The sequence below is a fragment of the Phoenix dactylifera genome, chromosome 16 (genome assembly GCF_009389715.1).
Source record: "Phoenix dactylifera cultivar Barhee BC4 chromosome 16, palm_55x_up_171113_PBpolish2nd_filt_p, whole genome shotgun sequence".
NCBI classification, from domain to species: domain Eukaryota; kingdom Viridiplantae; phylum Streptophyta; class Magnoliopsida; order Arecales; family Arecaceae; genus Phoenix; species Phoenix dactylifera.
The window spans coordinates 1,272,251-1,340,000 of NC_052407.1; the positions used below are offsets into that span (position 1 = coordinate 1,272,251).

Sequence of the window (67,750 nt, forward strand, 5' to 3'; positions counted from 1 at the left end):
TAAAAAGGAAAAAGGCCCCCTTATGAGTTTGCTTTAGACCGACTCACTGCAGAAAATGCCTTAAAAATAAAACAGTCTTAAGCCTCCAAATATATTGGGCCGTTACAGACTGCAAGAAGTGGCTCATGAGAGCCATCAATCTTTATTATGTATCTTGGTTGCTTTTAGTGCCGGGTAGAATTGAGCCAAGTAGTTTCTTTGGACTTTCCTCTATGCTCTGCCCTCCAGCTGATATATACATTTCTGTACTTCTTTTACTCCCGCATATTATGAGAGTTGGTACTTGCCTTCATGAGCTTAATAGAGTATGTGGAGCCCTCACTCCTGAAAAAAATTGGCCGGACCCTACTACCGTAAAATAAAGCTGAAGTTTCCTTTCTGCCTTTTTGTCTTCCATATTATATTTTTTCGAGTAAGGTTACACTAAAATATGCACGGGGCGTTAAAAAAAGTTTACATGGCTGTAAAATTGTTCGCATAACAAAAGTAGGTGAACGACCAAAATGACTGAAGTAAACTTATCCGCTGGTGTTAAGAAACCTCCTTGTTTGCATGAAAAAGACATCCATAACCCATTTTTTGAGAGGCACGAGACATCTATGATTCTTAGATATCAACTTCTGTATTGATGCATTTAACTGTCATGTTGCCAGATAGAGACGATTATTTCCGGACAACAAACGTTGCTTTCCATCATAACAAGTCATGTACACTTCCGTGTTTTTTTTTAGGTCATAAGTGCTGATTGTTTGGATGAAAAATGCCTTTGTCTTCCACTCAAAGTAATGCAGTGCTAGATATGACCACGATCACCTCGACGAATGGAGAGTATGTAGTTGGGCTTGGATGCTGGTTCCTATATCCCAAATTTTTAATGCAAAGGTGGTACATTCAGACGAGTCAGCCGATTTCACAGCTTTATTATATATATAGATATATACTGATTTGGTTAACTTAGGGCATCTTCTTCCAATAGTCGAAAGTAGGCCATCTGGGTACATGTGACATTTAAAAAGTATAGAACTCGTAATCTGCTTGATAGATACGCGATCTGAATTGCAAGGGGGGGAACTCCCAAAAAGTAAGAATAATAAAATGAACGGGTGGAAATCGCTGTTCACATGGGCTAGTTTCCTATTTCCCACGCTCATGGGGCCGGGGAGCACTGGGCGACCTCTGGCGGTACCTTGTCCACGTCGGGCTCATTGCCCTGGAGACGCCGACGCTCACGATGCCGGGTCGTTGACCGGTGCTTATCTTTATCACGGAGACCGGCTCGAGCGGAGTTCGGTGCTTCCAACTGTTTGAAATATATATAGTTTTGATATATTTAAAAATATAATATTTAAAAATAGTTTTGATCTATTTGATTGATCATTTAAAAAGAGTATTAAGAGGATTGCGCTTTGTTGAGTATCTATAAAATTGTATCAAATATCTATTATGCTCAAAAAATTGTAGGTAGATTTTGATCACTTAAAAATATTTTTTTAAAAAAATTAATTTTTAATCGAAAAATAGCTTTTTATGTTTCTAATATTTTTGTATAAAACAATAAAGTCATAGAAATATTTTTTTTTGGAAAATTCCAATCAAACAATTGATTCCTCTTCAATTTTTTGTCGACCATATTATTTCTTTATTTTTCAAAGAATCAGATGAGTTATGTAAATCTTGTTGCAAATACTAAAATTTAAACCTATTGTTAAACAATTCGATTTCGAATTGCTTCTAATATTAACTTAAAATAAAATATGCTCCGGTATTCACAAATATCGAACTGAATGCGTTTCATAATTTGACAATTGTTTATGGTCAATCGTCAGCCTAATAACAATCCAGAATTTCATGGACTCCCACCTTTTGCTATTTTTTTGACAAAAAAAAATCTAGTTACAATCAATTTCTCCACCTTTTTCATCTGAAAACGAAATCAGCGTCAAAAGCTTAAAAGCTGAACCCAACTTCTGAATCATGTAGAAGATTATCTGAGGCCACGAAACATAGGCTGTCAATTCCAGTCTGAATTGCCCCACCAAATGTTGTTTCTAGATTGTTCATCAGCGACCGTGAAAACGCTACAAGAAATCTCAAGAAATATCCAAGAAAAAGCACGGAGGGACAGCGTCATTGTAGCATTTGAAGACGCCAAGTACCAAGAAATGGCAAAGAAAACCATCATGGCATCATCCTCCAGTGCCCCTTCCCCACGTCCTTCCCTTCTCCATCGGCAATGGACGAGTCGTCGAGCCCTTTTATTGCCATTATGATATATTTATTACTCGATTCGAGTGACTGCACGTGACCCCTTCTCTCTCTTCTCCTCTCCCCCCCTTCCCCCGTCCCTGTTTCCCACCTTGGCGCCACCCCCGTCCCCCATTGGATCCGCTCACCTCCCTCTCTCTCTCTCCCCGGTCGGAATCAATGCCGCCTCCTCCATTTCCGCTTCCGCTCCTCCTCGCCATTGCTGCTCTGCTCTCCGCGGCCGTGGAGGGTTCGCACCGCGCCTGCTCGCCGCCTCCCCACGCTGGCCGCACGCCCCAACCGTCCTGCCCTCCGTTCCGTTCGCCGCCCTCCTCCTTCCCCTTCTCTTCCTCCGCCGGGTGCGGTCACCCCTCCTTCCAGATCAACTGCTCCTCCCCCCATTCCCTCATCTCTATCCACTCCGCCCCTTTCCTTGTCCTCGACCACCAACCCAACTCCCTCCTCCTCTCTCCCTCCCTCCCCCATTCCTCCTCCTCTGCTTGTCCTTCTCTCCCCACTGCCCCCATTAATCTCTCTGGCTCCCCTTTCCGCCTCTCGCTGGACACCTGCTCCCATCTCTTGTCCCTCCGCCCCTGCCCCCTCGCTGCCTCGGCGAACTCCTCCTGCCGCCTCTCCAAGTGGCAGCGCCTCCTCCTCTCCAAACCCCGCCTCCTCCTCAACTCCTGCTTCCACGCCACCCTCCACCGAGCCGCCGCCGCCCCCTGCCAGCACGACGTCCACGCCTCCATCGCCGCCTTCCTGCGCTCCGGCATCGAGGTCGAGTGGGACTCCACCTCCGACCCCTACTTCTCCAACTGCTCTTCGTGCCAGCGCGCCACCGGCGGGGTCTGCGGCTTCAACGATTCGTCTTCCTCTAAGGATTTCCTCTGCTTTCCTTCCGCCGAGCATCTTGGCCGCCAGCCCACCGGCGGCCCCACCCACCGTCTTCTTATTCTAATCACCACCCTTTTCGCCGTCACCTGCCTTCTTGTTGTCGTCCTCTCTCTCTGGGCCGCCGCTTTCCTCCGACGCCGCCGGGACGACCCCTGCGGTGCCGCCGGTGACCCGATGACCGCCTTCCTCCGCCGGCATCACCTCCACCCGCCGGTGTACACTTACGACCATCTCCACGCCGCCACCGGCGGCTTCGACCCCCGGCGCAAGATCGGGGACGGCGGGTTCGGGGCTGTGTACCTCGCCCAGCTTGGCGACGGCCGGATCGCCGCCGTGAAGCGGCTCCACAGCCACCACCCGTCGGCGAGCACCAAGTCCTTCTGCAACGAGATCCTGATCCTCTCCTCGCTCCGCCACCCCAACCTCGTCCGCCTCCACGGCTACTGCTGCGACCCCCGCGGCCTCCTCCTAGTGTACGACTACGTCCCCAACGGCACCGTCGCCGACCACCTCCACGGCTCCAGGAGCGCCTACAGCCGGGCCGCTCTCACATGGGCCGTCCGCGTCGACATCGCCCTCCAGACCGCCGCCGCCCTGGAGTACCTCCACTTCTCTCTGAAGCCTCCGGTGGTCCACCGGGACATCACATCGGCCAACATCTTCGTGGAGAGAGATATGAGGGTGAAAGTCGGCGACTTTGGGCTCTCGAGGCTGCTCTCGCTGCCAGAAGATTCGTCGTCGGGTTCGTCGGAGTACGTTTGCTGCACGGGGCCACAGGGCACGCCGGGGTACTTGGACCCGGATTACCACCGGTCGTTCCGGCTGACGGAGAAGAGCGACGTGTATAGCTTCGGCGTGGTGCTGCTGGAGCTGGTGACGGGGATGAAGGCGGTGGACTTGGGGAGGGACCGGAGGGAGGTGACGCTGGCCGACCTGGCGGTGGCCAAGATCCAGGTCGGGGCGCTGCACCAGGTGGTCGATCCGGTGCTGCTGCGGCAGGGGAAGGAGGCCATGGCGACTGTCGAGGCGGTTGCCGAGCTCGCATTCAGGTGCGTGGCCGGGGATAAGGATGACCGGCCGGACGCGAGGGAGCTGGTGGAGGAGTTGAAGCGAATTCGCAGTCGAATGCATGATGCTCGCTCGTAATTTGAGGAGACCAAGATGCGATTCTGATGAATTCATGTTGGGTTCATTTCAAGCAGAAAGTTATGGTCTTGGAAGGATGATTCCTGAGAGAGTTGGTTGCGTTAATTCCTTCTACTTCCGAGTTCTATTAGCTGCGTAGCTATTGGGGCATGTAAACTGTCTACCCTGTAACTCTGGTTCCACGCTTGGATCACCAACCACCTGAAATGAGAAATGAAGCAATCTAGGACATTTTCTCGGGCTTTGGTCGAAGAGAATTGGAGATATGAGCCAGTAAAAGGAATGGAAACATGTTCACGAGTAAACTCGCCTTCTCAGGCTTTGGTGGTTGAAGAGGATTGGAGATTTGAGCTAGTAAAGGAATGAAGAGTGTTAGATGCCTAAGGAGGGCCTGGCTGGTGAAACACGTTATACGTGGTAGAGAAAATCTTTCAAGTCATTGTTTGCATCAAGAGAATGATCATATCAGAGCCCTGTATTTGGCTTGTCGTGATAGAACTCATCTTATCTCTACGCAATTGTGTAAGTTACTTATCTTTCCTCTGGCACTCCCTTCGTGGATGATGGATCCTTGTTTTATTGGAAATTCTTAAGTCATCTCCATTTTGTTCACTTCTATGAAATCTTAACGCTTGCATTTCTTCTTTTGTTTTCAAGAATGCTCTTGTCGTTTCTTCGTTTCGTATTTGTGTGCTTTCAAGCCCATATTTGTTTTAGTTCTGACAGGCAAAGCTATCATCTGCCTGCCTTCTGCTCATTTTTGTATCGGGATGCAAAGGATGCCGCAAAGCAATTAACGTCGCAATATTGCATGTATGCATCATTGTTTGTTGATGCTTATGAGAGGACTTTTTACTACTCTAAGTTGATCAATTGATGCTAACTGTGCTTCAACTTTAGATCAGTCTTCTTTGTTTATTAGGCAAAGATGTTTGGTGCAATTGTTTTGTACTTATCTCTCAATAAAGTTGCATTCTGCTATTGCTGCTTCAAAGCGCTTTGACAATTGTTCAACACCCTCATGCTTCTCTTTTGACTCCTCGGAAAGTTGTTCCTCCACTGACATTATTATTTCATCTAGTTAATGAACTTCAGAACTTTTGGTAGGCCAACACATTGACTTTTTGTGAACTCGCGGGCCTTTATGGGTCCTCCTGGCTTTCAACTTAGGAACCTCACTCAATTGATGTGGCTCTTTAATACAGCCTCCCATTGTGATTTTGTTCTGGTCACACATGGATCAGGCATCAAAGAAAGTTGGGTGTGAGTGGCCAAGCATCTACTAAATATCCTGCCAAAGAATACATTACAGAGCAATGCACTTGATTCTTGTTTCTCTCCTTTTTAGGAAATATGATGGTGATATGGTGGTAATGTGTCACTATCAGGATTTGAACCTGATACCAGTCATGAGGATAAGCCCTCATGAAAGAGATGCCATACAGCTAAGCTAAAAAAAAGCTATTGATGATAGTTGCTGATGCTCTGTGTCTGTGGTGTTTAAACTAAAGTTATTGCAAATCTGTCCGTGGAGTTTCCACATGGAGAGCTATCATACTTTTTAAGTATCCCTAGCACAAGCCATGGCTCAATTTCTCCTTTCATCAGAGATGGTATTCAAATAATATTCATGGTAAAATGAAAAGCACTGTGTTTTTTTTGTTTTTTGATAAGTCGGAGAGATCATCGAAAAGCACTGCTCAAGTTTGTCAATATTTACTGAAAATTGAGAATTTGAATTTTAGTATATAGATACCTGCCACTCACCAAATGTGCTGAAATTGGATGCACTCTCTTTCATCCGTATTTTTCCATAATTTTTTACCATATAGCATCTTGTTATTTACTCAAGAGATGCTAATAGAAGTTTCTGCCTTAGTCTCGAGCTGTTGTACGCTGACCTACAAGTCTGTCAGGGCGCACCAACCTATCAGTCTGGTTCTAAAAGCCAAATGCTAAATATGAAAATGTAATATCTGAATCATATCTCAGCTCTCACTTTGTCAATGCCAGTTCTCCTTCGTTTCACCGCAAAGCATTAGCTAGGATAGTATGCCTCTGGCCTCTTGATGGGGAGAAATTATATCCAACACCGCATGCACCATATGGTCTTGCATGCTGCCAATCACAGTTGTTCTTTCTTGCGAATCTCATTCATCAAATGCTTATTTTGGTGCACTGCTATATAAACAAGCAAATGTGATTGACGGCGTGCATAATTATGTGGTGCACACCATATAAGATATAATTTCTTCTTGATGGGAGAGCATGGGTTCGCTCTTAGCATTTTTGGCCCCATGTTGTTGTACCAATATACAGTTGTGGTTCCATGAACTAGACTTAATCTCTTTAGAAGCCTAGTTCCCATACATAGGTGGGGTGGCAATGTGGGTTAATTTGGCCGGCTAATATCAAAAGAAGAGAATAACTCATTGCTTACAAAAAAAAAATTAAAAGATAATTGAATCCTAGCCTTTGATTTGTCCACCATTCAACAGCTTTGTGCTATGCTTTATTAATAAATAGTCTCAAGTAAAATTCTATTCACACTTCCCCTCAACTTATACAAATTTAATGGACATGCCAAAAAAAAGGGGGATGAAATGGGCAACAAATGCAGGGACTGAGAACAAATAATTTGGCTAGATCCTAATCATTAAATGATAGTGTTACAAAGAGACCAAAGAGTATCCCGAATAACCCGGGACCCTTTGTCGTGATCTACAGAACAATATCATCATAGATACCTACTATATTTCTTCACATTATATGCTCGAATAAGTGCATATCACAAATTTTGGCAAAATTTTGTCTACTATAAATGACTAGTAAGAGTCGAGATCCTCTCCGTGATGGCCTATCAAGGCCCAGTCCGCTTGACCGGCCTAACCCAAGCTTGGCCCAGCCCAAGCCCCCATTTAAAAAAAAGAAAGAAAGAAAAATAGAGAGGAAGACTTCCGTCAGAAATTTTCTTCTCCATCCGACTCTCTGTGAGAGTTGATTTCCGAGAGACAAATGAGGCTAACCTCCTCTATATAACCACCTACCAGCCCCTCTATGATCCTCCACCAATGATCATTGAGCTCCATTCTCTCTCTTTTCTCTTGTTGAGTTCGCAGTTGCTTGATCTTGTGCCTGTTGAAAATCAAGGCCATCGGAGCTAAGATAACGCCCTGTCATTCCTCCCCTTCTCCTTGTCTACTTCGCACGATTTAGAATTACAGCCACCAGCCGAGAAATTGGCTAGAAACCGCTCAAAAAAAAAGGATCCCTGTTTTGCTCTGTTTTACCTCCTTCTCCTTTTTCTGACTATCTCCGCCACCGGCATTCATCGCTGAGGCCCTTGACCACTCCCTCTACTTAGATTTGAGTACAACCGAGCCAAGAATCACCATGTTTGACTCTACTTTTGGTTTGAATTCAGCCGACCACCCTCTGCTGCCCGCCGCCGCCTGCTGCTACCTTGCCAGACCATGATATGGAAGCCATCAGTTGCCTCCCTTTCTTCTCTATTTTGCTAAGAAAGAAGAAGATAAGAAGAAGAATAGGCTCTCTTTCTTTCTCTTATTTCCTCTCTTCTCTCTCTCATCCCCCTCTTTCTCTCTCTAAAAGTTCTAAACCCCAGTAAAAGGGTTCCAACTACCTTTTCTCTGGACTCCGAGTTGACTCCTGCAAAGAGACTGTAAACTTTTCTGATGCCCGGGTCACCAATTGGACCGATTATTCCAGTAATATTAAGTGTCCCTAGAACCTACTGATAATGAACTCTATCAAACGGCCTTGGCCCTAATCGAGTCAATGTTACGTGATTTATTGATTAAGTTGCTTAAACTTTACCTATCCAAAGCCTCCATACTTTATCACCCGACCAACCATCTCCTTTTCTTATTACTTTAATTTTATTAAAATTATCGAACGAAAATTAATTTCACTTTTGATATTTTTTAAATAGGATTAACTGATTTGCCTAGTAAAATTTGACGGTCTAAGGCGGAAAAAGTAAGTAGATCTTGCAGTTTTTATTATTTTTCAAATGATCATATTTTCGTGCATAAAATTTGCTTATGGAAATATTATATTTTTCTCAAATTATGGATCAACAAATGTATTATGAAAAACATGCTTTATTGTAAAAAATAGTTCCATGAATATTTTAATGAAATAGCTTTTTTTATGAAATATGAATTTAATCATGTCATTTAGAGTTTTTCATCTATATATATGTATATTTTTTAAAAAAGATATAAATATTTGAAAGACTCTCAGATAGCTATGTATGATCTCAAGAATTAGAAAAAATTGACACCCGGAGCTAGCATCCATACGAACACAGGCCCCGCCAGCGAGTATAAAGTTGGCATACAAAACAACAATCTTTGTCGATTACGAATACGAGCTATGTTACGAGTATAAAGTGACCATAGAATGAATATATGTAAGCAATATTTTGAATTATGATATGGCTAATGGGAGAGGGATGATCTATGAATTTATTCTTGGAACCATATTTATGAAATATGAATGATTTATGCATGCATGATTGGCTTTATGACTTGTTTTAATATATTATACTATGAAATGCTTTATTTTGTAATATCTGTTATTTTTCTTAAATGATGCATTGACATGAAAAAACTTATGTTTGATTTGGTAAGGTAGAGTAAGATTTACTTACTGAGTTGTGTCGCTCATATATTTCTATTTTTATTTTTATCTCTTGAAACAAATAGGGTCGATAGGAAGGAAGGATGGTCCAGGTTTGAAGTTCGCGCTAGCAAGCTTGACAATTTTGTAGAGGACTTTTAATATTTTAAATGAACAATGAATATATAGTTAATTATTTTTTTAATATTGAGGATTATGGGTTTGGTATTTATATTTGGATTTAGACGCTCTGAACCAGTATTAGTTGCATTTAATAGATAATAAAATTGTACTTTTATTTACTATATTTTGTTTAAGATGAATTTGAAAGTTAAATTGCCGTGTTATGTTCCGAATTTGGGCTGCAACGCTCTCTACTTCACAATTGAGCTAGAGGACTTTGATCCTCCATTTATAGACCATCCATGTATAAGTGATGACTAATGATGGGTGGGGCTGTGGAAAAAATTGGAACATGTTCATCCTAGCCCGGCTCCATCGCAGGCTGGCGCACTATTCATGGACAACTTATGATCAAACTACTCTAATTCAACCAGGAACTGAAGAGGATCCGAACTCATATTTAAAGACTATATTGGATGGATATATGCTCCTGTCAATCGCATCCTGTTGTGATATTCTAGCGTATCTTGTCTTTCTCAGTAACAAAATTGGAATCTTGTGAAACATTACAGCCATAAAAAGTGGATTTGGAGTTGTTGGATAGTCCAATATGGGATTTGTCCAAGAGTAACATTCCTCACCAGAGAGGAGCATCCCTAAATTCTAATGGTATGTTTCCAGCTGTTTCGAAGTGTTTTTTTGTCCTATTCTCTTTGTTCTCCTCCTTACTAGTTCCAATATTCTTTGCTTCTCTCTAATATTTGTAAAATGATGTATATGTATCCTTACTTGCATTGTATATCAGAAAGATAGTTTGAAAAACTATCAAGAAAATTTTTGCTTGAAATTAGAACAAACTGAAAGTAGGTAGTAGAAGAATATGTTCAATTAATAATTGTCAAAATACTTGTAAAGTCCTATTCATAAGAAGTAATACCATGATGTTAGCTAATATGCTGAAGAGACAATCATCTATAATACATCTCGATATGTTTTGCATTGCCTTTACTTCGTAATTTAAATTGATAAGGAACTTATTTAATATTTTTATAAAAACAAAATTTATTTTTAAAAAAATTGTTGCATTATTCTTCATTCAATCAATATAAAAGAAAGAACCAACAAAGCCCTAGTCTAGTAGAGGAAAATATTTTTTTTAAAAAAAAATACCATGGATGAACTAATCCCTTCAAAAAAAATGCATAATTATACAAGAAACTTTTGTATCTTGTCATCATGCATAATTAATCGATCGGTTCATGAAATATTTTAGATCTTCATGAAGATTATTTAAATGATATAGAAACAACATCCATTCTTAACATGCAACAACCGTTAGCTTAATTTATCCGCACCTGTTTTCTAAGGGCTTACCAGATATTCAGCATATTTAGAATCCCTGAGGGAAAATAATTTTCTTGGTTATCTCTAGACATATCTCTCTTTAACTATTTCACTGCGCGAAAAGATATGGAATTAGCAGCATATAGAATCCGAGTTCTTGTATCCTTGCATCATAGTGGAAAGAGAGACTAATTTGGACTTGCCACTAGTATTTCCCTGGTGAAGAGACATTTATGAGGCAGAGGATTTCCTTTAAGTCATGGTTCGGATCAAGAGGATGATCCTATCATTCCTTAAAAAAAAAAAAAAAAAGAAGGAATGACTATATCAGTCTCCTATTTATCTAGTCTTATAAAAATTATCATACCTCAATATACTTATGATCACCTGGTACTCCCTCCATGTATCCCCATCCCCCACTCTAGAAGTTTCATATTCTTTATTTAGGGCTCATTTGGATCACGGGAAGCATTTTCCTTCTTAGGAAAATAATTTCTGGAAAGCAGATTCCTAAAAAAAGGATATCTGGGAAAGTACTTTTAGTATGTTTGGTTGACCATGAAAAAGTGACAGATTTTCAAAGTGCTTATGTTTGGTTAACCATCTACTTTTCTGTAAAAGTTATGTATAATTTCTATTATACCCTTAATAGAAATTAGGTATTTAATGTCTTTTTGATGTTGAAATATCTTTTTAGGAAAAAATAAAAATGGAGTATTTCCTGGCTCATGGAAAAGTAAATTTTCCATGTTTCTAATAGAAAAACTTTTCTATAAAATATGGAAATCATATTCTCATGGGAATACAAATTTTTCTCTTTCTCTCTTTTGAAAACTCTAACCAAACAAGAGGCATTTTATTATTTTCTCGTTGACCACACTTTTTCTCCTTCTTTTTTCGCGAACCAAACGAGCCCTTATAGATGGTTGGTGTGGAAGAATATGGGGTCACTGATCCGGAGAATTTTGTTTCCTGCGGTGGAGTCGCATCTTTGGACATCCCTAATTTGTTCTCAGTCATCAAATATTGTATCGGTTACAGTGCCATTTTAGTGTTTTTAGTGTTATTTCACTTTCTTCTTGTCAGAACTGTCAAGCAAAGATAGCTGCGACGCTTTTATTTGGTCATCTTCGCATTGAACCGTAAAGGATGCCAGAGGGCAAGTAATGCCATAATATTCCATATTGGTGTTTGTTGGGATGCTTCTCAGAGGGACAGTCACTGTGTTGAGTTGTTCAAAATATTTTTGCGAAAAGCTAAATTGCATCTCTTCAAATATGCTTCATTTTGTGAGAAACTGTGCAGAATGTATTTAGTCCCACACAAGATTTTTAAATAAATCAAGAGAGTAGCTTAGACCCAGATGAACCAAGTTCTCAGTTTGATCTTGGCCTATACAAGGAGTCAGAAAATTTTGAGTGAATCAGATTTTCCGAGAACTCGACCTATGCTTTTGAACAGATTTAGATATTTTGATTGATATGGTTAATTTGATATTAAGAACTATATCTAAGTATGGATTTTGAGATTTATTATGAAAAGTTTATTTAAGAAAAAATACCAACCCATATGAAATACCATATCAGCCAACAATATGGATTTTATCAGTTTATATTGGATGTAATTTTTAGATATATCATATCACGAGGTGCCCGATGCCGATGCATACTTGTCTCTCATTCTATAAAGTTGATGCACATGCCAAGGAAGAGGAAGGGGCAAGGAAGCCATAAAAAACAAGAGTTGGAAACATGGTATGTCGTACAAATCTGAACCGGACGGTACAAGACATACTGTACCGTACCAATTTAGGTGGACTCAGTATGTTAAAAAAAATTTATACTGTACTGTATCGACATTGTGCTAGCGTGGCACCAGTACAGAATCCGGTACAGAGATGACAAATCTTAATTGAAAATTTTCTCTGATCATTTAATAATAATAAAATCATGAGACTAAAAAAATCTCGGAGAATTTGGACATTTTCATCGATATCCTTTCATATGCCCAATATAATTTCCTTTGTTATATGCTCAATAATTGCATATATTGAATTTTCGCAAAATCTTACTATCTCCTGTATATGAATTCTAGAAGAGATGGGATCATCTCCAATTTAAGGTCGAACTAGATAAATATACTTCTCAATCAAAGACCATCCATATATCACATGATGGTCCCTGATGAAGCAGGGCAATGATGGAACACGACATGTAAATCCTAGGCCTCACTCCATCACAGACCATCCTGCTAGACACTAATGACCTATGATAAAGAGCTAGATTCCTATCGGTCAATTGCGAATTGGAGACGATCCAAACCCATTTAAGAGACAATCTTAGATGGATATATTCTCATATCAGTGGTATCTTATTGTGATATCCTGGCAAATCTCGATTTCAATGTCAAATTTGGAAACTTGTGAAACATCAGCTATAAATAGTGGTCATATGAGATTATTAGATAGGCCATGTGAATGATAGCTCGACATGGGACTTCTTTGAGGATGATGTTTCACTCCATGGAGGAAAATCCCTAAACTCTAATGGTATATTTCAAGTTATTTTCTCCTTCTAATTTCCTATCTTATGTTTTCCATTGTATATTCTTTGGTATATATCAGTCTCCTGCTTATCAGTTCTGATGTTCTCTCTGCTTCTCTCTAATATTTGTGAAATGGTATCATTCAAAACAATATTTCTGATATGATGAATACACATCCTTGATTACTTGCATTGCTGATGACTGCAAGTTTATTTTAAGCATGAAATACTCTAGGAAAGATATTTTGAAAAACTATAATACATTGCCGGCCTAAATGGGATGCCACCACTCCTTCGAAAAAACTCCTAAACTTATTCTATTTTGAGATTTTTTTTTTCTTTGTAGATTTATGATGGACCGAGCTTTTAAACTCTGCAGTCATTTCTTCTCCCATGAAGTGAATCCATGAGGAAGCCATGTTTATCCTGAAAAAAAAAAAAATAGAATGAAAATAAGTAGCAGAAACATAGGTTTAACTGATAACCGTTGAAAAAACCGTTCGTAAAAAGTAAAACTATGGTGTCGAGTAATATACTAGAGCACAATTTTCTTGTAACCCAAAATATATTCTAAACGTCTTTTTTCTTTCCCTCATGATTTATAATCTCATGTAATCATTCATATATAGAATTTAATTTAATAAGGAACTAGTACTTAAAAATCTAGATCTTTTTTGAATAAATTTTCGTTTGGTGCCTCTCACATTATTCTTGGTTCAATCATTATAGACCATTTCTTTCAGAAAAAAAAAATCGACAAATATACAAGAAACTTGCATATCATCATTTATGCAAAATAAAATAGACGTTTTACTTGTTAATAATCCGTCAATTCGCCACATGCAACTTTCTGTTAAGATTATTAGAACCATAAACACGCTTCTCACGAAGTGCATGAAGGAAAGCAAAGGACATTATCGGTTTACATTAGACGCCATAACTCGCATCATCTTTGAAGTAAGCTTAACGATAGAGCCTTTTATCAATCTTTAACAGGGAGGAGCAAGGCTATGGATTTGAAAGACCACTCGCTACCTCCCGTCGCAACTGATATTCCAAATGATTGCACCACTGAGGTCCAGAGTCCGATCCCAGCAATCCACCTCCTCCCAAATTGGTTGCCTCTCCACAGTGCCATTTGAGAGGCTGCTCGCAGGCAGCTGCCCGTTTTGGGGGAAAGAACTCAGGCGTTTTCAAGCCTTTCTCGCGTTCGGGGCATTGGCGTTGGGTGCACCAAGTTCTCCATGCATGGGCAATGGATTCCAAGGCTCCCAACACTTCATTCGCGAGTGGCCTCGCTATCAATTCCCCTAGACACCTCGGCTGCTTTTTGGGCACCTCCGACGGAGATGGGGAAGAAGCTTTTGCGGCAGCACCAAATGCAAGTTCCCTTTGGATAGGTCATGGGAGTGGAAGAAATCTGCGAAAAAAGAGATGATTCTCTGGACTTCCATGAGGCATGAACCCTTGGAGCCGCCCATGATCGTGTTCTATGCAATAACCTATCAGTTTGACTAGATGTGGGTGCATAGCCTCCATCTCCAAGAAGACAAACTGGTCTAAATGCTTCTGGTGGATGTGGTCGGGCATGAAACAGACGGCGTGCGAGGTTGGGGAGTGCAGTTCTTTTACCAACAGCAATGGCAAATTTGCTGATGAGGTTGGCCACGGATCTGATGATCGGTGTTTTGATGTAATCTTTCTTAGTTGAAAATCCGATGTATTCAAATGCTATTCTTTATTCATAAAGCACTGAAAAATTGGACTTCTTCTTATTATTCGAGTAATGTTTTTCCATGACTACATTTGCTCTATCTGGAGTCTAGGCTCTGGCCTAGGTAAGGTCGGGTAGGTATAGAGCAGTGGTTGGGGATTAGCCTCTCTTGATCTCAATCCAAAAAAAAAAATGAACTTTATTTTTCGAATAATATTATCCCCACATTTTGCTCTTAGGAACCGAAAATTAAAGTTAGCGAAGTTATTGGACTGGAAATTTTAGTTATAGTCGATGGGGACTCTCTGTTATAGGGGTGGGAATTAATTACCTTTTTTTTTTTTTTAAGATCATCGTCAACCAAATACACAGTGCTTAAAAGAAGCACATTTAGAATCCATATCTTCCATACTCTTTTATTTATATATACCTCATTGACTATCAATATTAAATGATCGAAGCCCACAAATGGAACGCAAACTACACCCCTTATCAATCTATTTGTTATGTTTATCTAAAAAAGAAAAAGAAAACAAAAACACCAGATGTTACTAGACGACCTGATCTGACTATTCACAAATTTCAAAGTTATTTTGTGTTTTTAAATAATCTGGTCACTTTAACCTAACTGAATCAGAAGAAGAAAAAGAAGAAGGGCAGAAAGAGCACATACTTCAGTACTTTCAAAATACCTTATCCAAAGTTCACCACTGGAGGGCTAGGCGGCCAGAGCCATGCAGGTTTAGGTTTACGGAGAGCTATTGATAAGGGCTATGGGAATGGGCAAATGAAGTAGCCCAAAGCCATGCCATCCCAACCTCAAGCCATTTTCCCCCGTGCTCAAGGTTGAAGCATGTCTTTCCAGAAATTTGCCGATATATTCGATAGAAATTTTCCAGCCAAGAGGTCGATGATTCATTCCTGAACCAAGGCCAGCTTTATTCCTGCTAGGACGTATGGGAGTTTATGGGGCATATATATAGACCGAGACCTTCCATTATATGAACTCAAGCAGGACTTGCAACGGCGGAGACCACGCCTAGCGGCAATAAAAAGGCCGCCTTTGGAGCACGAGGCTCCAAGCTCTTGCCTGCTGCTTTTGGTACAGAATAATACAACTTTGTCCTACGTCAAGAGGCTGGGATATTCACACAAATAAAGCTTAGACCTCCAACATCCAAATAACCATGGTGGTGCCAGTCTTCGCCTGAGGTCCCAACTTTTGTCACAAGAGTAAATTATATTTATTATACTTGTATCTAATAATTTGTAAAATAAAATTTATACTTATATCCATTAGTTAAATCATTTATTTTATGTGAAAAGTCAAAATTACTCTTAAGTAAAAAAAAAAGATATCGTTGTTATATCACTTAAAGATTATTTTGGTTATTTTTAAATTTTTTTTCTGATGTGGTGGTTGGATCACATTTAAGGTTAACGGTTTAACTAATATCCAGTTAGGTCATAGGTTGAAGTATTGGATAAAAATAAATCTCAAAAGGATAAGTATAAATTTTTTAAACTATTCTATATAAATGTAATTTATCCCAAATTTTAAGAGAATTCTTGTAATTTATTATTTATCAAAATAATGTTAAGTTTGCATATCTAGGTTCTACGGTTCATACTTCCAAAAGTTTCAAACCTCAGGCCAGAACAATCACGGTCTTCTATCATGCACACACTTTTATACACGGGCAATCGTGGTTTTATAGCAAGTAGATGGTTTTTTTTTCTGGTATGAAGTTAGCAGGATACATTTAGCCTCAGAGATCGATTTGTTCCATTCAACTAATGAAGCTATTGGTGTCGTATTTCTAGATGAGTAGGTAATTGTGTGGTGGTATACCTCACGTTTACTCTAGAACTCTTCTTATCATTTTCACTACATAATAAGGACACCGTATTGATTCCATCAAAAATAACAACATAGATATATGATGATATATAAAACTGATCCTTATTATAATTTATGTAAATTATTGTCATAATAATCATAATTATTTTATATAACGATTAAATAATATTAATCTGTTATTATAATAATACATATATTGATATATTTATGGTTATAATAGTGCAAGGATTGTTATAATTTTAAATTATTTTGTACCGATATAGCTCATACGGTAATTATTTTTATACTAATCCAATAATAGTTTAAAAATTCTTTGTATTATAATTATAAAAATTATATGATTATTATGATAGTGAAAAAGAAAAGTAATCGGTTCATCTTTTTGAAGAACCAAATAGTTTGGTAATTGCATTTACAGTTTTCAAACAATTCTAGTTTTAATTGCAATTTTTTCAAACAGACCCCAAGATTGCAACTAAAATTGCAGGTCCTGTCATTTTAGCTGCAATGCATCAAGTGGCAATTGGAATTGCAAACTGCAAATGAATCACAAGCAATCAAAATGCTAAATTAGTTGCTGCAGTTCCAATTACAGCAATGGAAACTACAAGTTGTCTACTCGCAAAACGAACAGCCTGTTATATAAAGACCATATTGTGGATCTAAAATAAATATTTATAATAAAGCAAGATCTTATATAGACCTGGACCTACCTGCCGCGGAACCTGACCTTTGCTGTCCCATCTTAGACTAAAAATAGGCTATCTGACACAGACCTAGGAAGTGATAGTCAGAGGTCACAAATTCTAGGCCTGAAGGCAAAGCAAATCTGATCTGGTTCAAGCTTTGGATCGTAACCAGTCACCTATCATGCCATTAAATAACCCTTCCACGTACTTTTTTTTAAAAAAAAATGAGAAGGTATTCACAAGAGAGATCGATAGTTTTACAGGTTGGCGAGAGAGGTTACAGCCAGTAAAAAAAAAGCCAGAGAGAGAGAGAGAGAGAGCTTTCAAGGATTACAACAATCTTAAGGGACGAAAACAAGAAGAGAGGGCTACCGAGATTTCCAAAATGCTGAGAGAAGATGCATGGCTACCGGCTGGTCCAGGAGTCTTCACTATCCTTTTCCAAAACTGATGCAGAAGACATCAGTATAGTGAGAAAAAAATCAGAACAGAAGGAGCGGCGATTAAGATAAAAGCCGGTATATCTTTGCTTCTACAAGTGAGCGACCAATGATTCAGCATTGACGAAGCCAAAAGAGCCACTGCAGAAGGAGCGGAGCGTTTGTGTAGGAGGCTCCGGCATTTCTTTCATTCCAGCATGACCATGCGACAGCTTCAATTAACGTGAAGATTGCATGCCTCATTTGAGGAGGAATCCAATGGGATTATAGATGAAGGATAGAGCCCGTTGGGAGAGGCACATCAAAAGAGGAACAAATAGCTTCCCATATTTCAGAAATAAATTAAACAGATAAAGGAGGAAGATATGTTTCTCAGATTCTATATATAGAATCATCGAAGAAAGTGCAGCCACCCATTGACTTGCACAATTTTTTAGAGAGATTTTTCCTGGTATTCAGTTTTTCCTGAAAATTCGCCAGCAAAGATAAGAGGCATGGTCACTTCAGCCTGAGATTGAGGAGAATCCGGACATTTGAGACACCACTGTTGATGTCTGTGGTTAAAGAAAGCAGCCCCCTTATTATCAGATTTCAAACGAGTTAAGCTATATAGAAGGTAGGAAAGTCCTGACTAAGAGAAATGTCCATTAACAAACAAACTTTCCAAAAGAGAGCGTCTAACCCATTTCCAGCAATATATTTGGATTGATTCCAGAGAGGAGGAAGGCAACTACTCGTTTAGAGGGCAGAACGGGTCAGCAGCTGTCTTCATAGGCTCTGCTCGTTCGAATTCAGCTAGAGCAATACAATTGGGATCCTGTAAGGACATCCCATCATAAATATGTTGGTCGCGAGGACGTCCCAATAAAGAATGAGAGCCCGGGCTACGTTGCGAAGATGGGGATTGTTAGAAATATTAACGATCCTGAGTTTATCTTTACAGACCATAAATAATATAATATATTATTTTGAGTTACTGACAAAGTAAGTGAATGCTGCTAAGAATCTCAAACCGGACAAAGACTTTTGATTGTGAGTATAGAATCTACAATATTGAACCGAAACCTAGACATCTCGAATAAATAGTGCAACTTGATCTTCTCTCCTTACTCTCTTTTTCTATATTTATGATTGTGATGAAAAAACTCATAGGCTTCCATTAAGTGGATAGAGGGACCAAGAGCCTTTTTATAGTACCTTAGATGACTCTTCATTTTTCTCTTAGTTTCAATGTATTATATTGAATATCTTTATTGAATCCATGTGCATGTATGAACTTGAACCATGTATAAAGACTCCCTTTATGTGATCTATAAAGAAGAAAAAGAGTACGTGATAGATTAATTGTACGTTCATCTAATAAGTACAACTTTGGTCCTACCCATTAAATACAATACAATGTCTCAATCATTCTTTATATCATAAAACTCTTCATGTACCTTATAGAGTTTTATGATGATATTAATGTGGTCATAAAGGCCACTAATTCCAACATTACATAAAACTCTTTATATACCTTATAGAGCTTTCTGAAGACATTAATGTAGTTATGAAGGCCAGTAATTCCAGCATTATACCATCATACAAAACTCTTCATATACCATAAAGAGTTTTGTGATGACGTTAATATGGTCATGAAGGCCACTAATTTCAATATTATATGATTACACAAAACTCTTTATTTACCTTATAGAGTTTTGTGATAACATTAATATGGTTATTAAGGCCACTAATTCTAACATTATATCATTACACAAATTTTCATGTATCTTATAGAGTTTTGTGATGACATTAATGTGGTCATGAAGACCACTAATTCCAAACGTTTTCCTACTTAGCCAAATGACCACCTGATGAGTCATTAACCTTCATTGGATTCAACCTGTGGGCACAAATAAACTTTATGCACTCAATCTAAATAAGCTACTAACATGGATTATGGCGGTTTCACACCATTTGGCGGTATAATTTCTTCCATGCATCACGACATTAGCAACCTATAAAGATAAGTCTTAATAAGGAAGAACATGGACTATAGAATTGCTAGCACGTCCATATGCAAAATAGTCCAAATGTATGTCAAATTGATGATCCATTATGTTAAAATGACGATCTTTATGTTAAGTTGATGAAACCTGATGTCAATTAACAATCGGTACCGAATTCCTTTATCCTTCCAAAATATGCATATAAGCCTTTTGAGAACCTTGGTAATATAAGCCTTTTGAGATAAGTCTAGCAACCTTCTATGCTTATCTCGATAAATTTCAATACCAAGAACAAAGGATGCTTCTCCCATATCCTTCATTTCAAAGTTTTTGAAAAAAAATCCTTAGTTTCATGCAATAGACTAAGAGCATTACTAGCAAGTAAGATATCATCCATATATAGGACCAATAATATAAACTTGCTTCCACTAACCTTCAGATATATGCATTCAGCAAATTTGTTTTCTGCAAATCCGAAGGACTTAATGGTATCATGAAACTTAATATACTATTGTATGGAAGGTTGTTTAAGCCCATATATGGATTTTCTTAATTTACATAATAGTTGCTTCTTGCCCTTTTCAATAAAACCTTCTAATTGTTGCATATAAATGTCCTCATCTAGATTTCCATTCAAGAAAACCATTTTTACATCCATTTGATGCAAGTCCAAGTCATAATAAGCTACTAATGCCCTTAAAATCCGAAATGAGTCTTTCTTTGAAACTAGAGAGAAGGTTTTATTATAATCAATTTCTTCTCTTTGGATGAATCCTTTAGCAATGAGTCTAGCCTTATATCGGTCTATACTACCTTTGGAGTCCCATTTGGTTTTATACACCCATTTACACCTAATCAAGAGAACTCCTTTTGGTAGTTCAACCAATTCTCAAACATCGTTTTTCCTCATGGATGTCGTTTCTTCTTTCATTGCATCCTTCCATTGTGTAGACTCATGACTTTCCATGGCTTGTAAAAACGTTATTGGATCATCTTTTATTCCAATATCAAATTCTTGTTCCTGTAGGTACACAATATAGTCATCCCTAATAGAAGATTTTCTTTGCCTTTTAGATCTTCTTAAATCGACTATATTTTCCTCATGTGTACTTTCTTTATTGAAATCAACAAGTGTATGGTCATGTTCCTTATGAAGTGGTACCTCTTCACTTGCTCCATTTTAGGAATCAATACCAAGTCTCTTGTATCATGACTCCCATTATCAATTCTATTTTCAAAAAACATAGTAGTACTCGTTTCTATTTTCCTAGTGTAATGATTAGGACAATAGAACTTATATCTTTTGGATCTCTTTGGATAACCAATAAAGAAACAACTGATGGTTCTTGAATCCAATTTTCTTTCATGTGTATTGTAAAGCTTTGCTTCAGCTGGATAGCCCCCATATATATATATATATGATTTAAACTTGGTTTCCTTTCGACCCATAATTCATAAGGAGATTTGGGAACAGTTTTAGTAGGAACCCGGTTTAAAATATACATTGCAGTCTTTATGGCTTCACCCCACAAGAATTCAGGTAATGTAGAGTCACTAATCATACACCCTGTTATATCTAATATGGTACGGTTACGCCTTTCAGCTATATCATTCTGCTGAGGCATTCCAGGCATTGTATATTGAGCTACAATACCGTGTTTCTGAAGAAATCTAGCAAATGGTCCCATGCTGCGACCATTCTCATCATATTTTTCATAATATTCACCACTTCTATCTAATTATACAACTTTTATTTGTTTATCAAATTGTTTCTCAACCTCTACTTTGAAAACCTTAAAAGCATCCAAGCTTGAGATTTTTTCTTAATTAGATAAGCATAACCATTATGTGAGAAGTCATCAATAAAAGTGATGAAATATTTGTCTTCGGATATGGATTGATGAGAAAACGATCCACATATATCTGTATGTATCACTTCAAGTAGTCTCGAACTTCTTGTGGAATTTTTTTTGATACTTTTAGTTTGTTTTTTCTTAATGCAATCTATACAAGTACTGAAGTCCGCAAAGTCAAGAGTTTATAAAACTCTATCCTTTACTAATTTTTCAAGCCTCTTTTCGAGATATGGCCTAATATTTTATGCCACAACCCTGATGAAGTTTCACTTTCATGACTTGCTTGGTACCAATATTCATATTTACAATGCAGGGTGAGAAGGGAATGAGAAAATGTTGTATCAAGATTCATTTCGTACAAACCATCACATAAAATTCCACTACCAATAGAAACATTGTTTTTCATGATAGAGAAGGTTTTAATCTTGAATTCAAAAGTATATTCTTCTGCATCAAGGCGAGACAAGAAAATCAAGGTTCTAGAGATAGAAGGAACATAAAATATGTTTGGTAAATCTAAACAAAAACCAGAATCAAGAACAAGTCTGCAAGTTCCAATAGTCTTTCCTTTAGCTTCTAATTTATTCCCCATGAAAATGGTTTTCTCATTTTTATGTGGGTTGTGGGTTGTCAAAAATTCTTGCATAGAATTACACACATGAATTGTGGCATCAAAATCTAACCACCAAGCATTAGAAGGAACGTTAGCTAAATTGGCTTCAAAACACACTAATGAAAGGAATTACCTTTCTTTTCAAGCCCTGCCTTATGCTTTCTACAATCCTTCTTCACGTCTTTTCTTTTTACAGAAAAAAACATACCGCGGTTTTCTTATCTGCACTGTTAGATGCAGTAGACTGTGCACCATTATTTGGTGGCCCTTTTCTTTTAGATTTTTCTTTGCTAGGTCGTTTACCTTTATGACCTTGTGATTCAATGTGGACAGATTGTAATCCTTCTCTCTTTAATCTCTCTTCCTCTTGCATGCACATCGCAGTAAGTTCATTCATGGTCTACTTATTCATTTGTGTGTTAATAATTGATATTAAATGGACCAAACTACAAAGGAAGAGAGTTGAGAATGAATTGCACCAAAAAGGGCTCCGAAATAGTCATATTCATAGAATTAAGTTGTTCAGCCAAGTCATGCATTTCTATAATGTGTGCACGCACACCACTTATCCCATCATACCTTTTAGTTGTTAAGGTGGTCATAAGAGTCCCCGCAATCGCTTTGTCAGAAGCATTGAATTGTTGCTCAATAGATGTCAAGAATTCACGAGCCTTAATGTTAGCAGAAACTAATTTGTGAATATTCTTCGCAATTTTGCTCTTCATGATTATAAGGCTTGGGCAGTTGGAACACTCCCAATTTTCATAAAGAGTTTTCTCTTCAGGAGAGCTTTCTACGGTGGGTTCGGTAGGCTCATCAATTCGAAGGCACAAGTCCAGATTTAAACATCCCAATATAATTAGTATTTGCTCATGCCATTCAGAAAAATTGGAACTATTCAATTCCGAAATATTGGACATATTTTCTAGAAGTGCTTAAGCCACAACTAAAATCACACAAAAATCATGCTATAGGTTATCCTTAATCAGACTTATTACATATAAAGCGCTATTGAGCAATCTAGTGCATCATCATATCCCACCTTTGGGTCAAGAAAACGACATGCGATCGATTCACTCTATAAGCAATCTATTGCATAGCCATATCCCACTTTTGGGTAAGATATTACGACATGCTAATGATTCACTTAATAAGTCTGATGAGTAATCTAGTGCATCATCATAGCCTACCTTTGGGTTAGGATAATGACATGCTAGTAATTCACTCAATAAGTGATGTTCCTTTATTCACTTATATAGCATTCATGTTACTAATATTGAATTGGCATCTACCTTTGGTTATAATGAACAATAATTCAATATAGTAACCTTCCATCTTTAATAAATCGCCTTTGGGCTAATTTATCACCTTATGATGGCAAATCATAATGCTTAATCAACTCCACCATAATATCTTCAAGATTGGGAGCCACTTTGGTGACTACCAAATCAATTTGATATATATACTCAATAGTTGATAAGCAATAAGAATATTTCAATATCAAGTATTTCAGACAACATTAAATAATTGATATAACAGAGTCTCAAAACAATTTTAATCAATTATTTAAATAAACTAATATGAAATGCTCAATAATTGAAAATTGGTATGTAATACTTAAGAAAGTTATCAACAATTAGTTACTTTCAAGTAATCACCATATAAGCATATAACATGTCTCCATAAAATCAATGGCAAACTTGATTGGTTTTAAAAAAGTACATTGAAACCTCGCTCTGATACCAATTGTTAAAAATATTAAGGATCTTGGGTTTACCTTTACTAATCATAAATAATATAACATATTACCTTGAGCCATTAACATAGCAAGTGAATATTGATAAGAACCTTCAATCGTCAAACAAAGACTTTTGATCATGAGTATAGAATCTACAATATCGAACCAAAACCTTGAGATCACGAACAAATAGTACAACTTGATCTTCTCTCTCCTTACTCTCTTTCTCTATGCTTATGGTTGTGATGGAAAACCTCACAAACGTCCATTAAGTGGAGAGAGAGACCAAGAGCCTTTTTATAGTCCCTTAGACGATTCTTCCCATCATGAGTCAGTGTTTGGCTCTTCATCTTCCTCCTAGTTTCAATGTATTTTATCGAATATCTTTATTGAATCCATGTGCATGTATGAACTTGAACCACGTATAAAGACTTCTTGTACATGATCTATACAAGAAGGAGAAGTGTATGTGATGGATTAATTGTACATTCATCTAATAGGTACAACTTTGGTCATACCCATTAAATACAATACAATATCTCCATCATTCTTTATATCACAAAACTCTTTATATATCTTATAGAATTTTGTGATGACATTAATGTGGTCATGAAGACCACTAATTCCAACATTATACAAAACTCTTCATGTACCTTATAGAGTTTTGTAATGACATTAATATGGTCATGAAGATAATTAATTCCAACATTATACTATTACACAAAACTTTCATGTGTACCTTAGTTTTGTGATGACATTAATGTAGTCATAAAAGCCACTAATTCCAACAATATTGTATCATTACACAAAACTCTTTATGTATCTTATAGAGTTTTGTGATGACATTAATGTGGTCATGAAGGCCACTAATTCCAATAGGAGAGGCTGAGAGAGATGAGGTCTCCTTTGAAATCACATCTCATGTAGGCGGATTGGGACATCCCATCCACTTACTTAATGCAAGTCTTGGGCACTCTAAATTCAACCACATCTCATGTATCAATTTCTGCAAGTCAGACCAATCCCGTCATAATATATGGTAAGAGGAACTTCTTGGGTTCATGAAATGGGCGACTCATAGCATTACTTTTGATAAACTGGTCACCCGCCAAAGAACCGACTTACATCAGGTCAGGACCAATGTCACGCATAGAGCCAATGTTCCAGATATCAGTTAGGTCTTCTCGTTTCTCTACCTTATCTCATACTTCATGGCTGCAACAAACATTCTCAACCATGGTTTTTATCCTCATATATCACATAAAGCTGGCAATTAAAAAAGAAGAAGAAGAAGAAGATAGAGGCTTCTTTCAGGTGAAGGCTATCTGGAGAAGTATGTTAAGAAAAAACAAGATAGCATATGGCAATACTAGCTAGTTCTTTTATTGTTTTCACATTTCCCGTGGTGGTTGTTGGCTCAAAGAGTAGAAACTATATGAAAACTGTGGAAGAAATAATTAAAAAGCAAAAAACAAATGAACCAAAATATCCGAAACCGAAAGCACGGATTTCCCTCTACCCGTTCATGACGCTGGTAAGAGTAAAACATGCTGCGGCTCCTTTCAGCTCATTCTCAGAAGCATGCTTCGATGACTTCACCGTGTCCTTCAGCGACAACTCAGAGCTTAAAAAATTAAAAACATGAACCAATCATCAGATACATATAGCGTTCATATAAAACTTCATTCTACGTCAAAACAGACGGGCTCATTGATCCAACCTTGATTCACAGGCAGGATCTTCGTCTACAGTATCAAAGTATGGTGATATTTCATCATATTCATGCTCCACTCCTGAATGAGTTTGGGTACTGCCACTGTCGTAGGAATTATGAGTCCAAAATGCTTCGACGTTCTTGTTATTATCAACGTCGATGTTGGTGCGGCTATCCGCAATGGAAATTAGAGTAGGTAGGGTGTCGAAAGGCAGATGGTTAGATGTATTGGCAGTAATAGGAAAGGAGGATGATGAGGACAACTGGTGGTGGTGGCGATGGAGAGAAAGCTGTGCATTGATGGCATCCAGCTCTAATTGAATGTGCTGAATCTGGAGATGGAGATTGAAGATAAGGCCTAGACAGCCATGTACAGGATGGCGATCGCGGACGTTGGCCTCGTAGATGATAGAACGCATGGCCTCGGCCTTCTGCGGCGGTTCGAGGTTGTTGAGGATCTTCAGGATGTTGCTGACGCCGAAGAGGCGGTGGGCGTTCTGGAACTGCTTGGGCTGGTCAGGAGGGAAGTAAGGGGCGAGCGGACAGTCGGCGGAGCACCTGCGACGCTGGTATTTGCACGCTGCGCATGCCTGCCTCGTCCCGCCCTTCGCCGCCATCAGTTGGCTGCCTTCTCCTTATGAGGAGGAGGTTGGTGGTCGTGAGTCGTGACGTTCATGGGTTGGTGCTGTTTTTGAATGTTTCCGGGAGCGTAGAGGGAAAACAGAAGGGGTTGTGGAAGATCCAGACGGGTGGAACTTCCGGATTTGGCGTAGGGGCGAGTGAATGGTAGTTTTGGAGTGAAGACGAAGTCAGAGGGGCAAGAGACGTGGCCGCTGTGGTGGAAGTTGGAATTGGCACGTGCAATGGATTTTTAGATGAGCTTCTGGCACGTTTAAGCCCCGAAACGGGAACAAAGTTATCTCTGACTGCTATCTAAAAGTCAATTTTAGATTACTAATAATCCGCATTTTGGATAATTTAATTTTTGATAATTTAAAATTACTATTTTTAGCATGCTAAGTTTGAGTGATTAAAGATCTCGTGGTATCCACAATTAACATATTTAGTATGCCACCGAAATCTAAGATGATTGACTACATATTATCAAAACTATCTAGTATGCCATAGAAATCTAAGATGATTGACTACGTATTACCAAAACTATTCTTAACATTTACCGAAAATCTAAGATCATTGACTACGTATTACCAAAACTATTCCTAACATTTATGTGTTACACGAAAATCTAAGATCATTTGGATTGTCGTCTTCTAGTAAATGATGAGACTAGAAAACTTGATGCTCTAATTAGATGAACTCGACCAAAAATTTTTGATGAACCGGTGTGGATTCAAGTGGTCCAAACATGGTAAAGTATACGGCATTCCTATTCATTAAGATTGTTGGATGATAAGTTCAGAAGGCTGATATATGGTAATCCAAAAAGAGTTCAAATAAGGGTAAATTACTTCAATAGAAAACTAGAAAGATCTAAAATTCTCTCTTGCATACTTTAGCAGCTTACTTTTTGTCTCAAGCTCACCAAATGAAAATAAAATCTTTTTTCCTCTCTAAATTTATTTTGGTTACCAAATTATTGAAAATTAACTTTGTCCTCTAATTATTTTTCCATTTTTCTCCTCTAACGAGACAGCTAACTAAACCATACATTAGTAAGTGCAAGATCCATTCACTTATAAATGGCAATATAGCACTTTAGATGTGTTGGCAACCATGAAACTAGCATCATCCAGTTATCCTAGTCCAATATGATATCACAATGTAACATGCGACAAATTAGATAGGTAAAATAAATGTTATGCCGTGATAGAGTTCATCTTAGCTAAATCGTCTGACATTAACCATTTCCAGAACATTATAGATAGAATTTTTTGCATGCATACCCTTCTAAATATTAGAATTTGCGCAAATACCCTCCCAAAATTAATATTTTCATGTATATCCCCACCAAACACTTGTTTTATGTGTACTCTCTTCTTCTTCTTTTTTTTTTTTGTGTGTGTGTGTACCCATATCATCCAACGCTGTTAAGAAGTTAGTGATTTAAAATTAAAATAACGAAAATATCATTAATAAGTAAACATGCAAAAAAAATAAAAAAAATATAGGGGTATACATAGAAATAGAAATTTTGAAGAATATTTATACAATTTTATATATTTAGGAGGGTATATACACAAAAAAATTCTTAATTTTTTGCATAAATATCCTTTTAAATATTGAAATTTTTTTGAATGCCATCCAAATTGATATAAAAATTACATGAATAGAAATAAAAAATTAAAAAATTTTATATATAAACCCTTCTAAATATATAAAATTGCATAAATATCTCCACATAGTGTTATTTGTATATCTACCTTTATAATATTTCTTTTTGCATATCTGCCCATTGAGGGTATTCCAGTTATTTTTAATTTTAAATCGCGAATTTTTTAATGGTGTTAGATGATGTGGGCATATAAGCAAAAAAAATAAAAGGTATAAACGCAACATAAGTATTTATGAAAGTATATATGTAAATATCAATTTTAGAAGGATATTTATGCAAATTTTAATATTTAGGAGGATATGTGCACAACAAATCCTTGCAAAGTGATGTCCAACCCAAAAAAAACCCAAACACTTGGTTCTTTTCAACAATATATGCATTAATAACATCTTTCTCGCACAATAAAACCGTTAATGACACACTGATAAAAACTAAGTGCCTTTACTGACATTATTACTGATAAATGAAGGAGCGAACAGCTTAATTCCAGACCATTTATCTAAAATAAGCAAGCTCTAGAGCCTTTGCCTTTTCAGCTGCAACGGAAGCATTTGGCCTGCCCTCCATAGTATATGCCGTCGCCTGGACAAGCCATGCAAACTATGATGAATAAATTGCATAAAGCAATCCCCCACATAATTCCTACAGGCAGCACAATGCAGGGGTTTTACAATAGCTTCTAGATGAAATGTGAAGCAACCTTTTACCTTGTTAACATATGCATAAGACCATCTGTTCATTCAAGCACTTTCTATATTGACACGAATCGATTTTATCTTATTATTGTACCTATGGTGTGCCTAGAAACTGTATACCAGCTTGCAGCTATATAATTACAAGCATAGTTCTTCCCAGAAGTATGTAATCATGATTAATAGGTTTCCATGAAATGCATCTAGTAAAAAGAATATTAGATGCAATCAGACATGAGGAACCAAGAGAAACAAATGAGGGAAGAGAAGATCATGTGGAAGCATCTCAGAAAAAAACCACATGACCCAGAACGTGCCCGAACTTATTTGTGTAAAATTTGTGGAAAGTAGAGAGAAAAAATGAAAATGAAGGAGAACAAAATTTTAATGGTCAACTGACATGGAAGACAAATAAAAGCTCGTTCATCAAGCAGAGATACCCAAAAGTCCAATTATCGGATATGCTTGCAAGTGAGGATAATCCAAGAGTTCTTTAGACAAGAGTGAACTGAAGAAGACTTTAGACACGCAACAAAGATGTCACAACAAAGATGTCACAAACCAAGAATCGAAGACGTTGGCTTTCAATATAGTCAGGGCAAATCCAGAAAGTTGTGGGATCTTCAAGGCTCTGTTAAAGTTTCCAACACAATAAGTTCGTGCCTTGCACTTTGAACTTGCATACCGTTTATATGACTGCCAAGAATTTAAACCCTGTGATACCCATGGGCGCAAATGACAAATAGGCAAGACGTATGAACGCTCTCTCACTCTCTCTCTCTCTCCATGTATCATGGGCATATAATTTTGCACACATAATATGAATTTAGAACCTTTGCTTTTTGAAACAATAAGGGATTTTTATATGATTGCCAAAGGTCCGCTATATTGGTCCATGCAGAGATCAAAATCAAATCAGAAAGAAAAAATATGAAGACAAATATAGAGGATCTGATTATAGAGCATACCAGCAAGCGCCACAAGAAAGGTGCCCCATCCCTTATGCTAACTTGTTTCTCAATTTCTTCAATTGCTGTAGTGCACAAAAATAATATCAGTTCTACAAAGAAAGAGGGGGAAAAACTTGGGATTTAACTAACAGAACTTCGCCTACCCTTGGAGGCTTGTCCAACTTTCAACAAAACAATGATCCAAACTTCATTGAAGACATCAAGTTGTTCATCAGATGCTCCAATGATCTAAAATACATATATAGAAAGAAAACTCACTCAGACCCTGGCAGAATGAAAATGCTTTCATTATAAAATGATTATATTGTAGGAAGTAGTCATACTTTGAAGTCAATGGCATTAAATTTTGGACCAAGAATGTCAAACACTTTCTGATAATTGCCCCTTCCATATTCGTAAATGGCTTCTGCAAGCTGAAATTTAATTGAAAATAAGTCTAGTGGATTAATCAACTTTCCAGCAAGACAGAATTAAACACTTTCAACTACCCAAATAAGAAGTGTTTCCTTATTAATTTAAAATAAAAAAAAGGATTCAGACTTTGATATAACAGCAGAAACATTGTTATCAAATATTAGTGAAATGATTTGAGTACTAAAGAGTAATATGCTGAAATGCAAGGATTTGCAATAATAATAGTAGTATATGACAACAGAAAACAACAATTTGAATCATGGGTGGCACCTAGTAATACCTAACAAGTCATAAGCAATACCAGCAAATATAAAATGTCTCAAACAAGCTCCATGCGGCCATGAAATTCCTCCAAAATAGGCCTATGTTATCTGAAATATGCAAATGGCTGTCTTGGATTACTATTTCAGTTTAGTCTGCCGAAAACCCTAAAACTTTTAAGCAAAAGATTTCATTTCAGCAAGAGGAAAACCACAAAATCTACAAGGCTTCAACATGACACTCAAACCATGAAATCTATATGAATGCCCTCAAAGCATCAATGTACAAGATTTATTCCTTCGCAAAGCCAAAGCTCATCCATGCTCATGTAACACCTTTGTAGTGGATAACAATTATGTATGCTTCTTTCGGACTTTGCTCTCTAATCAATTAAATAGACCTACAAATCACAAGCTATAGCCACTAATCTGCAACTCAATCTAAATGTAAATTGTTAGCTCCTAAACTCCTAACTTTCTTAGATTCTTTAAATAAGAAATATAGAACAAGTCATAACTGTGGAGGGTAAGCCTTGGCGCAATAGTACGGTTACTCCAAGTTGACTTAGAGGTCACAAGTTCGAAATATAGGAACAGCCTCTTTGCACAAGGGGATAAGGCTGCGTACATCTGACTCTCCTCAAACCCCGCAATAGCAGGAACAATGTGCATTGGGCTGCCCCTTTAGGAAAAATTCAAAATGTCCTGTACCTAAATTCCTAATTGAATTTAAACATGTGAAGGAAACCTAAAATACACCAAATGCACGCTATCAGGTCTCACACTGAAGGACTAGGAGAAATTCCTCCGCCTCTACGTCAGACGAATCTTGAAGCTAGTATATAACATCTAGTATATTGGAAAGATAGGACAAAAGGATGCTTTCACATTGCTAACTCTGATAGAACTAACTGATGGATCTGTTATCCTATCACTTCTACCTATCAGTGTGCTTGAGGGAGCTCCTCACATTTAAGTGTCCTGTTGACCTATAAGTGAGCAACAATGCATCTAGGATGTTCTGCTGCACCAATCATGTGTTGACCTCTAACAAAGAAATATCAGGTCAGTGTAGGGGCGCAGGTAAAGCACCAAAATATAGCAACCATTAACAATCTTCCATATAAAAAGGTTTCAAAAAATGCTACACAAATGCTAGTGCATATCTGAATATTTTTGAGACATGGATAAATCAACAAGAAAACAGAGATGTAAATGATGCCTACTGGTATCCCCCTTTGCATTATGTGTTGTTTCTTCCTGCCCATCGAATAGATCCTAATAACAATGAACAGTTATCAGAAAAACAGGAAAATATGTCATGGTTCCCACAAATTACATGAATGTAGGTTACTTCCTACCTTGACTTCATGGACTTGAGTAGGTCCTCTGCTTTATGTATCTTGTTTGTACTAGCTAAGGCCCACAGTGCCAACAGATCAAGCAACCACTCCATATGCCATATAGACTGCAGAAGGTACAGTGCACACAGAGTTATTAATTGAACCACAATTAAGCATAAAGGAGCATACTGCAACGTACTTCAGTTACAATTATTTTTCCAAAGGTTTTAAGAACTGATTTTGGTACCTGTAACAGTACGCAACTGCTACACCTTGTATCGGGTATTAATGTGGTTTACTCCTTCAGAACAACACTAAATGCAGATGGTGCTGGTAATACTTCCCAACCAGTATGGTACATTACTCAAAACCATGAATTTTTCCTTCTAACCTTTTGCCACCGTTAAGCTCACCTCAAGGGTTTCTAGTACTGTTTATAACCAAGAACCCTAATAGCTCTACCATTGACTCAATGATGGTAATTAATGTTTATGCTACATCAAACATTTAACCGAACATGTGAACAGGGGCTTGCACCAGTGGTCATACCCCTCTACTTAGCAAACAGATGTTCTAGGTTAAATTCCTGAGTGGTGCATCCCGAAAAAACCTGGACCTAATTAATCATGGTGTATGTAGGTCTCCCTCCCTTTCTCTAAAAAAAGATGGGGGGCAGGAAGCAAACATGAACAGATATGGCCAACCATACAGACCTGGTTTACTATGCCTATGAGATAAAAGTATACAACATTGATAGAAAACATCTGAAGTGTCTAAAAATGGGGGTGGGTAAGAAAGCAGATATAAGTCCTGAAGTAAGTGATGTTCTCATAAGCCCAGACAGGTAGGATCACTTGATAGGAATAGGTAGATCTAGAATTTTAAGAAATAAAAGTTGCATAAATTTCATATTTGACAATACAATACATAAATATTACTTCAGATGCTTTAAGTATCAAGGTTCACCATCTCGGTACCAGACCCTATACCGGTGCCACACTAGCATAGTGTCGGTATGGTACGGTACGAAATTTTTTTGACGTACCGAATATTGGTAAGCCACCCGTACCGGATACCAGTATCGAACCAGTATAGTATGGTACGTCGATACAGCATACCTTGCTAAGTGTGGTCGTAATTAACTATGATAAAATAGTACTCTAGAGAGCAGATTGAAAGCATTAGAAGTTAATAAGAGATTCTAGCCACTTGGTGTTAGAAAAAACTTTCTAGACTTTAGTTTGTTTATATATAGCTATTCAACAAGCTTAGGTTATCTTTGTATGAAATGGTGCTTCATTTAGACTTTACATGCAGAAATCAAAGAGTTTTTATTTGCAAGATAAGTTGTCAAGAACAAAAATTAGTTACCTTATCCTCAAGTCGATCTGCTAGTGTCAACAACCTTTCCTCGATATAACCCATGTGGTCCCGCACATAGACCCGCATCAATAAGCCTAGAGCATTTACATATACCTGAATGCATGAGACAATTTTGAGTACTGCAAACTAGGATGTGCTGACAAGAATATCTATAATTATACCTCTCCTGGCTCAGCATCGCTTTGTTCCAGTTCCTTCCAGATATAGTGATCATAAACTTCTAGAACTTTGGGCAGTGGAGAATCACCTTCTAGATAACAAACAGCAACATGCCACCAATTGTGAGTATACCTGAAAATAGAATCAGCAAAGCATCTAAATTGTTTGAAGGAAATCCCGCACTTTATTTCCTAGAAATTTGAAAATTTACAACATAATATGATAAAAACCTCCATACATGAACGAGGAGTAGGAACTCCACAAGGAAGAACAAGCTTCCATGAAATCCACGGCTTCTTTAAAACGACATTCATACTGAAAAACATGGCATAACTTCATGGAGAAAAAAGTCAATTTTTGAATCTAGTAGATACAATACATATAATGTTTGGAATCACTTCTTATTACAAAAGCTACAATTTAAGAAATAAAGAAAAAAGAGGTTATAGTGTTGCACTGGATAGTGATTCTGTGCATCAAGAATCAAGAGTCAGAAGTGGACTTCAAAAGGCATCCATATAGTATGTTATAATGATTGCTTTATGTAGATTAACTGTTCATATGTATACTCTAGGGTGCATGAGGAGCGATAAATTGAAGGAAGGCCCAGTAAGTGGTAAATTTAGTGTTTCTCGCAAGACAGTGGAGGTGAAGGTCTAAATGGGCTACAAGCATCTTGTGTATTGTGCAAATTCACAGCTAAAGGAAAGGATCCACTAACCAAATGCTAGAGCTGCCACAGTGCTACAAGTTCCAGCTGACAAGAAAGATTGCACTTGTAAAGGACCTTTTCCCAATTTCAAGAATTGAAAATAACTCTCCCCCACCATCCAGTAATGTGGTTAGTCCATTTCTTACTGCTATCTCCTGCCTCTTGTTCTTCTTTATGGCCATTTCTCAGTGCCTTTTCCGTCGCTGAAGCAGCTAATGATCAAAGGTCATCCATGGTGATGTTTGATAATGAATGCACATCAACAGACATTGACCACCCTAGTAATAAGGTACGTGAGCCTGTATTTTCTTTTCTGAATTCTCTAACTATATTGGGCACTACTGCATCCTAAGAGATATACAGCTCGAATCACTAATCCAAAGTCATAAATCTGTATTTCTCAGTTTACTCCCACATGTCAAGTCATGAGGTTGTAATAAGCATAAGTCTATTAGGTTCCATGTATCCATCCCAAAAGCACTTGAGAAAATGTCTTGCCTGACTTACCTATCAGTATCATTTTTCATATGATATATAGGGTCCTTGAAATTATTATAAATCATAACTCTTCACATAAAAGAACCTCAGAGCACAAGTAGGGGATGCAAATACATTGCAGACACTGGTAACTTATCAATGTTAACGAGGTGCTATGGAATAGAGCATCACAAACCATGTTTTTGTCCAACAATTTTTCCTATAAGAAAGGAAAAGGAAAAAAGCAGATAGAAAAAACTATAAAATACATGGCCAAACATGCAACAATTGGCTTTATGTCATAGTCATAGTCGCAAAAATCACCAAAATGTAATGAGCTTAACATATTTTTTATAGTTCCATCACTCATTTTTTGTACTACACAATTGACCAAGCATTACCACAATATACAGTTATCAGACCTTTTGCACTTTTATCTGTGTATTGCACCATTATTCTTGGCATTTAAAAATTTTATCATCATTTTCACTTTAAGAACAAACATTTGTCTTCATGAGGTCCCAAAATCCATAAAGGATAAGCCGTATGCATGCCATGACTTATTATTCAAGTAAACAAATAATTGAAAAGTAACTTTTTGAGAAATCAACATAAGGCCATATGGATGTTTACCTTATGAAGACCCTAAAAGATTTCACTTACATTATGTTGTGACCACAAGTCATGTTTGTTGATGTCAATTCCTTTCCTTGCAGCCTTCTCAGCTTCAGACATCCTTCCAAGCTCTAATAATGGAAAAGCAAGCATGCCATAGATGTAGCTCTGATCTTCATTTTGTGGCAGTACCTAATTAATAATTGACTATTAAACTTGCAAAGAAACGAGCATCACTACATTATTTATTAATAGTTTATTAATGTAGTACAATAAAATAAACAGAGGCTTCCGCACAAACACAGAAAGCTTCCTATTGATTATTAAAATAATTTAGGAGGTTGAAGGCTGAAAACAAGGATACGATTGGAAGTTATTGCAGAGCAGCTAGATCTTAACATTTACATGCTTTTACATTAAGGCAACCTGTTCGACTAGATTCAGTGATAAATCAGCCCGACCCATGTAGAAGCATAGGATCTGAGCCCTCTTAAGTGACACCAGATCTTTAGGGAACTCCATCAGCAACTGCAAAAACAAGCATCATGGTAAGCAATGATGGCTCAACAGCCCCCCTGAGAAAATATTGACTTTCCTTGAGAACAAAAACAATATGCTAGCAAATTGATGCACAACCTAAATATTTTATTAAAAAAATCTTATTTCTTCATTAATCAATAACTATTAATATAAATCAGTAGTTAATGAAAGAGTGGAAAACTATCTAAAAGATTACATTAACAACCAGAAACCATTCAAAAGGGGACAATTAAGTCAAAAGATGCACCTTGTGACAGCTAATTGAACATTCATATTTTGGAAGGAACAAGTTGACTGCAAGTAGAATGAAGAGAAATTGACTAATCACCTAAGAGAAAGTACAAAGTTGACTGGAACACTCACGTCTTTGAGCTCCCATCACAAAGTTCTGACCCTGTTAAGGTATTATACAGCTGGTGTACAGAGACCAATGGAAATCCTGTTGCATCACAATCACATGAAGCATGACATCCCCGATCCACAGAGATGGAGTCAGATAGCTTCAGTTTTACAAAAGTGAATCAAGGCAGGTAGTTCCTGATTGGGATATAATTTTCACAAAGGAAGCCAACAATGTTGCTGCCACTAATTATTCAATTGATGCCTAGAGGAAAATACAAGACATCTTTTTCCATCTAAAGCATTATATCCCGCCAAACTTGAAGAAGAGAAAATTCTTTCCTTTTCATTAGATAATCAGCATGTAGTTAATTTCAAAATAAAATACTAGCCACAAACTTGTTCCCAAGAGATATGGGCACATGATATTGGAAAAACAAAGTTGCCCATAATTTGATTAACGCAGAATGTGAAAGATGATTCCCAAAGAAAATTCCAAAAAGAATAGGATGCAATAAAACAGTAACCCATAGGAAACTTCTTAGAAAAAGAATGCAATATCAACTACACAATAGATTAATGCTCTGGGTAGGTAAGAAAGCAGAAGAATTGCAGCAGACCAGGTCTCTATGGGAACAAGCCAAACAAGGAACCACTATGGTCCCACATGTATCGGTATATCCTCCTATAGATGAATCAAAAGAACCATCATAGTGTTGCATGTCTCTGCTACAAACTTGTGAACCTTAAAAATGCAGCCATAAAGAGAATAATTATGGCTGCAATCTATCAACATTTGTTGAATAATGACAACAATGTTACAAAATGATATCACATTAAAAGAAGCTCAAGCAATTATTGGATGTGATATAAAATCATAAGAACATCTGAAACAGCCTATGGTTGCAGCTCCACCAATCATAAAGTTTACCACAATGGATTCCCTGGTTGGAGGATTTTCCACAACAAGTGGATAGGATTATCTATTTGGGGCCTTGAAGTTAAGTGCTTTCAAATGGGAAATCAAACATCAGAATTTAAGCAAACTAAGCATCAGTTTACTGCAAACTGAAATTTATGAAGGGAAACAAATGAGTGTTTCCAAGAGTATCCCAAATCAAAGAGTCTCATGTGGGCAAGAGAGCATCCCTTTTTCCAACAAAAACAGATCGTATAAAGTGTAGATTTTTCACTTCCTGCTTTTATGTCTTCTGCTGATCTTGTAGAACTATCATATTGGGGTAGACTTGTGTATTCTATTTTAAGTAAGATTGGTGTCTATTGTATAACTTTGGTTAGGAAGTCATATCCTAAATTTTGTTATAAAGATATTTTGGTTTCACTTCACAAGAGATTCCAGCAGGATCAAACTTTCATCATTTTAGAAAGTTCTGTTTTTTTTAAAATAATTGTCAGAAGATGATTTAGATTTCCAAAAGAGAGAATATTTTCATCTTGCAATCAGAATTTTGCAACATTTTAATAAAACAGTGGTTCTCTTAGATGCATTAGATGCCCCAGTTAAATTACAAGGATATCTTTCCCTTTGAATTAATGAAATGGTGGCAATTTATTTGTAAAATCATATCATTTCTTCATCGATTCTCTCATTAACATTAACATGAAAAACAACACATATTCGTTTAAGCCTATGTTGCCCTTATTACTGCTCTAAAATGCTACAAACTAGACAGTTGAATACCAACTCTCTTACTGCCTTTTCTAGAGAAGCAAGAAACAAAGACAGGATTCTTATATAATCCCCAAAAAATTCCAAAATCAGGACTTGGATGATCAAGAATCGACACAATTTTAGAGAATCTTTAACTCTACAAGCAGATTTTTAATGAAGCACACTTTTAATCAAATTGCCTTCTCTGATGAAAGAAAGAATCAGTAGAATACAATAGGAACCGCAGTTTCTTGGATGTGGAAAGTAGACCGGCAAGCCGACACAATTCGAGAGATTCTTTAACTCTGCAAGCAGATTTTTAATGAAGCACACTTTTAATCAAATTGCCTTCTCTAATGAAAGAAGGAATCAGTAGAATACAATAGAAACCGAGGTTTCTTGGACGTGGAAAGTAGATTGGCAAGCCAACACGATTTGAGAGATTCTTTAACTCTGCAAGCAAATTTTTAATGAAGCACGCTTTTAATCAAACTGCCTTCTCTAATGAAAACAAGAATCAGTAGAATAAAATAGAAACCACCGTTTCTTGGACGTGGAAGGTAGATTGCAAGTCGACACGATTTGAAAGATTCTTCAACTCTCCAAGCATATTTTTAATGAAGCATACTTTGAATCAAATTGCCTTCTCTAATGAAAGCAATAATCGGTATAATACAATAGAAACCACAGTTTCTTGGACGTGGAAAGTAGATTGCAAGTGGTTAGGGATTCCAAACCTCCATATGTCGCTCAACGGCAGTGCCCTCATCCTTCTCCTCTCCCACCAAGCAAGAAATCGCTCTGAAGACCGCTTTCTCGTACGAAGTGGCATTCTCCTGCACCCAACAAAGAACCAATTGATAAGAATCCAAAAGGTAACAATAAAAATCCAAACTTTCCCCAGAAAAAAAAAACATCAAGAACAGGAGAGAGCGGGGGAGAGAGTAGTACGAGGGAGGAGGCGGCAGCGGCGAGGAGGGAGGAGGCTTTGGAGGGGTTTTTGGGGGCGAGGAAGTGGGCGGCGTGGGAGTTGGCCAGGACGCAGGAGGGATCGTGGAGCGGGGCCTGGAGGATGACAGCTCGGTTCCGGCCGTAGGAGAGGAATTGCTCATAGTAGGAGTCGACAGCGGCGATGCAGGCGTCGGAGGTCGTCCTCACCGGATGGCCCCACCGGTCCGATCGCGTCGGCGTCGTCGTCCTCGCCGCGGCGTCTCCATCCATCGCTCTTCTAGCCTCTCTCTCCTGCTAAGTCGGTTTGGGTTCTAAATTCCATTACCGAAGACTTACCACTTGGAAGCGCCACTGATGAAGCTCGCATATATCCCCGTCAACATCGTCTGACGTGGCAACCGATTATGTTATCTGCTAGTTTATTGTAGCGTTGATGCTGAGCGATTATTCCTATGATGACCGTGTGATTCTATCAAAGCCGCTGAAGCCCTTGTCCCTGGCCACATGCTTTGTATGCCACAAGTGCCGCGCGACTCGTTCCATAGTTTAAATAATAATAATAATAATAATGCAAATATTGGTTATCTGGGTTTGGAACCCGTCCAGCCTTACCCTATTTTAGCTAGTTTCTACTAATCCTCTTTCTTTTTCTTTTCTTTTTTTTTTGGGTAGAAAGATAGGAGGGGAGGGAAAGGGGAGGAGGAGGGGCAGAATCCCACCCGCGTAGCAGCCCCCCACTGAGAATATTTGATGCGGGTCGCAAGTTTCCGTTTGCCCTTCCCAACCCATGGAAAACCCTACTGGACCATTTACGTGTGAGTACGTCACCCCAGCACCACCTCAGTATTGATGGGAGGAAAGTGTGAGGATCCGTGCGGGCGTATGTTTAGTCCCACATCGGTTATTCGCTGGGTAGATCTGGATACTTATACAGGATCAAATAACTCAAACAATACCTTCCGGCTAGCTATTTTGGATGAGATTCTGGATTGTTACAAATGGTATCAGAGCGGATCTGGCCCATAACCTATATGGACTAGGGGACACTGCAGCATGGATCCATTGGGGCTAACCACGGACCAATTGTGGTGTTTGTGATTAGATTTGAATAGATTTGAACCCTTGGCCTGACGAGGACGTCAGGGCTTGAACGGGGGGAGTATGTGAGAACCCGTGCGGGCGTGTGTTTAGTCCCATATCGATTATTTGCTGGGTAAATTCTGGGTATTTATATAGGATCAAGGAACCCAAATAATACCTTCCGGCTAGCTATTTTGGGTGAGGTCCTGGGTTGTTACAAATGATATCAGAGCGGACATGGCCCATAACTTATGTAGACTAGGGGACACTGTAGCACGGATCTATTGGGTTGACTACGGACCGATCGTGGTGTTTGTGATTAGATTTGAATGGATTTGAACCCTTAGCCTGACGAGGACGCCAGGGCTTGAACGGGGGGAGTATGTGAGGATCCATGCGAGCGTGTGTTTAGTCCCACATCGGTTATTCGCTAGGTAGATTTTGGATACTTATACAGGATCAAGGAATCCAAATAATACCTTCTGGCTAGCCATTTTGGGTGAGATCCTGTATTGTTACAAAAAGCATATCCATACAGAGCCATCCGGGCATGGGGCATGCGGTCCCCTGATTTAATCGACGCCCGTGCGTTTCGAACCCGGACAACTCGGATAGAGTCTAAGCCCCCTTAACACCAGAAAAAAGTCACGTCGTATAAATATTAGAGAGCAAAAATGAAGGAAATAATTTCTCCAATATTATTGGAAAAAAAACCTCCTACATTAACGCTATAAAATTTTTATTAGGCATTATTACCACTGAAATTTAAGGTGAATTGTTGAGGTCGGACAAAATCTGAAGTGAAGCAATAAGGTTCGTTGATCGAGTTCCGAGCTAAGCTGGGAAGTGCTAATAATGAGTAAGCTTGAACTTAGCATAAGAAACTTGTTTGGTATGATTTGTTCGACATGAAATTAAAAGAAAAGTTCACTTGTTGAAGTTTGTCCGATGGAGAATTCTTCGGCATTTAAGTCAGCCGGATTTGGTAGGAAGATGAAAAATTTGAGAGAGTCATAGAGAATGAGAGAGAGAGAGAGCTTAGGAAATACTAACCTGGAGATCCCCCTATGCGGAAAGATACCCAATTGGCAAGATCGAGACCATACCTTTAATGACTGTTAATTGCTTTAAATACACTTGAATTGAAGACACGCAGCAAATCACCACCAGCTCTCTCCAACTGGCTTGACGGCTTAAGTCCTTACCTCGGTAAACATTAAAGTCTATTTTGGCTGACTATTTGTGGCTCAGATGCTAAATTTGTCAACTCGGTTCATGTCGGGTTCCTCAGTTGCCAAGGTCAGATTGACTAAATGCTCTTGTACCTTAAATAGTTAAATATATCAAGTTGATAGCTCGTGTGTAACATTAGTTTTGGTTCATAAAAAAAGAAAAAAGAAAAAAAGCACCTCAAAGGCTTTATTAGGTGGACAACTATTATTTCTCATACGATGTTGTAATAACTATCATTGAAATGCTAAGACGATGCTTCTATTGGAACCTTTATTTAAACTAAGAGCATCACACAATCTTCAAAATGATGGGATGATGCGGTAACATGATCTTATTGTAAGGTAATAGCTAGGTTAAATTGGTAAGCCAATTCTTCAAGCATGAGAATAGTGCATAGGCACCATTTTTGAATATGATAAAGGTCACTTCTTGATGGCTGTTTCTGCTATAAATCGTTGCATCAATGTAAGCTTACTGAGATTAGGAAAGCTCTTGCCTTTTTGTTGTCCTTTCTCTTCTGCGTGCGTGCGTGCGTGCGTGCGCGCGTGGCAAAGTAGGGATTATCTGAATTAGCGACTCAACATTCTGCACAGGGAGTTATATGTCAAAACGCATTTCTTGCTAACACCCATGCCGTTCAGAGGAAATATGCGGATTTTTCACATATAACCACCTGTCGAGAATTAATATTACTGCCACGTTCGACAAGCATTGCATTATATACGTTTAGCATGGGTTCAATATATCAAACTGGTGGAGTGAGGGGAGCGGGGGGGGGGGGGGGGGGGGGGGCCGTTGCCTCCCTGGCATTTTACCAATTTCCAATTACTCCTCCAGCTTCAGAGATGATGTTTTCATTAGAAAGTCAAGAGAAGGAGCTGCAACGTTTATTTTTCCCAGCAATTGGATTGATCCACTTCCTATTTTGTTATCACAAAACTCTCATCTAACTAAGAAACTACTAAGGGTCATCAACCAAAATTTATGCTAAAGGGAAAGTTGAAAGGGAGTGTTACTGTTGTTTTCTGAATCTCTGGTCCCTGAAAAATCAGGATGAGAGGAATGGATGGCCGGGCAACTCTCTATAACAGCCAGGGGCGGCCCAATACATTTGGGGGCCTAAGGCGAATCCAATAGATGAGGCCTTTTTTTTAATAATAAAATTTTAAATAAGTATAAAATATTTTTTAAAAATGATATAAAAATAGATAGTAATCAAGTATAATATTCCAATAAAGATACACGAATCTAATAAGGATAGATAAGAAGTCTTTTCAATTTAATATAATTTTTGAATGAAAGTATAGAAAAGTAATTAACCTAAGAAAAGAGCCATGAAACTGATTAAATAACTGAGATAATGCTTAATAATACTTTTATTCTGTCAAGTAAGAGTAGAATAGGAAAAGATCATCCTATCACTTCATGGTCAAGATAAAGAAATTATGGAAATTATGGTAAAGCAAGAGCAGAATTTGTCCAGGCCTTTTCTAGAAAAGAAAGTAGGGGCATTATGGAAAATTCACCCGATCTAATTAATAAAAATCCCATCCCACCATCTCCCTTTCAAAGTGAGTACCCTTACTTGGTGAGTACCGAAGCAGCTACTGCAGCATCACAGCACAGCAGCCATTCAACACCCCCCCCCCCCTCTTCCCTCCTTTTCTCTCTCTACCCTCCAAGAAGTCCATCTCCAATCCCCCTATCTTTCTTCCCGATGGCCCAAGTGGATCAGGAGTATTGTGAGGGAAGGAAAACCAAGACCAAAACCAAAAAAGAGAAGGGATGAAAGATAAGAGTGGCTTCAGGCGGGTATCAAGCCAACCAAATCCCTCCTCTCTCTCTCTCTCTCTCTCTCTCTCTCTCTCCCCCTCCACCCAAAACAAAACTACTGTCCCCAACTTCCCAAATTGCTCCTCTGCAGGCCAGAAAACTCTCCACCTCCCTTCCATCAAGGGGGAAGACTCGTAGCCAGCTCCTGTTTCTGTTTTAAAAGGGGCCTTTGCTTCCTTTTGATCACGGTGCCAAAAACTTCCCCCTCTCTCTCTCAATTTCTTTTCTCCCTTCACCTTCCGGGGCCTTCCATTGGCCCGGGGCCTTAGGCGACCGCCTCGATCGCCTAAGGCTCGGGCCGGCTCTGATAACAGCTGTTATCCTTCATTTCTCTAAGAGCTTTCCACCATCATCTTTCATCAGCTGAACAATGGATTTTAGCATCCAAACAGAGCCATTATGCTATCGTACCTTAAACAATTTGCACTTCTTACATTTCTAATTAATTCAGGCATTGCTTTGATTTTTCTAGCTAACTCAGCCATTGATTTAGGTACTGGTGTACAAATTTATAGCTAAAACGTTGATGCTATTCTAGTTCGATGCACCGATGAAACTGCACCCACAAATTGTAATATCAGCTCTAGTTCTTGCTACGTGCATCTAGAAGAATTCTCGAAGAGCAATGATACCATACTTCAGAAATCCAAGCTTAATTTGTGAAAGGTCTTGTGCTTATAGTAATGCATACGTGTAGGGTAGCATTGTAATGGGTAGGGAAACATATGCAATCAAGGACCCTGGATTAAGAAAAGGCTTTCTAGAAGGAAACAACAATCCTAAAAAACCTATTAAAGCAACATCCATGTGGGATTTGCTTAGATACATTACTCTTTCATTTTCTAGCGACATAAACATTTTAATGTAGCCATTGATTTGCCCAAGGCAAGAGGGAAACCCAAGACGTTCTATTTTCCCAACAACAAAAGTGCTTATTTATATTCTAAGCTAGCTAAATGGTTATTTTTCATTTTTTTGATTTTTTTTGGTAAAAGCCAGGATTATTATGCCATTCTATTATTAATATATACGTAAGAGTCAGAAAATAAAATATTTAACAAAGAAGGAATATCACAAGGAATCATCTTTCCGGGTTTTGTTTGTCCCTGACCACTCTCCAATGCCTCGAGGCATTCAATCTATATTCCAATCTTACTTTCATGCATGATAATCTTAATGCATAATGAGCATCTTGTGAGTAGTGGACCCAAAATATGGAATTCATTTTTCTTTGGTTGCTGCTTTAATTGTCGGGTTCTTCTTGTCGTGCATATCTTTTTTGAGAACCGTGAGAGGGAGGCCTAGTCGAAATCAAGCGGGGTGAGAGTCAAATCAAAATTATTGATATCAACGTAATTAATTATTTGTTGTTATAGTTATATATATATATATATATATATATATATGAAATGTTTTCATGGCTAGCGGTGGTATGGCGTTTCAGACCAAGCATATTTACAAACAGATTAACGGGCCGCAGATTGGATGGCTTCGTATGCGGCTAATTATTCTAAAAGTATCTTATGGATTAGAAATGGTAAGTTGCCTATAATGCTTTATAATTTATTTTTATTTTTTATTTTTTTGGATTGTCCGTGCCAGGACCATATGAATCATCGGTTTTAGACCAAAAAAAAAAAAAAAAAAAATCTCAGCAGCCTGGGCCAGCTTGAATGGCCCAAAGAGGTGGATTCGCATGGGCTACACAAACGGTTCGAAGCAAAGGGGCTTAAATGGAATGGCATGAAAGGGTCGGGCTTGGTGTTCAAGTGCTATGTTGGGATGCAGCCCAAGGAGCAAAGCAAATCCAGCCCATCTGAAACCTTCATCTCCGGTTCTTTCGCAGAAGAACCTTGCTCATGTCGGCTCATTGGTTCAATTTTAATGGGATTTTTAAGGAAAATATTTTGAGGCACCCCATCTGTGCATGCTATAATATATCCGATCTATTTTAAAACTCATCACTGATGAAAATAATTTTAAATAAAATAAATCTGAACTTAAGTCATAGAATCCATGGTTGTCGTTCACACCCTAAGATTAGAGATCAGCAGAATCTTTCTGAAGAGAGAAGCTCCGTATGCGTCTGTTTAGAAAAGGGTTCATACAGGATATTTAAATATCTCTCCAGAGACCAACTACCACAGGAGGTTACACCCATGAAGAGTCACCTCACATCAAAATAACTCTTCGCCACCGTGAAATTTTATTTATGCCCTCGTGATTATCAGAATTTACAAAAATTCAAGAGATACTTGTCAATGTGGACTTTAACTAAATGAAATCCAGCAATCATCTCCCGTTGATTTGGATCAATTTCTGGAGCTGCACCGGTCCCTTCTGGTCATGTAACGCGGTTGTCCTGATAAGGCTTTATCCGAGCTCAAGCACATTCCTGGCATCAAGATCTTTGAACAACCAAAAACATTAAAGTGAAAGCAGATTCTGACCATCGCTTGTATGCCACGGTGCGAATTTGCATTTCCTTAAGTTCGGTTTCAACGATGCTTGTAGAATGAGAAAAAAAATCATCAACTATCTTCGTCGAAGGAAGTATAAATATGGACGTAGTTAGCGTGCATATGTTTCAATGGAATCCTATTCCATTCTTCGCATGAAAGGTTACTCCCACTTATCTCCTTCTTGTTCTCGTTTCTGGAATTTGTTTTTAAGTACTTTTTCCACTGCCCCCTTTTTGCACGTTGATCATAGCTGTCATCTTTGCATCCACATTAGGTTATCCTCTTATATGTATATATATACATACATATATATTGATGATATCCTCATGTAAGCTATATAATAACAGCAATTGAACAGATTCCACGCCAGCTCGGGAACAAAACAGCTTGAAAGCAATATTCGATTATCCTTTTCTTGTATTTTTTATATTAACCAAATGATTCTGCTAAGAAGGATTAAAAAATTTTCAAATACGTGTGTCATGACGATGGCTCCATCCATGTCACAATTATGTCAGCAGTCGGCTAAGTCGGGACGGGAGAAGGTAACAAGTTACGTGTTTTGGTGGTCTACGCTATCCACCCGATCCGGCAGATTCTTCTTGTTGGTTTAGGTGGCCACAGCTCAGTCCGGCCATTCCAACCACTTCACTTCAAAGCGCGCTTTCCATCGACATCACCTCCTCCCCTGGATGGAACGCACGGTCTTCCTTCCGGGCCAAATGCTCAAGAAAATGATGGTAGCCCAGTGAAAACGTGGCCTTACTTCCAACTAAGTGGTTGCGAGTTCGAAATGTACGGACGTTGATTAAATTATGGAGACCGGATGCTTCTTGCTCGGACATGGGGTCTGGAAAGGCGTATCGCTCGACTGGTAGTCTCGGTGGTGCTAGATGTGACGTACTCATACGTGTGGACTCGTGCCGGAGCCCAAAGAGATAACCGAGCTAGGCCGATTGGTGGGGATGGTATGAGTAAAACCGACAGGAATGCCCAACACACGGTCATTTCTACCCGCATCGAACATTCTCCTGATGGGGTGGGAGCTGCTACATGGGGGTGAGCTTGTCCCTTCCTCCCTCGTTTCCCTTTTTTCTAGCAGAAAAAACAAAAAGAAAGAAAAGAAAATAACGAGCGAAGACATTCTCACAGAACTGGAACGGGGATGGCACAATCTCTTACCAGAGGATTCCATTTAAGGATTTGCTACAGTTTATCCTGAAAATATTGTATGTATATATATATATATTTTTTTTTAAATTTTTATTACCATCCGTTTGATGATGAATGATCCAGATATTTTTCAAAGTTAACCGATTACAACCGATGGAAAGGTCACATATAGATGACAACTACCATTACTTAGATAAATTTTGAGGATTAATGTTTGAAAATTGGTGGAGATGATTTTGCAATTCAAGTAGTTGTCAGGGTCATAATTGGCCACCTCCTCTCTCTCTCTCTCTCTCTCTCTCTCTCTCTCTCTCTCTCTTCTCCTTCATCATCCTCCTTTGCCCTAGCCCAAGCAAATCATGTCTCTTATCTTTAGCTCCATAAGCACTAGAGGTGTAGGTGAGCCGACACGAGCTGCTCGAGCTCGAACTGGCTCAATTATTATTGAGCTTGGATCAAGCTCAAGCAATTTTTCGAATCGAGCTTAAATAGCAAAATACTCGACTCAAAAACTTACAAACCTAACCAAACATATATTTTTAATAATATTATATTTTTTATATATAATATATTGTTAATTTAATATTTAATTATTATGGAGGCTTGATTTTAAGTTCAAGTATAGTATGATTGATATTTAAATCGAGTCGAGCCGACATTGATTTTCAATCGAGCCAAGTTCAAAATTAGATATTAAGGTTCGGCCGATTTCGACATAAATTTCAATCCTAGTCGGCTCAGCTCGGTTGCACCCTTAGCCCACGCCATCCTCCCCTTTTGCTGGCCCTGTCCTCTGTTACCTCTGACGAGAACACCTCTTTGGACCCCTCCCTCGACTACATCTTCCTCAAAGAGCTTGCCCGCTGTCACTAACTACAGCGCCTTCTTTGAGCCCTCCCTCGACGACATTTCCCCCAAAGAGCTCGATGTCGCTGGAAAGGGCTTTACTACTAACGCCATCAATGGCCGCAACTTAGAGTTTATCTACAACGCCCGCCTCTCCTTCATCACCACCGTCACCATCAATCACTTCTTCACTGATACGTACCTTCTATGGCTTCCGCGTGTTCTTTGGATTATTCTTTATTTTTGATAAAATAAAAATAATAAAATATAATCTTTATTTTTGATATAAAAAAATATAATCTTTATTTTTGATATTAAAAAAAATATAATGAAGCACTGTAGCAATTGCTTTCGATTTAGGTTAGAGCGGCCGCCCTCAATTAATAGGGTGGAAATAAAGATAAAAAGACGGGGCTTAGCCTTTCCTAATTAAAAAAATTAACACACCGGCTCCACGTTTCATGCTTTTTTGACCTTCGGGAACACGTCACGGTCACCTTCTACACTAAGCGGCTCATCAGGTGGTATCCGGGCCAGGCAGGTTCTAGTAATCCGTTTGATTAAGAAGTTTGAACACAACTTGGACTTTGAATTTACTATTATGATTTAATAACTTGAATCGTGGCATCCAGAAGAATCAATCCCCATGCTCTTTTTTCTTCGTTTTTTTTCAATTTTTTTCTGTCAGCATTATGTTTAATAATTCATTAACTCAAGAACTCCTCTATCTATCTCCCACCTTTCCTCTCGTCACACTGACTTAATAAAATCTCAGTGCTTTAGCTATTCGACAAGCAACTATTCTTTTGGCTTCGTATATTTGTACCTTTATGTATATTTAATTTCGTACTTTTGTATTTTATCTGCATGTATTTAAATTATACTATTCATCAAGAAACTATTCTTTTGGCTTCATACCTTTGTACTTGTACACACATTTAAATTATACTCTTTTGTATTATTGCCATGAAGAGATTATATGATAATGGATAACCACTACTTCTAAATGCAATTAAATAAAAAATATTATTCAATAGTATCAGGAGATTCTGAAACTCTTAAGTGGTGAATTTTCTTTCTTAAATTGGCAATTGAATGAAAAGAAATATTTAGATTTTACTTGATTATGATATCCTTACTCTCATATGCCAATCCCCACCTTTTCTAGCTTTGACCCCTCCCCGTTCTGAGAAGGCGGAGTCCCCAACTTTGTTCAGGTGGAAAATGATGAAACGACCCAAGAAAGCAGCGAATGGTACTAATGTTTAACCATTGCCTAGAGTTTTAGCCATCACAACAACAACATAAATATAAATTAATATTTTCCCGTTTCATATTTCCTTCTTTAATTTGATATTTTTTAACTAACCAATTTTAAGTTTAAGATTGTAAAGTAACTATTATATATAGATACCATGATTTTTAAATATAGCCAAATTTAGTTTTTTTCTTTTAATTATTATTATTATTATTATTATTATTATTATTATTGTGGGAATAAAAGATCTCGGACTTAGTCCCACATCGACTGAATAGCAAAAAGGTCTGTGCCTTAAATGGAGGGCTCGATTACCCTTTTCTCATCAGGAAGCGCCTTTTAAAGGACAAAACCGTGAGGAAGACTTCTACCTGCTCCAAAGCGGACAATACCTGCTGTGGGGACGCAATCTCCTTTTCTTGTTCCAGTTCGGTGGGGGCTAAGGTCTGAGGTCGGGAAAACCTCGACCTCAACAATGGCGCGCCAGGTAGGGGCCATTGACCTCGGCTCAGACCTTCCCGCTGGGGGGCTGATGTTGTGGGAATAAAGGGTCTCGGATTTAGTCCCACATCGACTGAATAGCAGAAAGGTTTGTGCCGTAAATGGAGGGCTCGATTACCCTTCCCTCAAAATGCGTTTTTTAAAGGGCAAAACCGTGAGAAAGGCTTCTATCTGCTCCAAAACGGACAATACCTTCTGTGAGGACGCAGTCTTCTTTCCCTGTTCTAATTCGGTGGGGGCTAAGGTCGGAGGTCGGGGAAACCTCGACCTCAACAATTATAACCAAGATAAATCAAAATTTTGATTTATTTCGGTTTTGATGGCTCGTCTTTTATATTCATCAAGAATCTTGCAGTATGTATGGTTTGTCGGCAAATGGATCGCCGATCCTGTGGATACGTCCAAGTGCAAACGTTTAGCATCCAACTGGGATAACAGCATTCCCCTCCCCGTTCTCGTTCCCACAATAATTAAAGAAAAGAAGTAATAAAGAAGAAATAAAGGAAAATAAAGATAACAGCCGGAAAGTAGAGAATAAAGCGAAGAAACCGACCTGTACACTCCTATCCGCCCCTTCTTTCTTCCCCACGCGGAATACTTCCGCCGAAAGCAACGCTTCCACGAAGCCATCACAAGTTTATATTCCACGCGGTTCCTCTTTCTCGGTCTTTCTTCCTTCTCCTCTTTACTTGGTCCCCTGCTTCTATTGCAAATAAATATATAAACCCACCCCCAACACCAGAACCCCTTCATTACCACTCTTCTCTTCTCTTAAGCTCTCTATACTCCTGCTTCTAAGATGAGTGATCCCAAGTATGCCTATCCTTATCCTGCTCAAGGTACAGTACCATCATCTATCCCAAGTCTCTTCCTGTCAAGCCCTTTTGGGCTAAGCTAAGAAGTAATGGTTGGAGGGGAGGTTTCTACCGGGTTTTTTTATTTTCTTTTCTTTTCAAAGAGCAACATGGTTCAATAGCCTCTGTTTTTTTTCACTTTTATATCTGGCCGCAAGCTAACTCCTGTTTTTCCCGATTTTGTTCTGGGTACAAGGGTATTACCAAGGACCACCTGTGATGGCACCACCTCAGTACGGAGCTCCACCACCAAAAAGACAGCCTGGTTTTCTTGAGGGATGGTGCGTATCTCATCCAATCTTCTCCTCCTCTTTTATATTAACTTCTTCTTTTTATTTTACGTGTCTCATCTTCTTCCTTTGGTTTCTGTGCAGCCTTGCTGCTCTGTGCTGCTGCTGCCTCCTCGACGAGTGCTGCTGCGATCCTTCCGTCATATTTGTCACTTAAATTTCTTTTATATAAATTTCTCCCCTTATGTATGCTTGTAGATTAATGGTATGTCCATGACCACGAGCGATGTTATATGTAAATAAATACTTGCACCCTCCCAAATTATGTTTTTGGCCTTCCATATTGCGTTGGAACTAAGATTAGATGATTAAATGATTAAACCTTCTTGTTTTTCTTTCAGATGGAAGTAATATAATATCGAAAATTGGATGTTTGGTAATTGTTTACGGTGGTGGTGGAGGAGGGGAGGATGAATTATTCTATCTAATTGTTTTCTATCTACTTTGTTTTTCTTTTCCGTTTTGAGGATGTATTCTTCTGCCGATTTTTTTCTTGCTATTAGACTCGCTGATTGTTCGCAAACCATAGCCTCTGAATTGCCTTTCTCGCAGCAACTTTAGATATACAGGATCATAGGGAAAAAAGGGGGAAGAGATAGTTCACTGCTTCTTATAAAAGATTACTAGTTTTATTATTGGTATTATTATTACGAGAGAAAGAAAGATTTTCGTATTATAATTACTCTGGTTTAAATATTTTGGGATGAATTATGTGAAGTTTAAACTAGAATTTTGGTTGCTAAGCAAAGAAATGTGACCATTAAGGTAATCTCTAATTTTCGCCTTTTGGTTATCGGCACTAGCTATTTTTTTGTGATTTTATCCATACGCTGGAAAAATTTATCAATGAGGGAAGGCAGGGAACAGAGGAATCAAAAGGTTTGGACTTTGGGGTGGTCACTGATCTACTGATCCTAGGACTGGGATGACAACTTTTAGATGAACTGTATAATTCCAAATATATGTAGCCTTGGAATGCAAATTGTATGGATATGGTGGTCAGACAGAATTTCTTTGTTTACGACCTATATTGTAATCAATACATTATAATAAATTAAGTCAAAACTTCAAACTTGAGATAATTACTGTGTTAATCTTTTAGATATTGTTTCAGCATGCAATCATTTATCCATAAGATGTATGCATCCTATCTTATTCTCACCTTATTATGTCATAATTGTATGTGAGTTCTAAATTGGATTGACCTTGCTCTCGTACACAATGTTTTTATGGGATGACCTTGATCATTTTTGCGAGACCTTACAGGTAAAAGAATTAGAGCTGATTGGGTGGCGAATAGGCCCAGCACTCCGGTCTCCTGTAGGATAGTTTGGAGTCTTCTCCCCTTCCCCTTCGCCTTCTTCTATTTTCTGATTTTATTAGATGTACTCATGCTAGATTGGTATGAAGGTATCCGTGTTATCAAAAATAAGAATAAAAATCAAAGCTATTGTTTTTCCAAGTTATGAAGGCATGGTGCGACGATATTAGTTATGCTTTGGGAGTATTAATTCAACTATTATGCATGCATATAGTTGTTAAAAATGTAACAGTAGAGTGCAATAGTACATTGAGGAAGCTGCTTTCAGAGTGTTGGTGCTGGGTTTGCAACAACCTAGTTAAGGGTATGTCAAAGCTATTAATCTTGCACCTGGGACTCAGTTGTGAGTTGAGGTTGCACTTACTTTTTTTAGATAGAGCGATAATAAAAGTAGCTTGATATAATATTTTTTTCTTCTTTTCTTGGTGAAGTTTATGTGCTACCTAGAGAGCCCTATCATGATGCCACCCATCTTGTATAGCACTCGTTAGAACTGTGATGACTCCAATTAGGGATACAGATCCCTATAACTATTAGAGTAAATTACAAAAAACTCTTCAAATTAGAGGTAAATTATACTTACACCTAATAATTCGAATAATCTATGATTATCCTCCTGAGGTTTATATTTATTCAATACTTTAATACATAACTTAACATAACATTAGTCAAACGTTAACCTTAAATAGGATCTAAATGGCACGTCAGAAAATTTTTTAAAAATAACCAAAATAACCTTAAGTGGCGTAATAAGTATCCTCCTTCCTATTTAAGGGCAATTTCTATTTTTTACATTAGGTAAATAGTTTTACTAACACCGTTAATTTAACTGGGTGTATGCATTGGTTTTACAAACTATTGGATGTAAGTGTAATCGATGTAAACATCAAGGGAGTTTTTGTGGTTTACTCTAACCATTAATTAGTTTTCTAATTTTTGACGGATATGTATCAAAAGTGAAGTAATATCATGTCTAGATGACAGCATTTGCATAGAGGCAACATCGTCAAATAGTCTGTTTTTTTTTTTATTCCTTGAACAAGAGGTGAAATTCCACCAAATCTAATAGCATAGTACACTCATTTAGCAGAAAAACCAACCTGTTTGAAATTCAGTACAATTATGGGTAAAATGCTTATTCTTTTCTAATTTTATTTTGTTCAATAATTCAATGTGATGTTACATTTCAATTTCATGTGGGCCAAAGGTGAGGTCTGATGCACACATTGATGAGGTAACTAAAGATATTGGATAAGAAGCCCGACGAGCTACGATAAATGGACAGATCAATACATCTAGAAAATCCTTGTCAAGGACGGGCTCCGTTGGAGATATAGGATGGACCTAAGAGGTGGCTAAAGTCATGCAAAGAATAGTCCAAGAGAATCTGCCAAATCCAAGACCGTCATCCCTTGGCTTTACGAAGAAAGACTTTCCTTTACACCTCACCAATCCTAATCGTAGTTGGATAGATGTTATATTCACATGTTGGTGGTGATTGTTTGGAGGGACAGCAGTTGTAACTTTTACCTTCCTTCCCACGAATCCACCGTCGGGTCATGCAGTTGTCACTTTGAGATCTATACAAATGGATGAAACAAGGAGTTCAAAATGCTTTGGAGATCTGTGTGTTGAAATCACCACTTTTCCTAAAAGCTTAAGCTTATAGGATGAGGTAGATTTATTTATATATTTTATATTTTCTTACACTCCTCCTCACATGTTGGCCGGACTTTTTTTTAATGGGCGAGCCCAACATGTGAATTTTTTTTTTAATAATGGGGTTAAAGAGTGCGGAGACAGGGTTTGAACCCATGACCTCTGCTCTGATACCATATTGAAATCACCACTTTTCCTAAAAGTTTAAGCTGATAGGATAAGGTAGATTTATTTATATATTTTATATTTTCTTACACTTTGCAAGGCACAATCTAATAATCGACATCGTGGAAAAAAGATTAATCCTTCGTTTGCCCGAAAGATACTAACCCTGCTCGATTTGGAGTGGGTACCAAGTTAATATCAGTCCATTGCTCAAAAAAACTCAGTCGATACGCATCTCATATTTCAATTCCTCCCGTTCCCTTGTTGGCTAGAAGCTCGTCAGTGTAATTCTTATAAATTTTGTATCCCTTGATATGAATATGAATAAAAAATATGAAACCCTGCTTCATGAAACAGGACATGCTCAATATGTATCCCTTTAATTTTGTATTGGTACTGCTGTCCATTTATTCCTGTAACATATTCCTGGCTTGTGAAATTCTTTTATAATAATTTAACATGAATTTGTTCTAAAACACTTCGACAAGTAAATAATAAGTTGCATTCTTGTCAAGGAAAGTTTCAGTGACAGGCATTTGTGAAGTTGTTCTCACTCTAAATTACTCGAATGATGAGAATGGTATCCAGAGTTATTAGCACTATTTGAAAGTTAATGCAGATGCTTGGATTGGCTTGGGCTTGTAAGCCTTGTTTACCAAATTATTGACTCATTGATGCGAATAAATAGAAAGAGTAGAAAACAAGAAAGAGAATAGATCAATATTTCGTTGAAGTTAAGACAAAAGTTCATGGGAATAAAGACTTCACTAAGTACTAGCGATGGAAGGATGCAACCAACCAAGTGCTCGACAAAATCCAGGATCGCTAAACCTTAATCAAAAGCTAAAGTTATAAGATGCAGCAATGAAATGTAATAGGCCTGGATCTACATTCTTTAATTCATTGTTCGTTGTGTGTGGGGGCGTGGACATGTAGACAAGCATATGAATATTACGGTGCATCATGATTTCAAGCAATTTAGCATAAGAATGATGCCACTATGTTTTTTTTTTTTTGATGTAAATAATTATATTATGTAACCCTAGTTAATGATCTGAGTAGGTTATATGTTGGCTCCACCAAAGATCGATTGCAAATGAGTCAGAGGCTGTTGGGTCCAGTAGCTAAGCTGTAGTGTGCTCTCATGAGCTGCAACATATTATTTTTTTGTTGACTTTGAATAAATCTTCTTTTATGGGTTTTTTTTTTGAACCAACAATAAAAATAAAAAAGAAAACTCTGACAAAGAACAACTCTAAAAGAAGATTAAATGTAAATAATAATACCAACATACCTAAGTGGTAAGTTTCTTTCGATTAAAACCTTTGGGCACTTACCTACAAGTGTTGTTGTTGCAATTGTTTATTTATTTTCTTTCTTGATTCATTTATATTAAGAGTAACTAGTTTTTGTACATAAGATCATAATGGTATTACGATGTTAGCAGATCAAAAAATAATAATGTATTTTGTCCATGTGAAACAAAAATGAAAAGGTCCATATTGATTAAGAATCCCACTAAATGCCACATGTAATTTTTGCTTGCAGCATCTAGGTTTAGCAATTCTGCCTGCAACTAGTCAACCCAATCCAACTTAGTTAATTTGAATGTGTCTGAGTATTGGGCTAGGTTGGGTTTGGATTAGGACTTGTAGTCCTGATATTGAGGTTATTGGTGTTAGATGTATGCCCTAGAAGCCAATTTGGCTGACACATTGTTGATTCTAGGGACATAATTTTGTACTTGACTATTTATTATTGAATAAATAAAAGGCATCTTTTTCATTCATATTGTTTATGTGTCTATGAATCGTCCAAGAAATTAATAAGATGATGATACATATTCTCAAGAGTTGAGAATTTGAGCCATGTATCATTGGTGATTAATTTCTAAATGCTCCTGATCAATGGATCATCACGAGGACGGTGATCGATCCGATCAGTGCACAGATCACTCTCCTTCTGGATGGACGAGACTTGAGTCCACAGTGTAGGGACACTGAAGTGATAGTGCAGGTGCTTGTTAGAGAACAAGGGTACTGAGCGTGACCAAGACAAGAAGTCACTTGGATGTCTATCCACTCGTCAGTGACTTGCTTGATGTTGCAGTAGTGTGACTGGTCCTTTGACCTGCGGTGCTTCGGCTACTCACAGTGAGGTTATTGTAGTTTGACTGCACACATACATGGTCTCTAGCCATATGGGTCCATGCAGTGTAGATTGGCTGCAGTAGGTTCACTGTAGGAGTAGGGTATGCACCTACAAGGAATCTATCGACCTTGATAGAAGAGGAGTGATCCTATGTGATTTGTTAGACTGAGTTCTAAGACCTTGGCCAGGGCAGTAAAGTGGAGAAAGAGTTTTCCACTATCGAACTCAAGTCGAATAAATCTTGACATATGACAGACGATGGGGTTTGACGAGTTGTCCATGACCTCCGTCCTGTAGGGATCCACGATAGTAGGACTGTATCACACGTTAACTGCACCTAGAGGTTCATCATTCCATTCTGCTGGGTAGCCACTACATGCTGCTAGGTGTCACTGGTGGATGGTGGGACTCATAGGGATTATCTTGATGATCGATAAACCCTAATGAGTTGAGTTGGAATCGTTCCAACCCATTGAAAGGAGTTTTCAATGATATAGTGATAGAGATCACAATATATCTCACTACCAGTCAGAATAGAACCTATGGGGTCACACACACTAGAAGTATTGACCGATCCGATGGTTGAAATCGTGATTAGGAATCACAAGAAATCAATTTGATTGATAAAAAGTTGAAGAAGAAAAAAGGAATTAATTAATTGGACTTGAAACAAGAATCCTACTTCGGGTAGGATTCCTAGAGTCCTAATTGGATTAGGACTGGGAATCCTAGTTGGAGTAGGACTGGAATTCCTATTTGGAATAGGATTCCTACAATCCTAATGAGATTAGGAATTTTGAATTAAAATTGGATTCCTACTTGGAGTAGGATTCCTAGAAATCCTAATTGGATTAGGACTTCGGATTCAAATAGAGTCCTAATTGGATTAGGACTAAAATTAAAATACATCCTAATTGGATTAGGATTCCTTAAGTCTAAATTAATTATTAATCTAATGAATCAACATGACTCCTAATTGGATTAGGATTGAAGAGTTCAATTGAGTCATGATTCATTCAAGTCCTAATTGGATTAGGACTAGCATAGATTGAACCCAATTTGGTTAAGCCTAATTGGATTAGGACTTAACCACATTAGGGCATCCAAATCCTTACCTAATGAGGATTAGGGCAACCATGAAGGAGGGGCACACGCCCCTCCTCCTTTCATATTGCTTGGTGCGGCAACAAGAGGGGCCGGCGCCCCTCTTGGAATTATTTCAAGGGAGCTCCTAAAAGTTAGGAGCTCCACTTGTTATTTAAAGAGGGCTTCATGGGGGCTGACCTAATAGATGAGAAGGCTTCTTGCTTGCTGCCGTACGCCCCCCTCTTGCTCCTCCTTTGGTTCAGCCGCCATTAGCAAAGGGAAAAGAAGAGGAGGCCTCTCCCTCCTCTTGGTCTTCTTCCTTGGCTTCAACGCGTGTGAAGAGAAGAAGGCTGCGAAGGGATTTGATCTTCTTCCTCTTCTTCATCCTTCTTCTTCCTCCTCTCAAGTGCAATCAAGAGTTGATTGAAAGAGAGGACATCAGCCATCAAAGCTATCTCTGCAAGGGAGCCAGTACCCCGGTGAGATAGAGAGCTTGGATCGGATCCTGCTTCGTGTGGATACCCGTAGAGGCCGGACGTTTGAATGGCTTCAAGCGAACCCTCTTCCAAAACCACGAATTCAGATTTGCGGTGATCATCTACCCGCGCAAGGTGAAGATTTGATCTTCCTATTAGTTTTAAAAGTTTTAATTCTTACCTAATTACGAAAGGTCTCGAAACAACGTTCATGCGATGAACGTCGAACCCGTGCATGCCGATTCCGCTGCCATCTGAAAAATTTTTGAAATATCAGCGGCATGGGCGGGTTCCCAACAGTGGTATCAGAGCCTAGGCTTCGTAGATTAAGGTAAGAATTAAATATCTAAAGGCATATTAGATCTGAAAATTAAATGATCATGCATGCTGAAAAATTCTGCATGCAGATTTTTTCAGGGGTGCTGATTTTTACATGCTGATTTTTATGTGATAAAAAGATGATTCTAATTGCATTGTTAATGGGATTACAAAGTTTAGAATCAAGATTAGCATGATCAGCGACCTATGTCATGATATAATCAGTTAAGTTTCAGATCTGAAAATTATAATTGTTGCATACGGTGATGATCATAGGATTCAACCCCTTTTGGTATCAAATGTAATGACCTGCGATGTGATCTGCGATGTCATGTAATTTTTCAGATGCTTGCATGCATCTTATTTGATGTTTTGAGAGGCCTGCGTGCCTCCTAAAAGGAGATGTAAATTATTTTTATTTTTATTTTACATCTGGTTGTATTTCTGTGATGTGATGTACATCAACGATCAAGTCGAAGACGATGCATGAGATGAACAGGGGTCTAAGCGGTTGATGGCGATGGGATCAAGAGTTGATCAAGGATCGAATCAAGGAAGCTTGGATCCAATTCAAGAGTTGAAGACCACTTGATCGATTGATGTGCATGTGCTTGTAATACGACCTAATTAGAATCCATGATCATCACCTAGTTAAAGTTTAGCTTTAATTATTGCCGCGATTATAACTGCCTGCAATGCGCCGTTTGCATGTGATGTGAATGAGAGTCGGGTAGATAGGTCTACATGTGATGTAGCAAACCCAATTGAGACCTAAATCAAAACCTCCTCAATCAAGTCGAGAGTGAACCGACATGAGCAAATCATATTAGATTAATTGATCTAATTGGTGTCTAGGAAAGCATGAAAGGTGGTTACTTAATTAGGACCTTACTCTCTGAGTAAGGGGAGCCTCCCACCTGCTTACCTGGCCAATTGTTCGATTACCTCTTATGAAAGGCTCAAGTTGCAAACACTAAGACCTGATTAACCAATATTAAGTCAATAGGTCTTCCACTGTAGTAGAGCTGCTAAGGCCTTTCTGATGTTGACTTGTCTCGGCTGGATACAGTGGTCAAGTTGCATTGGGGGGCTGGACCTCTCTATAGACATGAGATGTTGTAGGGTAAAGGTGGGGTTGGGCACCAATAACTGTTAGGTGAGGACCCAATGACGACTTTATTCCTACGGTTATACAGTGGGTCTGACTTAACTAAGAAATGAGACCAATAACTGTTAGGTGAGGTCTTCATGGCTTAGAGACCAAGTTGCACTGCAACATGCTTGAGAAGCATTGTACAAGAGTTGTACACTCATCCATCTATGTGTCACCAATAACTGTTAGGTGAGGTGGCATGTAAATTGGTGGGACCGCAGTACCCACTAGAAACCCTAGTCGTGTGGGATTTCCGTTTTCCTACCAGGGGAGTGTGAGGAATTCGAGAAAATAGTGGGAGTCACAATTTGTTCTAAAAGACCTTAGGACAGATTAGGATCAAGTACAAAAGTCTAACTAGAATCTTTACTCTCTGCAGATACAATGTCGGCTTCAAACCCTTTGACCCGTATTCTTGAGACCAACCGACTGACCGGAACCAATTACAAGGACTGGCTTAGAAATCTCAAAATAGTTTTGGACTGTGAGAAGATAGGCTACATACTCGATTCAGATATCCCCACATTACCAGCACGTCCCACTGATGTTCAGCGTGAGATGCATAAAAAGTGGTTGGACGATGACATTAGAGTAAAATGCTATATGATGGCATCTATGTCTAATGAACTCCAATGCCAGCATGAAAATATAAAGACTGCTAGGGACATACTGGCACACCTGCAAAAGTTGTATAGTGAGCAAAGTCGCACAGCTCGTTTTGAAGTGTCCAAGAGGCTTTTCAAAGCGAAGATGCGCGAGGGGCAGTCTGTCCATGATCACGGTCTGACCATGATCAAGGACCTAGAGGAGCTTGAGAAGCTCGGTATGGACATGCACAAGGAATTGCAAGTGGATTTGATCCTACAGTCACTTCCTGATTCATTTGGTCAGTTTATAGTAAACTACCACATGAATAAGATTGAATGCACTAAGACTGAACTAATCAACATGTTGGTAACTGCTGAGGGAGCCTTGAAAGGTTCAAGGGGCAATGTCCTCGCTGCTGAGTTGACTTCTGGTTCCAAGAGAAAGTCTACTTGGAAGAAAAAGAAGCCTGCAAAGAAGCAGAAGAAAGACAAGAAGCCAAAGAAGGAAGTTCAAAAGAAAAGGGCTAACGACAAAGGAAAATGTTTCCACTGCAATGTCGAAGGCCACTGGAAGAGAAACTGTCCTTCATACCTCGAGAGCCTGAAGAACAAGAAAGGTGACACACCTTCAGAAGGTATAGACTTGCTCATTATTGAAACTAATCTAACGGTTTCTTCTACTTCTAGTTGGGTTATAGATTCTGGTTCTAGTGCTCATTTGTGCACTACCATGCAGGGTCTAAAGGAAAGTAGAAGGCTGGCGGAAGGTGCAGTAACCCTTCGGGTTGGCAACGGGGCAAAAGTTGCTGCTGTGGCTGTGGGCACCTACCATCTGCGACTACCGTCTGGATTTAGTTTAATACTTAGAGACTGTTATTATGTACCTGTTGCTAGCAGAAATTTGATTTCTGTTTCATGTCTAGCACAGGAAGGTCATGTTTTTACATTTGACAAAGACTGCTGTTCTATTTATTTAAGAAATAAAATAGTCGCACGCGGTTTCATGATTGACAGTCTCTATCATTTACATATGGATGTATCTGTGAATGTTACCGAGCAAGATGTGAGTGCCAAAGGATCCAAAAGATCCAGAGATGAGATAAACCAAAGATATTTGTGGCACCTCAGGCTTGGCCATATTGGAGAGGACAGAATGAACAAAATGGATAAAGATGGGCTTTTAGGCTCATTGACTTCCGAGTCATATCCAGTTTGCGAGTCCTGTCTTCAAGGAAAAATGGCAAGACTGCCCTTTGTAGGACATGGGGAGAGGACCACTGAATTACTTGCCCTAGTACATACAGATGTATGTGGCCCATTCGATGTGCTAGCCAGGGGACGTTATTCTTACTTCATTACCTTTACCGATGATTACTCACGGTATGGGTATGTGTATCTTATGAGACACAAGTCTGAGTCTTTTGAAAAGTTCAAAGAGTTCAAGAATGAAGTAGAAAAACAAACTGAAAAACCTCTTAAGGCTCTTCGATCAGATCGAGGAGGAGAATACCTTAGTAGGGAATTCCGGGACTATCTCAAAGAAAACGGCATAGTCTCACAATGGACACCTCCGGGTACACCTCAACTCAACGGGGTGTCAGAGAGGAGGAATCGGACCCTATTGGATATGGTCAGGTCCATGATGAGCTTCACTGATTTACCTATGTTCCTTTGGGGAGATGCCTTACTCACAGCGATTTATTTATTGAATAGAGTTCCCTCTAAATCCGTTCCTACCACACCGTATGAGATATGGCATGGTAAGAAACCAAGTCTGGGTCATCTCAAGATTTGGGGGTGTCCGGCCCACGTCAAGCGACTACAGGCGGACAAGTTAGAGGCTAGGACCATAAGTGCTCGTTTTATAGGATATCCTAAAGAGTCATTAGGATACAATTTTTACGTCTCAGAGGATCACAATGTGTTTGTGAGCCGTCATGCCATCTTCTTGGAAAATCAGTTTATCCTTGATAGAGGCAGTGGGAGGAAAATTGAGCTTGAAGAGAAAGTCTCTGAAAAGCAACGAGTCATGGATCCTAAAGAACCTATTCATAAGGAGCCAGTACACGATGTCCCTCAACCACCTCGTAGATCTAGTAGGGTCTCCCATCCTCCCGATAGATACTTAGGTATACTAGAAGAGGATACCGAGGAAATGTTCCTAGTGGGAGATAGGGATCACATACAGGATCCCAAAACCTACAACGAGGCGATATCTGATATCGATTCCGAGAAATGGCTGAAAGCTATGAAGTCAGAGATAGACTCCATGCATTCCAACCAAGTCTGGACCTTAGTAGATCCACCAGAAGGTATTGTACCTATTGGATGCAAATGGATCTACAAAAGGAAAATAGGTTCGGATGGAGAGGTAGAGACCTATAAGGCAAGGCTTGTGGCGAAAGGGTATAGTCAGCGCGAAGGCATTGACTATCAGGAGACCTTTTCACCTGTAGCCATGCTAAAATCCATCCGAACATTGCTTGCCATTGCAGCATTTCATGATTATGAAATCTGGCAGATGGATGTGAAAACTGCTTTCCTGAATGGATATCTTGATGAAGATATCTATATGGAACAGCCTTTGGATTTCACTTCCAGTGATGGAGATCACAAGGTCTGCAAGCTGCAAAGGTCCATCTATGGACTAAAGCAAGCATCTCGGAGTTGGAACACTCGTTTCGATGACGCAATCAAAACGTTTGATTTCATCAAAAACGAAGAGGAACCATGTGTTTATAAAAAGGTTAGTGGGAGTGCTGTCATTTTTCTCGTACTGTACGTAGATGACATTCTCCTGATTGGGAATGATATTCCCATGTTAACCTCGGTCAAGGTCTGGTTGTCAAAAGAATTCTCCATGAAAGACCTTGGGGAAGCATCCTATATTTTGGGAATAAAGGTCTATAGAGATAGATCTAAAAGGATGCTTGGCCTTTCACAGAAGATGTACATAGAGGAGGTGCTGAAGAGGTTCAGCATGGAAAACTCCAAGAGGGGTCTCTTACCCCTAAGGCATGGAATTCATCTCTCCAAGAAGATGTGCCCCAACACATCTGAGGAGATTCAACGCATGAGCAAGATTCCTTATGCATCGGCAATAGGAAGCCTCATGTATGCCATGCTATGTACACGACCTGATATAGCTCTTGCTGTGAGTGTCACAAGCAGATATCAGTCGAATCCAGGTGAAGAACACTGGACAGCTGTGAAGAACAGTCTTAAGTACTTGAGAAGAACTAAGGACATGTTCTTGGTCTTTGGGAGAAGATCAGAGTTGAAGGTAGAAAGATGCACACATATTGATGATAGAAAGTCAACATCAGAATATGTGCAATTGTGGTTCAGTAAATTGGAAGAGTTCCAAACAACCGATCATTATAGATTCTACCTTAGAAGCTGAATGTTAAGCCGTATCTAAGGGTGCAGTGGAAACCTTCTGATTAAAAGTTAATTGCAGAATTAGGTGTAATGTCATTAGATGCCATGACACTTTACTGCGATAACATTGGCACCATAACACTAGCTATGGAGCCATGGTCTCATCAGAAGTCCAAGCACATAGAGCGGCGCTTCCATTTCATACGCGACTATGATATAGAGGTGCAGAGAGTAGACTCCGCGGATAACGTGGCAGACCCTTTCACTAAGCAGCTGAGTCAGCAAAAGACTGAGCCCACCTTGAGAAGATGGGCGTAAGATATATGACCAATTAGCTTTAGTGCAAGTGGGAGATTGTTAGATGTATGCCCTAGAAGCCAATTTGGCTGACACATTGTTGATTCTAGGGACATAATTTTGTACTTGACTATTTATTATTGAATAAATAAAAGGCATCTTTTTCATTCATATTGTTTATGTGTCTATGAATCGTCCAAGAAATTAATAAGATGATGATACATATTCTCAAGAGTTGAGAATTTGAGCCATGTATCATTGGTGATTAATTTCTAAATGCTCCTGATCAATGGATCATCACGAGGACGGTGATCGATCCGATCAGTGCACAGATCACTCTCCTTCTGGATGGACGAGACTTGAGTCCACAGTGTAGGGACACTGAAGTGATAGTGCAGGTGCTTGTTAGAGAACAAGGGTACTGAGCGTGACCAAGACAAGAAGTCACTTGGATGTCTATCCACTCGTCAGTGACTTGCTTGATGTTGCAGTAGTGTGACTGGTCCTTTGACCTGCGGTGCTTCGGCTACTCACAGTGAGGTTATTGTAGTTTGACTGCACACATACATGGTCTCTAGCCATATGGGTCCATGCAGTGTAGATTGGCTGCAGTAGGTTCACTGTAGGAGTAGGGTATGCACCTACAAGGAATCTATCGACCTTGATAGAAGAGGAGTGATCCTATGTGATTTGTTAGACTGAGTTCTAAGACCTTGGCCAGGGCAGTAAAGTGGAGAAAGAGTTTTCCACTATCGAACTCAAGTCGAATAAATCTTGACATATGACAGACGATGGGGTTTGACGAGTTGTCCATGACCTCCGTCCTGTAGGGATCCACGATAGTAGGACTGTATCACACGTTAACTGCACCTAGAGGTTCATCATTCCATTCTGCTGGGTAGCCACTACATGCTGCTAGGTGTCACTGGTGGATGGTGGGACTCATAGGGATTATCTTGATGATCGATAAACCCTAATGAGTTGAGTTGGAATCGTTCCAACCCATTGAAAGGAGTTTTCAATGATATAGTGATAGAGATCACAATATATCTCACTACCAGTCAGAATAGAACCTATGGGGTCACACACACTAGAAGTATTGACCGATCCGATGGTTGAAATCGTGATTAGGAATCACAAGAAATCAATTTGATTGATAAAAAGTTGAAGAAGAAAAAAGGAATTAATTAATTGGACTTGAAACAAGAATCCTACTTCGGGTAGGATTCCTAGAGTCCTAATTGGATTAGGACTGGGAATCCTAGTTGGAGTAGGACTGGAATTCCTATTTGGAATAGGATTCCTACAATCCTAATGAGATTAGGAATTTTGAATTAAAATTGGATTCCTACTTGGAGTAGGATTCCTAGAAATCCTAATTGGATTAGGACTTCGGATTCAAATAGAGTCCTAATTGGATTAGGACTAAAATTAAAATACATCCTAATTGGATTAGGATTCCTTAAGTCTAAATTAATTATTAATCTAATGAATCAACATGACTCCTAATTGGATTAGGATTGAAGAGTTCAATTGAGTCATGATTCATTCAAGTCCTAATTGGATTAGGACTAGCATAGATTGAACCCAATTTGGTTAAGCCTAATTGGATTAGGACTTAACCACATTAGGGCATCCAAATCCTTACCTAATGAGGATTAGGGCAACCATGAAGGAGGGGCACACGCCCCTCCTCCTTTCATATTGCTTGGTGCGGCAACAAGAGGGGCCGGCGCCCCTCTTGGAATTATTTCAAGGGAGCTCCTAAAAGTTAGGAGCTCCACTTGTTATTTAAAGAGGGCTTCATGGGGGCTGACCTAATAGATGAGAAGGCTTCTTGCTTGCTGCCGTACGCCCCCCTCTTGCTCCTCCTTTGGTTCAGCCGCCATTAGCAAAGGGAAAAGAAGAGGAGGCCTCTCCCTCCTCTTGGTCTTCTTCCTTGGCTTCAACGCGTGTGAAGAGAAGAAGGCTGCGAAGGGATTTGATCTTCTTCCTCTTCTTCATCCTTCTTCTTCCTCCTCTCAAGTGCAATCAAGAGTTGATTGAAAGAGAGGACATCAGCCATCAAAGCTATCTCTGCAAGGGAGCCAGTACCCCGGTGAGATAGAGAGCTTGGATCGGATCCTGCTTCGTGTGGATACCCGTAGAGGCCGGACGTTTGAACGGCTTCAAGCGAACCCTCTTCCAAAACCACGAATTCAGATTTGCGGTGATCATCTACCCGCGCAAGGTGAAGATTTGATCTTCCTATTAGTTTTAAAAGTTTTAATTCTTACCTAATTACGAAAGGTCTCGAAACAACGTTCATGCGATGAACGTCGAACCCGTGCATGCCGATTCCGCTGCCATCTGAAAAATTTTTGAAATATCAGCGGCATGGGCGGGTTCCCAACAATTGGATCATTTGCTATCCCTATATTTTAATTTTTGATTTGACCATCTTTCGAATCGGATCCCAATTGCATCTTTCGTGTGAAAGAATGATTGATCTTTCTCTGCCTGTATAGATCTCCTGTATTGTGCAATGCAACGGTGGATTGGTGTGGAGGAGGGTAAATCCTTCGTTAGTGCGGCCCATTGATCCAAGGCTGGTAGTGTGGAGGTTGCCGCTGCGGAGCCTGGTAGGATCCCTGTGGCGGTGGAGAAGGAGAATAGCGGTGTCGGTGGCTTGACGAAGCCGTTCAAGGGTCCACTAGGGGCCTGGATCTACTGTTTTAGTGATGCCTAAATCTGAACCCTAATAATATTCTGATTTATAAATATTTCTTTTACAAAGCCAGTAGAATCATTCCTTGGAAGTTTGATTCAATTTTACCACCTCCTCCTAAAAGTTTTAGATAAATGTGAGACCCTTCTTGGAATCTCAGATTTTTGTTGCATATCGACATGTTACCTGAATTTTTTTTTTTTGTCACCTAGCCCTCTGTTCGAGGTATGTTGTGTTGGTATAGAGCTTCATACAAGTGCCACCCTATCATCAGGTCGATATACTCGGTACGGGCCCAATTTGGCATACGGAGTATCGGTATGCTCCTTCTACTGTATAGCTATACCGAACTGTCTGATACAGTACACCCCATTTCGTCCGGTATGGTACGCCCCATTTCGTCCGGTATGGAACAATACAACGTAACATACTTTAAACCAACCATACTATATTATTAGCTAGAAGAGTAAAAAGTGGGCCTTTAAGCCATTTTGCTGATGGTTAACACCGCACTAAAATATATAAATCTTTTTTTTTTGGTAAAACCGGCTTTTATATTACTCTCACGTGAGTACAACCTGTCAAATCAAAAAAAAGAAAGTGATACAAAGAAAAAGATATATCTGCAGCACTCGTCCAGATGAACTCTTCGAAGTGCCGAGCAATAAAGAAGGCGACCCAAACTGCCGCACTGTTCGCTTCTCGATATACATATGCCGCGTGGAAAGATCCTATCCTCCTAACCATACTGCAGGTCTTGCGAAGCAGCAGATGACCGTCTCCGTACCAATCTACCTCCGTATCCAATTGATCATCGTGGCAGAGACCCTTTCGAGACATATCCTATCTTGTTCGCCAGCAAGTCTAAGATGGACAATAACGAGTCTAAGACGGGCGATTGCGAGTCTAAGACGGGCAACCAGGATGCCTCTCTCATGTCTCTCCCAAGTATAGCCGAAGGCTATGTCATAACAGTCTCAAGTTTGTTTGTGCCAAATCTTTTTTATTTTATCTGATTTTTTATTGTATTTTTTAAAAAAAATACAATAAAAAATCAGATAAAATAAAAAGGATTTGGCACGGACAAACTTAAGACTGTTATGGAATAGCCTTCAGCTATACTTGGGAGAGACATGGGAGAGACATCCTGGTGGCTCGTCATGGGAGAGACATCCTGGTTGCCCGTCCTAGACTCGCTATCGCCCATCTTAGACTTGCTGGCTCTCATCTTAGAAGCAGAGTCCTGAATCATTTAATTTTCGAAATTATATTACTTCTATCTGAAAGAACTATAGAAATACAAGAAGGTTTAATCGTTGAATCATCTAATCTAAGTTCCGAGGCAATATGGAACGCCAAAAACATAATTTGGGAGGATGCAAGTATTTATTTACATATAACATCACTCGTTGTCATGAAGAAATACCATCAATCTACAAGCATACATAAGGGGAGAAATTTATATAAAAGAAATTAACATTATGAAGGGCCATATCAGCGGTGAACGGAGACCATCAATTGTCAGGTGTGACAGACGAATCCCAGCAGCCGCAGCACTTGTTATAAACGAGGAGGAGAAGATTGGATGAGATACGCACCATCCCCCAACAAAAGCAGGATGTCTTTCTGGTGGTGGAGCTGCACGCTCAGGTGGTGCCATCACAGGAGGTCCTTCTTGATCGGCCAGATATAAAAGTAACAAAAAGAGAGAGGCAAAAAACCTTCTATAATTTAATTAATCAAAGAAAGCATCCACAACTACACATCTAGCCATTTAATATTTTGTTTTTTGAATGACAAGAGCCCCATAGTTTATAATTAGATATAGATCTCAAAACAGAAAAATAAACATCAAGCTATTGAACCATGTTATATTTGAAAAGAAAATAAAATGAAAAACCAGATAAAATAAAAAGGGTTTGGCAGGAACAAACTTGGGACCGGCATGGCATAGCCTTCGGCGCCTATACTTGGGAGAGACATGGAAGAGGCATCCTGGTAGCTCGTCATGGAAGAGGCATCCTGGTTGCTCGTCATGAAAGAGGCATCCTGGTTGCTCGGCACGGGAGAGGCATCCTGGTTGCCCGTCATGAACTGGCTGGCTCCCATCTTAGAAGCAGAGTCCTGAATCGTTCTCAAACCTGACAGAGAGCTCAAGAGAAGAGAAAAGCTTGTGGTGTTGGCGTGCGTTTTATAGATTTACTAGAATAGATCGGGCCGGGGGGGGGGGGGGGGGGGGGGGGAGGGGGGGCGTTGGGTGGCAAGCGAGGAGGAGGAGGAGGAAGAAAGGCCGAGAAAGAGGAACCGTTGCTTTAGGCGGAAGTAATCCGCGTGGAAAAGAAAGAAGGGGGGCGGATGCTGGTCGGTTTCTTTGCTTTATTCTTTACTTTCCGGCTTTTATCCTTATTTTCTTTTATTACTTCTTTTCTTTAATTATTGTGGGAACGGGGACGGGGAGGGGCTGCTGTTATCCCGGTTGGATACTAAACGTTTGCACTTGACGTATCTACAGGATCGGCGATTCAGGTGCCGACAAACCTTACATGC

General features: G+C 38.9%; 3 protein-coding genes and 1 long non-coding RNA gene across 6 annotated transcripts; 1 reads left to right on the forward strand and 3 right to left on the reverse strand.

Annotated features, from left to right (window-relative positions):
- The first annotated feature begins 1,785 nt into the window (after positions 1–1,785).
- Positions 1,786–4,940, forward strand: LOC103721966 (LEAF RUST 10 DISEASE-RESISTANCE LOCUS RECEPTOR-LIKE PROTEIN KINASE-like 1.5). Its single transcript, XM_008812361.3, has one exon. It carries the CDS (start codon positions 2,425–2,427, stop codon positions 4,282–4,284), a length of 1,860 nt encoding a protein of 619 aa, XP_008810583.2. The 5' UTR covers positions 1,786–2,424; the 3' UTR covers positions 4,285–4,940.
- Positions 4,941–25,352: 20,412 nt separating this feature from the next.
- On the reverse strand, positions 25,353–27,596 carry LOC103721971 (LOB domain-containing protein 22-like). Its single transcript, XM_008812365.2, has 2 exons — positions 25,558–27,596; positions 25,353–25,461 (listed from the first exon to the last, which is right to left on the reverse strand). Exons 1-2 carry the CDS (start codon positions 26,166–26,168, stop codon positions 25,353–25,355), a joined length of 720 nt encoding a protein of 239 aa, XP_008810587.1. The 5' UTR covers positions 26,169–27,596.
- Positions 27,597–28,114: 518 nt separating this feature from the next.
- LOC103721965 (tetratricopeptide repeat protein 38) lies at positions 28,115–38,713 on the reverse strand. Of its 2 annotated transcripts, none has more exons than XM_008812360.4 (13): positions 38,373–38,712; positions 38,159–38,257; positions 35,297–35,398; positions 34,919–35,062; positions 33,305–33,399; positions 33,069–33,198; positions 32,896–33,000; positions 31,543–31,649; positions 31,408–31,459; positions 29,831–29,920; positions 29,651–29,735; positions 29,505–29,569; positions 28,115–28,426 (listed from the first exon to the last, which is right to left on the reverse strand). In XM_008812360.4, the coding sequence occupies exons 1-13, from the start codon at positions 38,640–38,642 to the stop codon at positions 28,340–28,342; spliced, it is 1,431 nt and encodes a 476-aa protein (XP_008810582.1). In that variant the 5' UTR covers positions 38,643–38,712; the 3' UTR covers positions 28,115–28,339. The 2 variants fall into 2 exon arrangements, with proteins under 2 accessions (XP_008810582.1, XP_026666170.1); XM_026810369.2 differs by having other exon boundaries at positions 28,349–28,486; positions 38,373–38,713.
- Positions 38,714–66,501: 27,788 nt separating this feature from the next.
- LOC113463734 lies at positions 66,502–67,573 on the reverse strand. 2 transcript variants are annotated; one of them, XR_005515286.1, is made up of 2 exons: positions 67,138–67,573; positions 66,502–66,874 (listed from the first exon to the last, which is right to left on the reverse strand). It is a non-coding gene; the product is annotated as an uncharacterized LOC113463734 (long non-coding RNA). The 2 variants fall into 2 exon arrangements; XR_003388509.2 differs by having other exon boundaries at positions 66,502–66,877.
- Between the last annotated feature and the right edge of the window lie 177 nt (positions 67,574–67,750).

What these genes read in the sequence shown, in the direction of transcription:
- LOC103721966 (XM_008812361.3), top strand. Translation starts at nt 2,425, where the DNA reads ATGCCGCCTCCTCCATTTCCGCTTCCGCTCCTCCTCGCCATTGCTGCT.
- LOC103721971 (XM_008812365.2), bottom strand. Translation starts at nt 26,168, where the DNA reads ATGGCGGCGAAGGGCGGGACGAGGCAGGCATGCGCAGCGTGCAAATAC. An exon ending in GATCCTGCCTGTGAATCAAG is followed by an intron (nt 25,462 to 25,557) that starts GTTGGATCAATG and finishes TAATTTTTTAAG; the next exon opens with CTCTGAGTTGTCGCTGAAGG.
- LOC103721965 (XM_008812360.4), bottom strand. Translation starts at nt 38,642, where the DNA reads ATGGATGGAGACGCCGCGGCGAGGACGACGACGCCGACGCGATCGGAC. An exon ending in ACTTGTGGTCACAACATAAT is followed by an intron (nt 33,400 to 34,918) that starts GTAAGTGAAATC and finishes TTCTCCATGAAG; the next exon opens with TTATGCCATGTTTTTCAGTA. An exon ending in TTAATGCCATTGACTTCAAA is followed by an intron (nt 29,736 to 29,830) that starts GTATGACTACTT and finishes TATGTATTTTAG; the next exon opens with ATCATTGGAGCATCTGATGA.